A 71,890-nucleotide genomic window follows, 5' to 3' on the forward strand; every position below is an offset into this window, starting at 1 on the left:
CTGCCCACATGTCCACGTGCACATACTTACACACATTCCTGTGCACACAAACACAAACACAAACACAAACACACTTGCCAACAAACTAATAAATTAAACTTTATCAAAAATAGCTTGAGCTAGAGATACATGTGAATGGTACAGTGCTTGCCTGGCATACATACGGCCCCATATTCAAATCTGTAGCACCATTTGAAAAGGCAGGGGGGAGAAGGATATGTTCAAAATACAATTAAGACTTAAAGGATAAGCCACAAACTAAGAGAGAGTTTAAAGAGCAAATCTGATCCAGGGCTCTTATGAACAATAAAAGAACAGCTGAATAAGAATGGAAATGCAGATGTGAGCAGACACTTCAAATCCAGCAGCTATATTGAAAGAAGCCGCGCCTTCATTATAATGGGAATACAAACAATATATCAAAAATGCAGGGTATTAGTTGTGTCTCTGTGATAAAATGCCATGACTAAAAGCAAGTTGGGGAGGAAAGGGTTTACCTCAGCTCACAGTTGTAGTCTATCATTAAGGAAGTCAGGCCAGGGATTCAAGGCAGGAGCCTGGCGGCAGGAACTGCAGCAGAGACCGTGGAGGAGCACTGCTTGTGGCTTACTCAGTCTGCTTTCTTATACACCCAGGGATTAGACCTGCCCAGGCATGGCACTGCCCTAGTGTGTTGGGCCCTTCCACAACAATCGTTAAGAAAATGCCCCACACAGGCTTGCCCACATGCTAATCTGATGGGAGCATTTTCTCGATTGAGAGTCCCTCTTCTCAGATGACTCTAGCTTGTGTCAAGTTGACAAAAACTAACAACAGAATAGCCAAAATAAAATATTCAGTCATTAGATATGCCAATAAAAATGTAGACTCAGTGCTCATTCACAGCTGACATGCAAGTCTTCATAGCCACTTTGGTAAACATCTGGACAGTTCCTTCTGAGCACAGGACCCAATCCCAGTTATATTTTCAAGACAAATGAAAACTAGTGCTCACAACCAAGTTTATACACAAACATCTTTAGCTCTATTGTGAGAGACCAGCTCCCACATTTATTTACCCCAGGGACTCTTGAGGAATGAGGAATAAGAGACTTAGGTAGAAATATAGAGGAGAAAGACAGTTAGAAACACGGGATAGCCTCCACAGGTGGGTCTGGATCCTTATTCACCGGCCCCTTCTGGCTCTACTAAAGGGCTTTTAAAGGAATGTCATGGGGTGGAGCAAAAGACCCCCTCCCTCCTGCACGGCCAAGTGCAGAGCATCCCAGATACCTGGTGACCACGAATGTGGTCAAGCCATCCCCTAATGCTGCCCTGCTGTGTAAAGCAAGCTCAGATCTCACTAGGAAGTTTTGTGGGCTCTCACACTTTGTGAATAATCTCTAAAAACTGAACAGCATCCTTCAGCCAATGGATAAACACAACACATTCAGAACACAAAATACTGCTCAATAAAAGGGAACACAGAATTGATTCTTGTGGCTAGATACATTAATCTTACATGCATTTTGCTAGATGAAAGAGCCAGACAGACTGAGAAAACTACTATGGTTCACGACTCCATTTATATGACATTCTGGAAAATATGAAAGCACAAGCACGGGGAAAAGTTGGCAGTTGCCAGAGGACTGAAGAAGGGAAAGCGTCTGATTACAGAGTGACAAGAAAGGGAGCCCCAGAGGGACACAACTAAACCGGGTGGTTTACGCCTTTGCCAGAGCCACCAAACTGTGTAACATGGGGGAAACGCTGCTGTGGGCTGGTATTTAAAATTCAATCAATATTTTTGGAGAATTCTAAGATATAATACAGACTACAAGGAAAGAATCCAACTGGATTATAAAGATATAACTTGGCTACAGCAGCTCCAGAAGAAAGGAGCTGAACTAAGGAACTACAGAAAACAGTGTTGCAGTGGGAGTCTACAGGCTGAGACGACAGAAGTGGTTGTAATAAAAACAGTACCCTAGTTGGTGTTTCTCACAGGAGCACATGCGGTAATTTCAAAACTACTTTACATATATAGTAGAGTTAACCAAGTGAATACATTGTAGGTGACAGGAACTGTGTCTCACTGTCAGAGAAAGAAGCAATGAGAGGGCAGAATAAATCTTGTATTAGCCAGAAATATGAGCTCATGTTTAATACATCGATGATTAAATGAAGTAAGCGTGTCTGGATGGATGTGCAATGAAGGATTAGCTCGGAAGGACTTTGCTCAGCCCTCCTATTCCAGAAGGCCCACTTCATGGCTGTTCTCACTTTGCTCCTCAGGTTGGAGCCCCTGCAGTGCCCTGATGAGCACTTTGCATGCTGGGAAATTTGAAGTCCTGCAGTACTTTGTTGAGATGATGTGTGCAATCAAGGTAATCTGTGCAATCAGTGTGGTTTATGCTAAATTCTTTCCTTTCACAGATGTGGAACTTTAGAAACCATTTGCTCTATGAGTGTGCATGACTGACTCCCAATCAGAACTCTGCATTTCTAGGCTCAGGCAAACTTCCCTCACAGATAGCACAGTGAATGTTACTGTGGTTATGGTGCATTGCTGGAGCAATCAGCTCTGCATTCTGTGGCCAACTCCCGGGAGAAGTTTTCCACTAACTTCCTCCAGGCTTCATTTCAAGATGATTTTTCTCTTTGCTTATCTTGCTTTCTAATCATGGGGATGGTGACTTCTGAGTTTTACAAGTATCTCTAGCAAAGCACTGAATGTAGATACTTTTGGGAATGCCAACACATATGAAGTATACATAGTTGGTTTAATTCTTTTGCACTGCCCATTGAAAGGGTCTAGAAGCATGTCTGGTAGCAACAAGATGTTTGTAAGTATATATCATTGTATTTGCAAATACTATTTGATCATGAGCAGGGAAAATACAAGACAAGCCGGGCGGTGGTGGTGCACGCCTTTAATCCCAGCACTCGGAAGGCAGAGCCAGGCAGATCTCTGTGAGTTCGAGGCCAGCCTGGGCTACCAAGTAAGTTCCAGGAAAGGCGCAAAGCTACACAGAGAAACCCTGTCTCGAAAAAAAAAAGAAAGAAAGAAAGAAAGAAAGAAAGAAAGAAAGAAAGAAAGAAAGAAAGAAAGAAAATACAAGACAAGATGAGTTGGGTGTAGTGTCTAAGCTCAGAAATGAAGGGAGGAAGAGAGAAAAGGAGCACTACAAAGGAAGGAAGGAGGAGGGAGGAAAGGGGAAACAGTGAGAGACCGAGACCCTAGCCCACGACCAAAGTGAACAAGATAAAAAGTCATGCTGTTGAAATACACACCAAAGTATAAAATAGATACCCTTGAGTACATACTGATCCAAATAAATGAAGGTAATTTGGTGGTAAATCTTTACAGAGAATTTCAAAGGCCAGCAAGATAGCTCAATGGGTAGAGGCACTTGCCACCAAGCCTGATGACCTGAGTTTAGTCCTAAGAACCCACGTAGTAGAAGGAGAGAGAGGACTCCTCCAAGTTGTCCTCTGACCTCCACATGTGCACCTGTGATACACCCCTTACACACAAAATAAATAAATATAATAATTTTAAAGAATTTCAAGTAATAAATGAAGAAAGGAAAATAAAAATGGAATATCACTAATCAAAAACCACAATAGCAATTTATGTTACAAGACCAACAGGTGAACACTGTTACTAAAAAACAGGACATATATATAGCACTGAATATATACCTCAACATATTTGTTACTAATCCAGATGTTTCTTCAATATATCCACGAATTATTTGATGTTTATTCCAATAAGAGGTGGATTTTGATTTCTCTTCTTCAATACATTGTAGCCAGAAGGTTCCCCCGGTCCTGTCCGGCCCACAGTCCCTCAGTCACTTATAAAATAATCATTCAGAGGTTTAATATTAATTACCAATTGCATGGCCTATGGCAGGCCTCTTGCTAGCTAGCTCTTATATCTTAAATGAACCCATTTCTATACATCTATGTCTTGCCCTGTGTTCCATGGCTTTACTGGTTCTTCCACATCTTGCTTCTTCTGGCGGCGGCTGGTGTCTCTCTCCTCTGCCTCTCCTTTTTCTATCTCTCTTCAATTTCCCACCTTGCAATAATCTGACTTGCCATAGACCAAACGGCTTTATTTATCAACAAATCAGAGCAATAATATTCACAATGTACGGAAAGACATCCCACAGCAATACATATTAGACTTTGTGGTTTTGCTTCCAGTAAACAGATTATGAAAAGAGAAAATACCAGAGGATCATGAAAGGAATTACATTAACCAATGCTTCAAGGTTAACATCACAAACATATGCCACAGTGAAATAATGTATCCCTGAAATTACAAGAGCACATCACCCCGTGGTGCTCTTACTTTCTGACTGAAAACGGGAGTCTTGGGAGTTGTTCCTCAGGTACCACACACCTGGATTTTGTTTTCCTTTGCTTTTGTTTTTTGTTTACTTTGTTTGTTTGTTGTTTTATTTTTTAACTTTCTTTTCATTTATTCTTTGTGTCTTTCACATCATGCATCTCCAGCCAATTCATTTCCCCGTTCTTTCGTATCTGCCCTCTGCCCTTGCGACCTCCCCTCCAAAATAAAATTTAAAAGGAAAAATTCCATCATGGAAGCTGTAGTGTGACACAGTGAGTCACACAGTGAATCCTTTTATCCATATATCTTTACTTGCAAGTGTTTATTGCAAAGAATCATTGGTCTGGTTCGAGGACTCTGGTTTCTGCTACACTGTTGATGCTGGGCCCTCACTGGGGCTCCTCTTGGTTATTCTGTTGTTGCCCTGTGTTGTGGAGATCCTGCAACTTTGGGTCTTCAGGACCAGCCCCTTCACATGTTCCTGTAGATCATAGATGGGGTGGATGTCAGGGTTGGCCAGCCCATAACCCTGGTTCTGGGTCTGGGTAGTTGCAGGGTTAGTCAGCCCTCCTGTTCTCCCCTGTCCTCACCACCAGGGTGAGCTCTCCAACATTACCCTGGCTAGTTCACCTCCTGCAGTGATGAACAAGGAGTGGGCGGGGCCACTTCTCCTGCTTTCTCGCCCTCAGGGTCAGCTCTCCCACATCTGGACAATCAGAATAAGCTCTACTGTGTTGCCCATGAAAATTGCTGGGGCCACTCTCCTGAGTGCTGCAGCTGGTGAGAGGCAGAAACAGCTCTCCCCTCTAATGATCTCAGAGCCAGCTCTACTACCCACCACAAGGGCAGGCAGTGAGGGGGGGTGTCATATCTCCCCACCCACACGACCATATGGCAGATGAGAGACGGGGCCAAATCTTCCATGCTCATGTTCTAGGGGGAAAATTCACCTGTACCCCACCAATAGGGTCAGCCCTGCTGTGTGGCCCAGGCTAGGTGCACAGCCACTTTTCCGAATGCTGCAGCTGGTAAGTGGGAGGGTCAGCTCCCTTGTATATTGCAAGTGGCAAGGGGTAAGGGGGGACATCTCTTCTCTGTCCACACCACCGCATGACAGATGAGTAGTGGGGACAACTCTCACACATTCCCAACTTCGAGACTGGCTCACCTCCACCTCCACCAACAAAGCTGGCTCTACTGTGCTGCCCAGGCGAGGTGCAGGGCCTGCTCTCCCGAGTGCTTCAGCTGGTGAGGGGCAGGACCAGTTCTCCCCAGTGTTGCAGTAATGAGGGGGTGGGGCCAACTCTGTGCAGCCTTATCCTCTCTGCCTTTGGTGGTATCAGAAGCCACAGACATCAACAGAGACCTTGGCTGCATCAGAGCTATGAACCCAGACATGGGCCCCAGCAACAGCCCAGGCCCAGACATCATCATGGCCCTGGGTAGCAATGAAGCCATCCACCTCAGACTGCTCCTCACCTCTCTCATCTCTTCAGATATGCTTCTGTCCACAGGACATGAACCGCTCTGTCTCTCTCTTTCTCCCATACCACAACATATATTTGCTCACCATAATAGTGCCAGTCTGCCTGGTGCCCTAAGTTGCTAGTGGGCCCGTATTTTCTCCTTGGAGCCTGAGGCAGACTGCCCCAGGCCTTCATGTGGATCTCTTTGTCCCATTCAGTTGGTCATGGCACTGGGCAGGACCCTGCTTCCTCATCACAAATAGATCATAATAGTGCCAGGTGGGCTCCTCATTAGTGTAGAAGTGTTGCTGGACTCCTCTTATGGTCTGGAGCTAAAAACCCCGGGCTGCATTAGGTTGAGTTCTGCCTGCTCCAGCAGCATGGTGTGGGGTGGAGGTGCCGCTCTGGTTTGTTTGGTTTTTTTTTTTTGGTTTTTTTTTTTTTTTGGTTTTTTTTTTTTTTTTTTTTTTTTGGTTTTTTGAGACAGGGTTTCTCTGTGTAGCTTTGCGCCTTTCCTGGAACTCACTTGGTAGCCCAGGCTGGCCTCGAACTCACAGAGATCCACCTGGCTCTGCCTCCCGAGTGCTGGGATTAAAGGCATGCGCCACCACTGCCTCTGTTGTTGTTTTAAGATAGGGTCTCTTGTTGGTCTGGATCTCCCTGAAAGCAGACTAGGGCTGGCTAATCAGCAAGCCCCAGAGATCTACTTGTCTGCCTTCCCGCTACTAGGATTACAGGTGTCTGTCACATATGAATTCCTTATGTAAGTTCTGGAACTCAAACTGAATCATCTCTCCAGCCAAATTTTTAATCTTTTTTTATTGAAAATAATATTTTTCATATAGTATATTCTAATCACAGTTTCCCTCCCCGGTCTCTTTCCAGATCCTTCCCACCTCCCCACCCATCCAACTGAACACTTTCTTTCTCTCTCTCCCTAGAAAACTAACAGGCCATTATAAACAAACAAACAAATAAACATAGAATTAAAAAAAGAAAACATATGTAGACACACACACACACACACACACACACACACACATATATACACAAAACCCATAATAAAATCGGAAACCATAATAGACAAGCAAAAGACAAGTTAAAAAAAAATTTTAAGCCCCAAAAAGCAATATGAGACAAAACATCTCCAAAACTGTCATGGAGTTTGTTTTGTGTTGGCCATACTGCTAGGCCTCGGGCCTCCCAAGTATGGTTTGTATACCCAGCTAGGCTCCCTAGAGAAAACCAATTTTTCCCTTATGAGTGGTTGACAATAATAGATGTGGGTGAGGGGTGGGGCTTGTGTTCACCTCCTCCCCCAGCACTGGGACCTCATCTGGCTTATTTCTGTGCATGCTGCAACAGTCTCAGAGTTCATGCATGCATCAGTCTTGTGTCTGGAAGGCATTAGTTCCTTGGTGTCCTCCATTCCCCACTACTGAGTCCAAAATTTAAAAACTTCTCAACAAAATGCTTCTTTTATTTCCTACCTTTTGTGTTACTATACATACCTCATTTACATACACAATGCTCTCTAGAGCAGTGGTTCTCAACCTTCCTAACGCTATGACCCTTTAATACAGTTCCTCTTGCTGTGGTGACCCCCAAACATGAAATTATTTCCTTGCTACTTCTTAAGTGTGGTTCTGCTACTGTTGTGAATTGTAATATAAATATCTGATATGCAGAATATCTGATACACAGGTTGAGAACTGCTGCTTTAAATGTGTTTTGATTTTTGCTTTAATCCATCATGTCTTAAATATTAAAAAATAAAATCTTTCCTATTGACTTATTCACTTGTCCCTTCAGAAGTTTCTCATCCTTCCAGTACATTTCCATTTCCAGATGTTTCTGGCATTAAGCAATTTATAACTCTCATCACTGTACTTATAAAAATAGCAATTAAAACTGATTTTATGTACAGTTTTAATTGGTTCTTATTTCCGGTTACAAATCCAATTAAACATGATAAAAATTATAGATTGTACTGAAAAGTGAAACACACTCAGCCAGACCTGGAGGAACATGGCTTTAATCCCAGCACTCTGGAGGCAGAGGCAAGTGGATCTCTGTGAATCTGAAGCCAGCCTGGTCTACATAGTGAGTCCCAAGTACAACTAGAGCTACATAGCGAGACCCTGTCTCAAAACAAACAAACAAAAACATTGGTTTGAGCTGGGCGTGGTGATGCACAACTTTAATCCCAGCACTAGGGAAGCAGAGGCAGGTAGATTGTGAGTTCAAAGCCAGCCTGGTCTACAAAGTGAGTTCTAGGATGGCCAGGGCTACAAAGAGAAACCCTGTCTAGAGAAACCAAAACCAAAACAAACAAAAAAGTTCAATACACTCAGTTTTGGGGAGAGTGTGTATGGGGAGCTGGGGAGGAAATACAGTGGAGGTGTGTGTGGGTGTGCCTGTCCATGTACGTGTGTGTGTGTGTGTGTGTGTGTGTGTGTGTGTGTGTAGACTAGAGGACAATTTTGAGTGTCATTCTTTATCATCCACCTTGCCTTTTGAAACAGTCTCTCATTAACCTCAAACTCACCAGGTCCCTTGCATTGGTCACATGACCTCACACTGCTTCCCATGTGTGCCATAAAGTGATGTGGCCATGAAGGGGCCCTGACCAGAGCTGCTGCTTGGAATTTCAACCTCCAACACTGCTGAAGAAATCCCTTTTCATTCTAAGCTCCCACTGTAGTAATGGAAGTCTGATTAAGCCCCCATTAAAGAACCGATCAGGCCACCTGGAGCTGAACCTGCTGTACTGAGGACCACATTTGTTGACCAAATGTCCAAATCTGCTTGGCTCCTCTCCACCTATTCTTCCTCCTTTCCCTCAGCTGTTGCATGCATCTCATACTCCTCCACTAAACTCCATTTTTTTCTTTAACTTTAAAGAAAACTGGTTTTTGCTTGCAACCAGAGTCCCAACTTATCTACCTGAGTTGAAGTCATATATCTTGCAAAAGTGATTATTTAGAATTGGACAGAACACAAAATTTAGACTTAAATTTGTGTTGAGTATGAGGAAGTCAAAAAAGGAGAAAGGGGAGCATGAGAAAGGAGTGTGAAGACACAGACCTGCACCATTAGGTCAATTCTCTAGGACGGACAGAAGCATGTTTGTGCTCTCCTAACAGCTCTTAGATTACGGAAGGACCTGGCTCTCTTGTCCCTCTTTGTCACACACTGTGTTAACTAAATCATGATGTGAAACCTTTTGCCAGTCCCTGCAACTTCTAAAAGTCTGATTTTTCCTTTTTCTTGGGGTCTGTTCTGGGGACTGATTCTTTCTGAAAAGATATTTCCTGCCCTACCATCTAGTTTCACTGGCTGGCTGTCTCTCTCTCCCTCCCACGCTCATTCTCTCTCTTGACAAAGCTCCTCTCCATGTTTAAAAAGGCTCTTCTTCCTTCTAGGGCCCCGTCATGCTGAGACTTCCACACACTGAGTTGTTTCTGAGGACTGCTCTCCTTCCTACCACATCTCAAGGCCTTTTCTCCTGATAAACCGCATCTGAAGGGACGTGGGGGTCGCTTCCTTTCCAGCCTCACAGCTGCCGGTTCATTAGCACTTCCGTTATCATATCTAATAGGGAAGTGATGGGAAAGAGAGAGTAACGGTATCCATATGACATCGGAGTATGAGAGGACTACCTAAGGGGATGAAGAGGACCAGCATGGAGGAGGCAGGGCAGATGAGGGAGGGCAGTGGGAGAGGGAGATAGAGAACAAATGTAATGACGCACATTTACAAAAACGCCATGATAGAATCCTTATTTTGTATGCTAAGTTTGAAAAGTTAACAGAAAGAACTGTATAGAGTCAAGATGGAGTAGAAAACGCTACTGTATCTTTGAAGCTCCCACTATGGGGCAGAACACGGTGGTCTGTACTACACAGTGATAAAAACAGTTCAACCAATCACTAGAACTACATGCTGATGAAAAGAGAAAGCACTGCTTGAGAGGAAATGGTGGCATTGCCACAGAATAACAAGATGGCTGGGGCGGTAAAAACATCTGCTGTCAAGCCTGTCAACCTGAGTTCAGCTCCCAGGACTCACATGGCAAAAGGAGAGACTTGATTCTGGCTAGCTGTTCTCTCTCTCTCTCTCTCTCTCTCTCTCTCTCTCTCTCTCTCTCTCTCTCTCTCTCTCACACACACACACACACACACACACACACACACACACACACAGGGGCGGGGGCAGACAGACAGACAGATGAGACAGAGAGACACAGAGAGATCAATAGAAAGGTAATTTTATAAAGGCTGACTTGATTTGAAGGATCAGGCTTTTTCCATGTGCACTGATGATAGTGTTAGACCTCATTTGTAAACCTAAGGTACTTAATGTGGAAAGAACTTTCCAGAATGAATGGAGGATACTTGAAAAATAGAAGATGAGATACCTCACACTGTCTGAAAACATTACCAACAGCACATACCTGACTGAGAAGCTCCTGCCTTGTCTGACAAAATGGTTACTCCCTGGGGAGGAAGGCAGCAATTCCCTTATGATCAACTCTTCATTGTTACTCAGTCCAGAATCAAACTCCAACTTAGAGACTGGAAGTAAAAATATAATTGTCACAAAAACAATTATAGGTATCTCATGATTTATATGTAAATATATAGTAGTCCCCTCTTCTCCACGGGGCCATGCTCCAAGTCCTCTAAGGAATGTCTGAGATCACAGGTAGGACCAAGCCCTACAGCGTCATTCCTTCTCCACTTGACCGAACACTCCCCACACCCTGGCTGTAAGTCTCGTAGTCTGGGATGGTAACAGCAAAACTAGCGTAGATTTCCTTCTCTGTCTTCACAGTTTCATGGCTGGGAGATTGTTCTCACCATAGATCTTAGTAAGCACAACATGCAATTGTTTCCTTTCTTATCATTCAAAAACTCTCAGCTTTCCACTGAAAGGAACTACTTTACAACTTGGGACACCCAAATTGTTAGCACCACCATTCTTAGGTGGTGGGCCATCATCAACTGAAACGGGATTTCCACACTCTGATACCTCAGCTGTCAGTCTGATAATGAAAATGGCTCCTTACCGGATAGACCAGACAAGGACTGCCTCATGTCCTGCGCAGGAGGAAGCAGGACAGCCTGAGATTTCATTATCCACTCAAAACATCCTACAATTTATTTTTTTTAAAGATTTATTTATTTATTATGTATACAGCATGTACCCCTGCAGGCCAGAAGAGAGCGCCAGATCTCATTACAGATGGTTGTGAGCCACCATGTGGTCACTGGGAATTGAACTCAGGAGCTCTGGAAGAGCAGCCAGTGCTTTTAACCACTGAGCCATCTCTCCAGCCCCACATCCTACAATTTAAAGCTCATCAGTTAAATGCTGTCTCAACTCCACGTCTGTTTCCCTCTAACTCGTCCTAAATACAAATCAGAATTCAACTCCTTTGTCAAGTCTTGATCTCTTTTGTATTTCTCTGTGGCTCTTGCATTAGATTGTGGGTAATTATTTTGATTTCTATTTGTTTCTTTCATTTTGGTTTTTAAATTAAAGGTTATATTATTTTTAAAAAATAAAAGTAAAAAATAAAACTCATCAGTTACTAATTTCTGAAATTTTTCATTTAATATTTTCAACCATGGTTGGTTGTAATTAATAACTAAAATGCAGAAAACCATTGACTGTGTTAAGGGCATATAACCATATTTAAAAATGGAAATTGTTTGTGGAAACAGAGGGTGCACAATCATAGAAAGATTCATAGAACTCAACTAACTTAATTTGCTGATGTGGGGGTATCAGTCAACAGTTTCAATAGTTGTGCACCACACTGGTTCTTGACTGTTCCCCAAAGGCCCACTTGTTAAAGGCTATAATACCAGGGTAGCAACGGTGGGAGGCAGGGGAAGCTTTCATAGTGGGGCCTACAGGGAGGTCTTTAGGTCACTGAGGATGTCCTCGTGAAGGAGTTCACCCTCTTTTGTTTCTAGGCCATGACATAAGTGGCTTTGTTGTACCACACAGTCCTCCTAATGCATAGCCTCATAACAGACCTAAAAGCAATGAGGCCAATTCATTAACTGAGACCTCCAAAACTGTGGGCCAAAACAAACCATTTCTCTTTATGAGTTGAGTATATATATTATTTGTTCTAGTAACAGAAAGATAATATACTGATTTAGTTAATGCTATTTAGAAACCTGTTCCATTCCATTTTTTTTTTCAAACATCAATAAGGCAGAAACTCGATATAATACAGAGTTAGAAAGATGACCTTTGGAACAAAGTGCCTTGTCAAGGAGTGGCTAGGAAAGCAAAGCTAAAGTCATTGGAATTCCATCTTCTAGAACATTGGTTCTCAACTGTGGGTCATGACTCCTTTGGGGGGGCAGGTCAAATGACCCTTTCACAGGGGTCACCTAAGACTATCAGAAAACACAGTTAATTACATTACCATTTATAATAGTAGCAAAATTATAGTTATGAAGTAGCAATGAAAGTAATTTTTTGGTTGGGGGTCAACACAACATGTGGAACTGTATTAAAGGGTGGCAGCATTAGGAAGGTTGAGAACCATTGCTCTAGAACATTATTTCTTGGGATCTCTCTACTGATACATAGGCTGCTTATTATAATGATATCAGATGAGATGGTTCTTTCCATAGAAATGAAAGGGTTGTGTGGTTTCTGTCTCTTCAGGCTTCCCTTCAAACCTGGAGTCCTTTTGTAACATTCTCTTATACCAGGGCTGGAGAGATGGCTCAGCAGTTAAGAGCACTTGACTGCTCTTCCACAGGTCTCTAGTTCAATTCCCAGCAACCACATGATGGCTCACAGCCATCTGTAATGGGATCAGATTCCTTCTTCTGGTGTGCATGGAAACAAAGCACTCACATACACAAAACACATGAATAAACATTCTCTTATACCTGCTTTCTGTTTAAATTTGTTGTTGCTTACCACCTAAGAAATTCAATATAGTTTATTCTCTTAATGTGGTGGTTTGAATAAGAATGGCCCCCATGGGCTCATATGTTTGGAAACTTGGCCCCTAGCTGGTAGAATTGTTTGTGACATACTAGGAAGTGTGTTGGATGTATTATGTTACTGGGGCGGCCTTTGAGGTTTCAAAAGACTCCCGCCAGTGTGCTCTCCGCCATTTGAGATGTGAGCTCTCCACTGTCCCGGCCACCATGTCTTCACTCTGACGTCATGAACTCTAACCCCCTGGAAGCTGAAGCCCAAATAAATGCTTTCTCTTATAAGTTGCCTTGGCCATGGTATTTTATCACAGCAATAGAAAAGTAATCAATACATCCTCCTTTGGGTACTCCTTAAACATGTCAGGGCACTATTTTAGGCTCTCTTCTTGTATTCACTGTTGTACTGGCTAGTTTAAGTCAACTTGGCATAAACTAAAGCCATTTGGTGAAAGAGAATCTCAATTGCAATGCCTCCACCAGATTGGCCTTTGGGTAAGCTAGTGGTGCATTTTCTTGATTGATGATTAATATGAGAGGGACCAGCTCACTGTGGGAAGTACCACCTCTGGGCTGGTGGTCCTGGGTACCATAAGAAATCAAGCTGAGCACACCATGAAAATCAGGCCAGTAAGCAACACTCCTCCATGGCCTCTGCTGCAGTTCCTACCTCCAGGTTGCTGTCTTGAGTTCCTGCCCTGACTTCCCTTTATGATGGAATATGATTGTGGAATGTAAACAGAAATAAACACTTTCTTCTCCAAGCTGCTTTTGGTTATGGAGTTTTGCCTGAGTTCAGCTCCGGGTGAGGGCAGGGTCTGAAGATGGGTAGATGCAAGAGTGGCGATGGAGGAATCAGACACAGGATACTTCTTAGTTTCATTTTAGGAGAGATGGACAGAGAGGAAGCATACAGGAGTCATCCCCAGTGGGACAGGTCCCAGCAGAGGATGTAAGGAATTGGCAGGGGAAGAAGGTGAGCCAGACCATGGTGGTTGGGAGAATCTTGCAGTCTGACTGACTAGCAGCCAGAGTGTTCCTTTATTTATACAGAATTTAGTAAGCAGGGATACATTTACGATGTTCCAAAACATAGATCATATCATTTTTGGTTTTGGACATGTGTTTCACTTCCTTTTGTTCATCTTTTAGTCATCATTAATAAACTATGACAAAACAGAGTTATCATTTCCAAACATTTTCCCTCAAGTTTTGACATCATTAGTAAGCAGAGTTATCATTCTTACTCATAAACCCATAACCCAATTTTTGAGAATCTAGAAGCATATGACAGCCTGTTCTCAGGCTGGTAGCTTTGGTTGCTTCAAGGACACTAGACTAAAACAAAATCATCAAGCCACCCAAGCATTTTGCCATGCCCCAAACAGTATATTATTAACTCTTAATGGTCAGAGTGCCCAGGAAAAATCCTCAGGCCAAAGCTGCTGCAGTTATTATTCAAATTCTGGCATAATACAATGTTCATATTTATATCTTTATAGAATTTGTCTATATGTCTAATCTTGGCATTCTGTTGTTCCTTGGTCATATGACATTATAGTGGCTCTGCATGAGCTAACTTTTCTAAGAGAGGGAGGTCCTGACACCTCATACTTTTACCATTTTTCCACTCGATATATTCTCATCAATATGTCTCTGTGTAGGGCAGAGATATATACCATGTAATTGTCTGAGTGTACAGTGGGAAGAGACTTATCATCTGAATTGTGGCCAACTCCTCTAGCCCACCGAATCATGTTGATCCATTGGAGCTTACTTGTTCCTGTGTAAGTACAGGGACAAATGTTTCAAGAATGTCCCATAGCTTCATAAAGAGACCTCTGGCTTCTTTATGTGTCACAACCTCCAAGGCATAAGGAAGACCTTCAAGTAGATAAAGATATCTCCCTAAAAGTGGGGGGAATAGTACGTTCAGGAAGCTTAGAAGCAGCATTCCTGGGAGAAGGCATAAATGATTTATAAGGAATTTTTTATCAATCCAACATCCCCAAACTATACAAATATTAAAAGTGCCCCAAGTATGCAACAGGTGGAGATGAAAACCAAAGGTGGCATGGCAGCCATGATGTGGCTTAGCTCTGCTGGATCTTTGTCAAGCAGCTGTACTGGCTTTATGACTTCTGCCATTCCATTCAGACATGGCTGTGCCAGAGTTTTATCAAAGCAATAGAAAGTGGTATGAGGTCATGAGATTTTGCTGTGGTAGACCTGATCATGTGATTTGGGGAGGATAGTGCTGCTAGCATTTGAACTTTGAAACACAAAAGCCAACAAGTGCTCAGTGGTCATTGGGTTGTCCTATGGGAACCAAGGAGATAAGAAGGTTGAATGGAGTAGAGACAATGGAGGCCTGGCTTGTGAAGTTTCAGAGAGAAGTAAAGACTATCAGCACTATTTATATGATATCCTGAATTAAGAATCTGGGCTCTAGTCAGCTACAGCTGAAGAATTTGACAAGACCATGGTAGTTTGAATGTAACTGGCCCCCATAAGCTAATAGGGAGTGGCACTATTAGGAGGTGTGGCTTTGTTGGAGTAGGTGTGGCCTTGTTGGAGGAAGTATGTCACTGTTGAGGCAGGCTTTGAGGTCTCATATATGCTCAAACCATAACCAGTGTCTCAGTTCACTTCCTGTTGCCTTTGGATCAAGATGTGTAATTCTCCCAGCACCATGTCTGCCTGCAAGCTGCCATATTCCCAGCCTCCATGCTTCCCACCCTGATGATAATGGACTAAATCTCTGAAACTGTAAGTCGTCACCTCAATTAAATAGTTTCCTTTATAAGAGTTTCTGTGGTTATGATGTCTCTTCACAGCAATAGAAACTCTAAGGCAACCACTAATGTGAAACCTTTGCTTTGCTAGTACAATTGAAATCTTCTGGGAAATGTTTACTGAGGGTCAGCCCACAGAAGCTGTGGTCCAGCGGCGCCAAAGCTGCATCCCATTTTGGCAGCCAAATGTAGTAGTGCAAGAGTCTCCTGGGTGGTCCTGGTTTTGAAGCCATGAAGGGGTGTCATGAAGAGCAGCTGAGGAGGTACCATAGGAACCAGGCCAGGCCACTGGTGAAGATGGAGGTACCACAGGAACCAGGCCAGGCCACTGGTGAAGATGCTGACCCAAGGGCAGTAAAAATCCCAGGACTGAGTGGTCATGGAGAGCAGCTGAGGCTTGGCACCATGTGCCATGGTCTGAGTCCCCACGAGAGGCTACTGATGCAGTGCAGTGGACAGCCCCAACATTTTAGAGATGCCAAGTACCGTGGTACCACCACCAATGATGCAGCAGCTGTGGAGTAATGCCAGGCTGAACCTAGAAGATAAGCTGGGTGTGCTGTAGACAGCAGAGCCGGAGAAGTGACCCAGGCCCTTTGGCGCCCGGATTGTGTGTGTCCCAGATGAAGCACTGAACATTTTACGATGTTGATTGTGATTTTGCTTTGACTGTGACTGTGTCCTGGTTCTTCCCTCTTGGAGTCAGAACGCATTTATTTTGATTTTACAGGAGCCCACAGTTGAGATACTTAGACCTTCTAAGGAGACTTAAGAGTTTTAGAGAAATTGTAGACATTTTAAAGAAATTTGGAACTTGGAAAGGGACTTTGGATATTTTAAAAAGATTAAACTTTTAAAGTGTTTGGAATTTTAAGGACTGTGGGACGTTTAAAATTACTTATCCCTTATATCGTGATATTAACATGTCATCTTGGGGACAAATGAGAAAGGAAAGGTCCTAGTAGAATAGTGATGTGTATATGTGTCATGTTGACAAGGGGTTAACTGTGCTTGCTAATTTTATGTCAACTTGACAAAAGCTAAAGTCATCTGAAAGAGGAAATTCTCAACCTAGAAAACGCCCCACCAGACTGGCCTGTGGGCAAGCAGTGCATTTTCTTGATTAATGATGAACATGGGAGGCCAGAGAAGTGTAGGTGGTGCCACCCCTGGGCTGGTGGTCCCAAGTACCAAAAGAAAACATACTGAGCAAGCCATAAAGAAGAAGCCAGGAAACAGCACTCCTCCATGACCTCTGCATCACTCCCTGCTTCCAGGTTCCTGGCCTGACTTCCCGGGATGATGGACTATAAACTGTAAGCTGAAGTAAGCCCTTTCCTCTCCAAGTTGCTTTGGATCATAGTATTTACCAAGCAATAGAAGTACTAAGACAACTGGGCCGACTTATTCCAAGGTAATTCATCCACTCTCATAGCTAGAACCAACACACCTTCAATACAAGCTGGTGATTCTCCAGTGTAGATTTCTATTTCAGAGCCTACTTCCACAAGGATTTTCAACCCAACGTGAACTCAATTCACTTGAAACGTGCTTCTTCTGAACTTTCCATCTCAGTGGACGGTATATTAATGCCATAAAAACAATGTGTCTTCATTTAATTCTTTACACCCTGTGCCTCTCCATCTTGACCTCTAACATTCAATTATGACTTTTTCCCCATTTTCCCCTCTATAACTCTCTTCTGAATTAACTTTTTATTGTTGTGGCCAAAATACTTGACAGAAAGAACTTAAAGGAAGAAGCATTTATTTTGTCTCATGGTTTGGCCCCATGTGCTTGCTTGGTCAGAACATCATGGCCTGGGAGTATGTGTCAAAAGCATCTGCTCTCCACTAAGGACAGGAAGCAGAGAAAAGACAGGATGTCAGGAACAAGATAACACCAAAGGCATACCTTTAGTGATCTACTTTGTCCAGCTAGCTCCCTCCTTCTAAAGTTTCCAGAAATCTCCCAAAATTGTGCCCCAGCTGGGGATGCAGGCCCTCAGTCTATCAGTCTTTTGGGAGGAACTGCATAGTTAAACTTTAACAGCTTCTTACTACTAGCTTCTAGATCTCAAACTAGATCACCACCTCCAGGGACGCTATAGTTGTACTTTCCAATCTGTGACGTTCACAGACAAGCCATCAGCCACGTACAGCTTACAGTGCACCTGAAATGTGGCTACTCTAAACTTAGACGGTAAGTGAAAAACACACACCAGATTGTAAAGACTCAGTAATAATAATAATAATAATTTTAAAAGAATGTACAATGCCTTAAGTAATAATTTTATATTGGTGGCATGTGAAAGAATATTTAGACACATTTATTAGGTTAAACTGAACATATTAATGAGACGTTAATTCCAGCTTTTTCAAAACCCTTCAACCTATCTGTAGGAAACTCAAAATTACATGCAGATTGCCTTCTACTCTACCTGGCCGACACCTAAGCTAAACAGAAGGAGCTCCTTTTGTCAAGGCTCTCTAGTTGCTGGTACCATTTATCTTTGAAAATGACTACTGACTGACTACAAACAGCTTATGGACAAGGGGCTGACTCTACCTGGGAGTTCCAGAAGTAAGGGTGCAAAAATAAATATTCGATAAATATATAAATAATAAATTAATTAAACACTCAAGCCTCACTATTTTGGGATTCCACATTTGTGGATTTGCATACACACACAAAAGAGAACTCACTAGTAACCTAACCAACACATGTGCTCTCTAGGTCATCTGTGAATGTGCACATTTTCCTAGCTGAGGTCAAATACAGCAGTGTTCTCTTCTGTGGTCTCAACTATCAGGATGCACATAAGGCTTCTTTTCTGTCTACTGACTACTTCTTTTTGAGCTTTGTTTTCTGTTTTGCATTTTATGTCTTCTGCTTAAAATGCCCCCAAACACCATGCTGAAAAGTTCTCTAGTATTCCTACATACAAGATTGTGTTGTGCTAAAGAGAGGCGACAGGTGTGTAGATAAAATACCAGGTTTGAATTATAGTCCTGCTAGCCACACAACCAATGTTAACCATACATATGAAACAAGGTGTCTTTAATAGAAATAAACATGACAGAATCTCTCATTAACAGTGAAAATGTGATTACAGGAACCTACAAGGAATGGTGTAACTCTCCCAGAAACAAGGGCTCAGAATGTGCTACCTCAGTGTTCTGCAGACTTCCGGAGAAGGCACTGTATTTGTTAAATTAAACAGTCATTTGATTCTACATACAAATCTTCTGTGGATATGTGAATATGATAGTAGACCAAGCAGTAATTTCAGCTTTAATTCTCTGACTGACTTACAAGCTACATGATTCAGGGCAAATTGCTTCATTTCCCCTGACTTTCCCCATAATTCAAAATGCAGATAAAAGAGTAACTGCTCATGGCTGCCACAATCTGGCTGGGAGTGGGGGGGGGGGGGGGCAGGGCTGATGACAAAAGGCACAGGAAATTTTGGAATGAGGAAGATACTCTCTATCTTGATTATGAGGGTGATTATATATTGACTTTCTTTTTCAAAACTCATGGAACTAAAAGTAAGCTTTATTTTACATAAATTCCAACTTTAATCTTAGCTTTTAAAAAACATTAGTAGTCAGGATGAAACAGTACACTGTCTATGTAATTCTTACTTAAATATTAGCAGCAATAATAATAATAGGGATAGGTTAAGCAGCATAAGGAAAAGCAGAGGGAACTCAATGGCCTCGGGTTCTAAGTTGGCTCTTTCACATCTTAACAAGAGGCAGAGTTTACTTTATGGAAGCCACACGCTTATTGCGTCTAAACAACACACGTGAAATATGTTCTGCATATGTGTATACATGAATACGAGACTGGGTTTACTTACAAGACGGCAATACCAAGTCGCTGAACGACATGAGCTGGGTTGTGAAGTGAAAAGCTAATTACCTAGATTCTCTGCAAGCTAAGAGAAATGCAACTATGATGAAACTGAACGGGAACCACTCCTCTGAAGAATCTTTGTCTTTAATCCTTAGCAACAAACAACAGCAAAACCCCAAATTCTAGGGCACACCAATGCCAGGAAGACCGCAGGGCAGAGTAGACAGTCTCTGGGCACATGGGTTAGTTCACATCCTGAAGGATTTCCCACCCCTGGGAACACCGCAGAATCCTGCCAGGCTGCACCAGCACGGCACCACAGGGTGTCTGGAGTCCTCTGCCGGCCTACAATGCAGTCATGAAATAACACCGCAACTGGCACTTCGAGCTCCACGCATGGACTGGAACCCCAAGCAGGGCTGCAAGCTGTGCCAGAGGCTTGAATCAAAGTTCACTCCACTACCACTCGGGACACTTGGAAAATCCGCAGGACTTGAGAGTTCAGAAGACCGTTATGTGACAGCATCCACGCACCTGCGTGCCAGGGCTGATGGCCATCCCCAAGGTCAGCAGGGCCCCGAACTGAAGATGAGGATGCATCGCGCCCGGTATCACAACGAAGCTTCAAGCGGTCGACTGCAGCCGGCTCTGCACGCCGGAAGTGCACTAATCCGCAGCACGTGGGGTTGCCAGGGCGCGCTTCACGTGACTGGGCGGGGACTCGGGAAGCCTCGAGCCAATGGGAGGCATGAGGGCGGGGCCTGCGCCGCGCCCGGGCCTATCCCGGAAGTGTGGACCGCGGCGGGGCGGGCCCTGGCGGGGCGGGCCGGGGCGGGGAGCCGGGTGTGGGAAGCGTGGCGGCCCCGCCCCGTCTCCTGGACCAGCCGCGGCCGCCAGCGCCGCCGCAGCCGCAGGGACCGGCGGACGCAGCAAAGGCGTGCGGTGCGGGCCCGAAGGTGAAGACCTGGGGCCGGGCCGGCGGGGCGGGGGCTTCAGCCGGCGACGCTGGGGTCCGGGCGAGGGGAGCAGCCGGGATGCATGGGAACCTGAAGGCGGGCGAGCGCGGGACCGCCGGGCGCAGGCCCTTCGCCGCTGGGCCGAGACCCGGTTGCCAGGGCGGCGCCGCTGCGGGTGCTAGGCGCGCTGAGGGCCAGGTGCTGCCGGCCGGGTGCTCCTGTCCCAGCCTTCCCTGGACCTGCGGCCTGGCTGACACCCCGGCAGCGGGGATGGGGTGGAGGCGCCGGGCCCCGTAGCCCGGCGCAGGAAGGTCGTAGGCACTTCTTGCGGTGGGGTGGTGAGGGTCGGACCTGCTGGCCCAGGGCTGGTGTCGCCTTCACTCCCCTGCGAGCTTCTCTGCGTCTTCCCTCCCTACCTCCACCAAGGGCTGGAAAAGTTTTTAGAGGCCTGAATGGCAAAGTATCCATCACTCAAGAGTGGGTGTCCTACAAACGCAAGTATAACGGGCCGGTGATGCTCGTTGTTACCTGCCCCCAGAATGAGACAGGCCCTTTATTAAAAAGCAAACAAACTTTTTGCATAGTTCCCGCAGAAAAACCACACATCTCCCCAGCCCATCATGGCAGACGAAATTGATTTCACTACTGGAGATGCAGGGGCTTCCAGCACTTACCCTATGCAGTGCTCAGCCCTGCGCAAAAACGGCTTCGTGGTGCTCAAAGGACGACCGTGCAAAATCGTGGAGATGTCAACTTCCAAGACTGGGAAGCATGGTCATGCTAAGGTAAGGCCTTCCAGGTCGTTCTTTGGCTTCAGCGATAAGATCGTTTGTGTCTCATTCTACATGATGAGGTTTCCATATTTAAAATAACTTTTTTTCATCCCTTAGTCTCTGAATGATCAGCTATTTACAGTCCTTAGAATGTTTCATTAACTGGAAACTAAAACTTTCCTGAATCTGGTAATCCAAAACATCTCATTTACAGTTGAAACAACCCTGTTCTTAGAATTCTAAGAGACCTGGTCTTCGTTTTCTGTGGACTTTTGTAATTGAAGTGCTGAGGTCTGTAGTGTGTTGAGTTTTGATTCCATGAAACTGTCAGGTGTTTACTGAACCCCAATTCTATGACCACTGCTACGTTTTTAAAGAAAATAAGATGACCTTGGAAAGGGGTGAAAGAATCCATTCCGATCAGTGTTGGGGTTGTGCCCCGGTGTAGTGAGCTGATACCTGACAGATCAAACGTGTTTCCTGTTCCCTGTGTTAGGTACACCTTGTTGGAATTGATATTTTCACTGGCAAAAAATATGAAGATATTTGTCCTTCTACTCACAACATGGATGTTCCAAATATTAAGAGAAACGATTATCAAGTGAGTACTGATTTCCTTAATAATACTGTTTCAGATGTCTTGAACACCCTATTTAGTAGGAGTTTGACAAGAGTTAAGAGTAGTTTTACAGGGTCCTTTGCTCTCCAATTAGTAGACTCAACTTATCTTACAGATTAGAGAAATAGTGTTTTGTTTTATTCTTGTTAATATTAGTGCTTTTTTAAAATTTTGAAATAGGGGATCCTATATCCTAGGCTGGCCTTGAACTCATTTGTCATTCAAGGATGACCTTCAATTTCTGATCCTCCTGCCTCTACCTGTGAGTGCCGGGATTACAGGGTATGCCCTATTATGCTGTGTTGGGGATCAGACCCAGGGCCTTGTGCATGTTCCTGGCCAGCACCCTCCCATCTGTGCTATTCCTCCAGCCTCTGCTCCTGCATAGTAAAGGCACTGTATTTGGACCAGTGAGATGGCTTCGTAAGAAAGGCACTTGGTGTCAAGGCCTGGCCCTGAGCTCAGTTCCAGACGGAGACAACTGATTCCTGTGTCCTCTGACCTCCACACAGGAGCTGTGAAACACATGTGCCACATACATACATACACTAAATAAGTAAATGTAAATATTTACTTATTGCAAATAAATCTAATATTTAGTAAAATTACTGTTCTCTCTGTTGTAAACTATTTCAGGTTTAGATAGTTCCTTCCTAAGTGTGGTATTTCTTTTCAATGAGCAGACCTAACACTTCCAAGACTGGAATTCATATTCCTACTAACCAAGTTTTTACATGTCAGAATCTGGTATTTTTGAAAGTATTCTGGTATTCTAGGAAGTAACTTGAAAACCATACATATAAAGTGCATGGCCACTGAGTACAAGGAGAAAATGAAGAACTATGCAATTGACTTATTTATATCCACTAATTGTGACCTTTTATTAACATATGTATTTTATAATATAATTTTTACATATTTGTACACATATATATGTATATAATCTTCAAGTTTTAGTTCCAGTTACCCCTGGAGACAGGTCGTGTCTAATGATAGCATTTTGCAGTTTGGAGTGTTGATGGTAACTGACCTTCTAGCATGTGGGGAATTCTGATTGATCGTGGCTAAGCAGTTCTTGTACCAAACGCAGAGTAAAATAAACTTTCCATCTTCTCTGTGTGAGCTTGACCCTTAGCCTTAAGCTGGTCTCTCTGCACCACTACAGAAGGTTTGGGAAGGTCCACATCACCTCATTCACTCAGTGACTTCCTTTGAAGCTATCCACGTGTGAACATTTTTCTAGTTTTAATGTGGTGAACAGTTTTATGTTTTCACTATGCCACTTATGTTTTCTGTATTGAGTCCACACAAATTTAAAATACTTTGATAGTTCCATCAAACACCAACAAGTGATGTTTTGAGTCAAGCAGGTGTAGGTTTGGGTCTGGTCCTGGCACTTTCTAGCTAGGTGGTCTTTTACACAGTGTGTGTTTTCCCAGTGTGCAGCCTTTCCGTCTACAAACCGAGGTTGATTTAGAAAGTGTGTGGCCATAGCAGCTGTGTACACTGACAAGTAGTTCTGTTCTGCTTCACATGCCCTGTGTCAGATTCTCCCTGGTCATTTCCATGTTCTCAGCTCACTGGCTTTAGATGTGGTGTGTAGTAGGCCCTCAGTAAACAGTTAAATGGATATGTGTTTATTCAGTGTGGTGGTGTTTAAGATTAACATGTCGGATTAAGGCTAAGTATAGAATTTACTTTTGCCAAGATGGATTTCTTTTCTCATCCTGTCTGGTGAATGTCTTGAATACTCAGTATTCATCGTATTCAGTGGTGTTTCCCCATGCTCCTACCTGTTGATACTTCGTCAAGCTGACATCACAGTTCACATAATTACTATGGTCGAATTAATGAATCATTGATTGAAGCTTAAAATTGAGCATAAAAGGACAAATTTGGTTCGGATTTTATGTGGGTGTTTAGTAAGGTCCGAGTGTACCCCTCGCTTCCTGTGCAGAAGTTCAGCAGACAGGTGTAATACCAAGGCCAGCATATCGCAGGCCTGGGGCAAAGGGGAGAATTGCTCACTGTGGCCCTGTCTCCACTGCGGACGTTCGCTTTGCTGGTCATGCAGTTTGTGCATTCTCGTTCGTTCTCTTTGAAGTGTTCTGTGGTGGGGGTGTTTGGGTGCCTTCTCAAGCATGCACCCAAGAGGCGTTATTTATTTCTCCCTAGTCCCACCCTTAGTGTGTAGTCCACATGGCACAGTGGATAGTCAAGGATGGTTCAGTCGATTGGATCTCGGTCTCTGTTTTGGCACTTATTACTGTGTGACCTTGGTTGGCAAGTTACCCAGTCTCTCTGGTCTCTTTTTCATCATCAAATTGGGATGTGAATAACAAGCTTCTTACGGGACCGTTTTGAGGCTTGGTGAACACTCAGGACCAGGCCTGACACAGGAGGTAGGTGAACACTCAGGACCAGGCCTGGCACAGGAGGTAGGTGAACACTCAGGACCAGGCCTGGCACAGGAGGTTGGTGAACACTCAGGACCAGGCCTGGCACAGGCTGTTGGTGAACACTCAGGACCAGGCCTGGCACAGGAGGTTGGTGAACACTCAGGACCAGGCCTGGCACAGGAGGTTGGTGAACACTCAGGACCAGGCCTGGCACAGGAGGTTGGTGAACACTCAGGACCAGGCCTGGCACAGGAAGTTCTCAGGGTCTGCAGCTTCCCTTGGCATTGAATGCTTATTTCCAGTCACTCAGTTAGGAACTTGGTTCTGTGAGCTTTCTAATATGTTTATTATACTCTGGTGGTCCTCACTCCCCTCTCCAAGTGCCTTGGTTAAATCCCTGCTTCTGTTATTATCTGGCTCCATGCAGTTCCTTTGCATCTGCTGAATTCAATATTTTGAGTGCCAGTTTGACAGCCAGCCAAAGTGGATTGTGTACATCTATTCAATGTAATAATTTTTTAAAAAATGGGGGAAGAAATATGTTAATATTTACAGATGTAATTTGTGTATTCTTAAAATAAATTCAGGATGCAAGAAAGTGTCTCCTGACTCCTATTCCAAGATTGGCCCAGATTAGAATTGCTAATTTCCATTAGTTTTCTCAAAAGAAGTTATAATTGTCTGGGGCTCTGTGGTGGTGTAAAATAGAAAATGCTTTCAGGCCCTTCGGGGGAATTCCCAAATTGTCCAACGTAGAACTGGCTTGTTTAGGTTATTCTTTGGAGTCACTGCTTTAGAATGTCTGTGCTGCTGTACACTCTACTACAAATTCAGTGTTTTTCTGTTGTTTGAAGACCATTCCTCATAGGGGAGCTCTTAGTACACGACATATAAAGTGCATATCAGAGACCCTTCGGTGATCAGTGGACTGCCAGGATTATTTAACTTTGTGTATGTGTGCCTGCATGCACACACTTGGGGAGGGCAGAGGACAATTTTCCGGAGTTGTTCTCTCCATCTGTCATGTGTGTCCTAGGGATGTAAGGACTTGTAGGCGAGCACCTTTATCCCCTGAGCCATCTCCCAGCCTCCATATTGCAAATTAAAATAATAGTAATAAAGAAAATAATGATGCTATAATTCCCCGTGCTTGAAAATCTTGTTATCATTTTAATCTGTTCTGTGAGTGCCTTGTGTTCTTCAAGGAAGCATTCTGTCTCTGAGAATGGAAAACCACTAAACCAGAATTTAGGGAGAAGGGGCAGATATATTGCTACAGGATCATTAGAGATAACAGCGAAAAGAGCCATGCTAGGTTGCTAAGCCAGTGGCTTCTACTTACAGGAAAAACAGCAGCATGTATTATATTGTAACATGTAGAACAGTACTTGAGGCCCACAAAGTGGTGTCCAGCCATAACAGTGTTTCATCTAATTAAGAACCTCATTTACAGCTGGCACCTACCAGTGAACATCTGCTTACATTTAGAGAGGTCTGTGCATGGACCACTACCCTAGACCTCATTAACAATTTTCCTAGCTTGGTTTTTCCAGTGTCCTCGACCTTCCAACCCAACTCTTGACTCTGCCCATATTCAGTAGAAATCAATACAGTAGAAGTCTCCCCAGCCCCACCATTTGTCACAGCCCCGTCTGCATGGTCCCTCATAACTTTCATGGCCACTGAAAATGACTCTGAAGTTCCTGTTTTTACAGAAAGAATTCCCCATCAAGCCGTTGGTATAAGTCCACGGGGGAGAAGTGGTCAGTGTGGGAGAAAGCACTCTCTGAGTCTGAGCCCCTATCCTGTTACCTTTTGATGCTTCTCACTTGTGGCCTGTGCATACCCAACAGAGTGACGGGCTGGGTCAGGTGACATGCCAGCCAATGCTCATCTTACTGATTGAGGTTATACAATAGGAATGTTGAAGAGTTCACTTCACCAGGACCAGCGTGTTCTGGGAAGTAGCTGAAGAGTGCCAGGAAGAGAAGGCTGAAGTTGAAAGAAGAAAGTCTCACCTTGCATAGTGACGGCTGCTTGCTTTGAAATAGAATGTGAAGCCAAATTCAGAAACTGGGGCTAAGAAAGCACTCGTAGTGACAATCTTCCCTGCCATCTGCTGTATATTAGTAATACAAACACGGGCAGAAAAACAAAACAAAACCACCCTTCCCATAACCCCCTCTCTACTCTCTTCCTTATTCTGGGCACATCATTGGCAGGATCTGTGGTCACTAACGCCCCTGCACCCTTCCAATTGTCTCGTCCTCTCTCAGCCCACTGCGCCTCCCTCCCCAGCATTTATAGTTCCAGTGCTCTCGCTTTCTAGAATTCTGCATCTTTTTCCCTGTGTACTTCTATTTTTTCTCTGTGTGTGCATGTATGCGCACTCACCCATGGTAGTAGTCAGTTCTCTTCTTCCACATGTGGATTCCAGGAATCAAAGGCAGATCATCAGGCTTCTGCAGCAAATGCTTTTCTGCTGAGCTGTCTCAGCAGCTGTATTTTTCTTTTTAATGTGGAATTTTCTGAGTATCAAAATCCCACATACATATCACCTGGATTTGATACTTATCAATGTATGACAACTCCTACTCCTTTGAAAAACGTTTTATTCTTTAGAAATTTCATATGCGAATGCAGTGCAGTTAAGTGATATCTGCTCTTCCTCCTGCAGCACCCCAGGCCTGCCCCTCCCACAGCTCTCCCCAACTTCACATCTCTCTTTATTGTGTAACCACTGGGTCCAGTAAGTGCTGCCTGTGCACGTGGATAGATAGGGCGTCATCTCTGGAGTGGGGAAACCAACTGGGCCCTTCCTGAACTCAGGTCCACATGCCCCTGCCTCTGGGGTGCAAGGATTGAGGGGTTAAGGGCTTCCACCGCCACACCCGGCGGAATCTTAGGTTTTCTCTAACGTTATTAGATATACGTGTCATCATTGCCTCATTCCGTTCATTTCAAGGAAACAAAGCAATGATGCTGTATTCCTCCATTTCTTTGAGAGCAGACTACTTCTGTGGAAACTCTTCATCGCCTGCTTTGTTTTACCGTGAGGACTAGGGCACACATCTCCTGAGTACATTCTCATGCATGTGTGCAAGTACACAGGAATAAATACATCACTCTGCCTTTTGTTACCAGGGATTTCAACATTTAAAAAACACCTCTCTCTCTCCCTCTCCTCTCTCCTCTCTTCTTCTTCTCTTCTTCTCTCTCTCTCTCTTTACCCGCTCCCTATCCCTCTCTCCCTCATTCTCTGTGTGTGTGTGCATGTGCGCATGCGTGGGTATATATGTGTGCACACAGGGACACACACACACACACACACCACGATGGAACTGTGGAGGTCAGGAAGACTTGAGGGAGTTGGTTCTCCTACTGTGTAATAACTGAGCTCAAATTGTCTGCTTGGCAGCAAGTTCCCTACCCGCTGGGCCATCTCACCCGCTCCCATTATCAGCTTCTGAAATGGTCTGCTCCAAGTATGCACTGAAGATAACCAATAAACTGATCTTTACTAGGAACTCAGACAACAGTGTATTTGAGTTCCAGTACATTATCATTGTCTTCCATATTAATTTCCAGGTGGTTTTGTTACTGGCCAAAGTGAACTTAGTCACACTAATTCCTGAGTCCCTTTGGACTGTGCCTAACAGTCTTGATAGTTCCTCATACTCTAGTGAAGTATGACGTTCATCATGTACACTAACCACTCTGAACATGAAATCACCTAGTTTCCCAAGTAGCCCTTGATTATTTCAGTAAGACATTTTAGTAAAGAGAAGACACCACATTTCAGTGCCAGTAAGTCTCAGGTCAGGAGTCTGGGACACCAACTGCGTGTATTATATGTGTTCTAATCCAAAAGGCTTTGAGAATTTAACAGTAACACCATTGGCTTCTTCCTTCATTTTGAGAGAAAGAACCATATTTAGACCATAACAATCTTGCAGATACCACCCTAGTAGTCAGGTGGTCAGGGTTAGCATCTCCATTAGTGTGATAAGTACATTTGCCTCCTGGTGTGATTGGTACTCCAAGGATACATCATTTAGATAGTTTCTTCCAAAAATATATTACATGAATTACAAAGTAACAAGGCAGACCCAGACTGAGCGACACCCTGTAAATGAAGTCAGTGTCAATGTCTTGACAGGCAGGGTGATAGAGCTGCTCCACATTACAAGAAACAAAACCCACACAAGAGCAGAGAACTTCAGTGTGTTATCCAGGCATGGTAAGGTGCTATCAGAATATCAGGACAAGTGACACATTTGAAGATGGGTAAAAGATTAGTGTGGACAGTTTACATAAGAGTGTGTCCGTGTTTGGGGGGTAAACGCACTGAAGTGTTTATATCTGAAAAGTCGTGATCTGTGAAACGTGTTCTCAAATGATTCAGCAAAAACAAGAATGTGTAGCAGTGTATTTTGTATACTGTATGTATGTGTACACACACACACATACAAAGACATACACAGACAGTTTAGGTGCTAACAAGGGATGAATCTAGGTAAAGATGGGCACTGTTTAAATAATTTCCTTAACATTCACATATGTTCGGCTTCACTGTATGCTTATATTACAGTTATGCAGTTTTGTCTTGAAATACTTCATACATTTCACCGCAGTTCATTTCATGAATTCTGACTCTTAAAACAATATATTTGTAAATAATTATAAGATCCCAGTGTTATTATCTGGCTCCTGTGTTTCAGTCACTGGTAGCAATAGGAACCCTTCATCCTGAAGTATGGCATTCTACCTCAGGAGCCGCTGAAAGGGCACAGTCTGCCTCCTGTAAGCACTTGCCTGTCCTCAGAGATGTAAACACTGTGTGTGTGCCTCACACTGCTTGTTCTCCTCTGTTTCCCCAGCTTCTTCTCCAACACTTCAGTGAATAAAAGTCCATTGTTGTAGATTTATACACTGTGCGAAGATGTGTTGCTGTGACTGGTGTAATAAAAAGCTGAATGGCCACTAGCTAGGCAGGAGAGAATAGGTGGGATTTCCAAGGAGAGAGAGAACTCTGGGAAGAGGAGAGGCAGGCAGACACCAGGAAGATGCAAAACAAATTGGAGATGCAGTACAGAGGAGAGGTAATCCAGCCATGTGATAGAAGGTAGATTAGTAGAAGCAGGTTAACTTGAGTCCTAAGAGCTATTTGAGAAAAAGCCTAAGCTAAGGCCAAGATTTCATAATTAATAATAAGTCTCTGTGACATTATTTATGGGCTAATGGTCCCCACAAGAAAATACTGCTACAGTTCATAGTATTCACTGTGTAGAATCGAGGCTTGACTCTTCTTCGCATAGCAAGCCTGTTAAGTGGTGTTCATGGAACACTTTGAAACTCCTATGTATTATGCTGGCTTATGTCATAGAGCTGGTTACAGATGTCAAGGCCCATGTCCCATTACATACACACACACACACACACACGCATGTATATGTATGTATGTAGTATGTATGTATGTATGTATGTGTGTATGTATGTAAGCAGCTGATAGTCCAGCTGAGTGGTTTTTGCAAAGTGTCTTGGAATTGTAGGCACACTGATGGTGGGGACTTGCTGTTTTCCTCACTCCTGTAATAAAAGAGTTCATATGGGGCTGGAGACACAGCCCAGCAGTTAAGAGCAGGTACTGCTGTTCTGTAGAACCCAAGTTCAGTTCCCAGCTCTCACATTGGGAGGCTCACAACTACCTTAAACTCTCTCTTCTGAGGATTCTGGCACCTCTGATCTCTCTAAGCTCCTATACAGATAAACACACAGATGCACACATGCACAGCTACACATAATTAGAAAAATATTTTTAAAGCATTATATCAAAAAGTGTGCTTTTTTACAGGTTAGATTGTGACTGTAAGAGAAGGTAATGTTAAGCGTCTGTCACCATCCCTCCCTGAGGGTCTACAGACAGTGAGTGGATCCTAGTGGAGGGAGAGACCTCTCCTTCAGTGGTGTAGTGCCAGAAAGCTGCAGCAGACGCCTCTAAACAACCTTCACCCATGCTTCCGTACGCAACCCTGATAGCTCACCAAGAAATGAGAAGACTTGAAAGTAGAAGAGGGCCTAGGTGAGATCAGCTGCAGGGGTGGGTCAAGAGATGGTAACGGGGAAATAAGATCAAAATACTATATATATAGATATAGATATATAGAGAGAGATATAGAGAGAGATGATAGAGTATATTGTATATTGTATATTGTATAGATGTATACATTTGTGTATAGACATATAGATGTACAGAAGTGTTTTAAAAAATCTGTTAACACTGGTCTGAAGACCAAAAATTTCCACTTAACTTTACTTGTAATCTAATTATAAAATGCATCATTTTAATAGTGAAAAAACTAAAAATAACTTTGATGTCCACTAACAGAAATTTTTGCATACAGTATGTTCATGTACATGTGTGGTGGTTAGAGGAAAATAGTTATATTTTCTGATTTGCAAGGTTTCTAGAGCATATTGTTAAAAAGTTTACTGCACTGTATCATTTTCTTTAGGAACAGCTTTGTTGTATTGTGTCTAACTATGAATGCCTTGGCAGTGCAGGAAGTGGTGAGGCTAGTCCAGGGACTGAATTACACATCTCTTCTGGGGCTGTTACACATGCCTGCGTTTTACTCTTTTTTTCTTTTTGAAACAAGGTCTCACTGTTTACTGCTGGCTGGCCTGGAGCTTGCAATGTAGACCAGGTTAACCTCTGCCTCCCAAGTGCTAGGTAGGACTAGAGGCATGAGGCATGTTAGCATTTTGAATGCCACAAATCTGTTGATGTATTGCTGTGTTCTTATCCACCCTAATGTGTGTTGCAGTTGAACTGTGTAAACATTACAACAAAGAGGATATGATCTAATCAGTATGCACTTGTAATTTCTTCTAATAGCTCATATGCATTCAGGATGGTTACCTTTCCCTGCTAACAGAAACTGGTGAAGTCCGAGAGGATCTTAAGCTGCCAGAAGGTGAACTGGGCAAAGAAATAGAAGGAAAATACAATGCAGGTGAAGATGTGCAGGTAAGACCAATGGCAGACTCTCGAAGCCATGTTTTTAAACTGGCCCTGAACAGGTCAACATAAAACAATAGGTGCAGACCTCAGCTTCCCGAGGGCCTCTGCTTTGCAGGGGTCATTATATGAGCACCTTGCTGTCTGTGTGTTTCTTCACTTTTAATAAAAGTAGTTTTCATCTGTTCACACACACAACAGTAATACATAAAATAAATTCCAAAAGCTGTGAAATACAACTTTAAAATATGCTGAAATGTTGAAATGATCTCCATAAAGCAATTTCCATGGCATCCTTACAGACCTATTACCAAAGAAAGCATCAGGTTTGGAAGGTGCTTTTGTTTGTTAGTTTTCTTTGTTCTGGATTGACATGGAACTCCATACTTATTTTAGATCTACCTATGAATTTAAGGAATGAAAGAAGTACAGAGGGGAAAGATGAACTCCTTGTTCTAACTCAGAAGTATAATATGAAGTAACTGTTGATAGAGTGTGTCCAGTTTACTTGGAAGTCGTCCTGAGCTACCATCTGAGGAATTCTACTCTAGAAAACTGTCCTGAAGATAGGCTAACTGCTTTGGATTACCCCTTGACAAATTCATTATAAAAGAAATCCACAAGTATACTGTATTGGATGAACACAACACATCTTTTCTGCGTATTACCTCCTGAGTAACTCTTTGCTTGCCTTTCCCCTTCTAGGTGTCTGTCATGTGTGCCATGAGTGAAGAATATGCTGTAGCCATAAAGCCCTGCAAATAGACAGGACCATCTGCACGAGCAGGTCCATTAGGTCTGGATCTAGTTGTCCCAAAGCTATGGCCTTCATAAGCAACCTCACGTTTTATTTTTGTTATGTGTCTATTGTTTTGAAATTGTGCTGGCTTAGTTTTGCAGGCAGTTAGCAACTTTAAAAGAATATATCAAGATGTATAATTTTATAAGTATCTTTCCTATAACATTCCTGCAGTTTTCAGTATGTGACCATAAGAAACAGATAAAACAGCTTCAGTAGATGTCACTTGTCTGAGCAAATCACTCCTGAACTTCAGTGGTTAACAAACCAGGGTTTTCAATCAACAATGTAGCATCTAGTGCAATAGAAGTTTCATGCATTTCAGTTGAACTATTCTTTGCTGATTCCAGACTCAATAGCTAGAATTCATAGATTATAAAATGGAATTGTCAAAGCTCCAGGCTCTGTGTGGCAGACACACTTCCTGAAACTAAACTCATCAAAAAATGTCGTTATCTTGGTGGCCAGGTGTCCCATGTATTACCTCCATTATGTTTTTCTTTGCCAAATTGGTGACAGACCTCCATAGGGGTTTAGTACCTGCCGTGGTTGACAGAGGAAATAGAACTGCGGGGTAGATGTGAGCAACTGAGCAAGTGAGCAGGTGCTAAGGGAGACGCGGGACAGTGGCCGGGGTAGTGGGACGGTGGGCTTTATTCAAGACCTTCTAGTCAGCATACAAAATAGAGTGGGCTCTAGTTGTGTTTTTGCCTCTGCCTATGTCCCCAGCCTCTGCCCCAGCACCAAAAGGACGGGCCTTACAGGGACTCTGCCCAACTTCCAACCATTATTTGTGGGTGTTCATAATGTTGGTAATCCAGCCCTTCTCACAATTTTTTAAGTATATTTGTTTTTGACGTTAGCTATAATTAGGAATTCTTAAGTTGCTTTGGAATTCTTGACTTGATTTTTTAAATGTCTCTATGCTTTTCTAAAGTGAAATAGACGTAAACCGTGGAAGAAGTATTACCTTATTTGAAAATTAACTTATTTTAAGTGTATATATATATATATATATATATATATATATATATATATATATATATATATATTTTATTCTCTTGTGACTTCTGTTACTGATGTAAAATCTAACTAGGAAAGGATTCTGTGAACTGGATTATTTAAATATGTTATGGGTGATGCCCCTCCATTTCTGTTTAGATTTTTGGATTGTATGTAGATTGTGTCCAGAATCATAGACATGGTTCTGGGTTTGTGAAGAACTCTGACAAAAATCACAATCATAGCATTGGAATGCAGCTTAGAACAAAATCCTGTAGCCCCTGATTCTCTGACCCTGGCTCTCGCTCGGGTCTCTTCCTTGTCTGCAACCGCAAAGTCCTGTGTTCCCATCTAGACACACCTCTGCGACATTGCAGCTGATCTGATCAGCAGTGGGGAATAGCAGTAGAAATGCCAAGATTTTAGTTGCTTAATTTGTATGCAGTTTTGAATTTTGTCTTAGCCTCCACAAACCAATCCAGAGAAGAAGAAAGATACTTTAAGAGAAGTTCCAGGAAGAGACTTCTAAAGCACAAGAAAAAATTCAAGTCATAGCCAGTTGACTTTAGTGTGACCTTTTAGCTTTTGCCCATGCAAAGCACAATTAGGAATTAGGCTGAAATCTTCTCAAATATGTTCTACATACTGCTTCAGATTTCCGGTGTTTTTGTGTGTACCTTAGTTGTACTGATTGGTGTGTTACCCACAGGAATTCCAAAAAGTTATTTCTACTGTTTCCTGGTCATCTGGCCAATTAATAACCATGCCGGTGTTTTGATTTCATATTACTTCAGGACTAGCATGCCCTTGTTCTTCCTAACTCGTCAAATTTCACATGAATCTCTATTTTCCTTTGCAGTATAAGAGTGAATAGCAGTGTATCTCTAGCTCCATACCTTGAATGGCAAAAGTATTTCATGTTAAGTACTCTATGAAGTGTACATACTCCAATATGTATAGATTTTAAAGATACAGGACTGTTTATTTTCACATAAATGTTTCTCTTAGAGCAAAATATTTCATTTAGTACAGGGAAGCAGAGAACATATATATTTTTAACATAAACCAGGAATGGCTTCTTTGGACATGAGAGAAATGCTAACAGGTGATCCCTCGTGCTGGTTGTACTGTTGTAGCAGATCTCCAGTTTCAGAAGCACCGTGAAGAGAATGGAGACTCATTGGCTGTCACTGCAAATTCATGTCTGTACAGTTTTCCTTCTTTCTTTGCTGTTTAGACAGTATGAACAGGTTGAATGTTTTCATTCTAGAACAACAGACTTTGTTTCTACTGTGAAGATTTTGTTACACTGGTACAGTCCTTTGCCTCTGACCCTTGGGCCTTAACTTGGCCTTCTAATCCTTGATGCCCTGGGGGGGCTGCCAGTCACTTGGTTACCAACCAAACTCTTGACTCTGTTCCCCCTCGTAGTACAGATTTCTGTGCCAGTGCTTTATATCAGTGACCAAAACTCTTGAGGCCAGGCATGATGTCTTTAGCAGAAGATACTGCAATATATTTAGAATATTTGGGGACACATGCTTTTCATTACCGTGTGTGTGTGTGTGTGTGTGTGTGTGTGTGTGTGTGTGTGTGTGTGTATAAACACACTTCGCTCTGTTCTTTTCTCAAAGTCCTTCCAACTATTAAAGTACTGTAGTCTGTAGTGCCTCAAATGTTGGGTTTTTTAATAAGTTTTCCAGAATTTGATTTTATACTTCTGAGGTTTCCCAATTAGATTGTTTCTAGTTGAGCTGGAATTTGGATGCATTGTTCTCAGGGCTGTTTGTGCTACAAGCTGCAGTGTCGTTATTTTAAAGCTAGCTGTCTACAAACAGATTGCAGGTTTTTCTCGTCATAATATTGTAATACATAGAAACAGAAATTCTTGTATAACATAATTAAGCTATATGGTAAGTATTTAAGAAGAATGGGAGCATTAGTAGCAGCTGTGCTGGGATCTTCCCAGTGGTCTTGCCTTGAAATCTTGTCCTTGGTGATGTATCTGTTAGTAAACTTTTGGCATGGACCCCAAAGAAGGTTTTGGAGCCAGACATGGATGCAGTGGATCTCAGACACATTCAAGAACAGACAGGAAATCCCTAACTCTTTGGGTATCTTAAAATGTTTACATATTAAATTCATATTTGCTATGAGAAAATGCAGATCTCTAGTATGAGAGCAAAACTATCAAAACATATTTCCATAAACAGTCTATTGTGCCGATGAACCTTCAAATCTTGTGATGTTCAGGTATAATGTTTCCTAGTTCTCAAGCCTTTGTTTCTCTTAGCATTCTGATGAGTAATAGGCAACAAAGATTTTTTTAAATCTGTGGTAGAAAAATCTTAAAATTGAATCTATTAACTTAAATCTATGAAATGTGTTCTCTGAATTGGACAAACAGCATTATTATTTGATTGTACAGGGAACATTGGAACTTAGCTATGGAGCACAGATGTTCTGTGGAAACACAGTTTCGAGTCACTGTGTAATTTAATTTGTCTATTAACTAAACACTCAAACACCAACATAACTACCCAGTGAGGTCAAGTGCCCGAAGAGAGCTGTAAACATTTGGTAATCTGTCTCCTTCATGTGGAGGGCCCGTCTTCGGGCCGTGCACACAAGGCCATCACCTGCTGGAAACACTTATTGCCAAGCTTTTCCATCGCTGCTGGTCACATCTTAAAACAGATCTGACCCTAGTAAGTAAGAAGGGAGATTCTGTATTTATATGAAGTTCTTAGAAACCATTTCTTGATGTTGGTGGGACTTGGTTCATCTTAGTTTGAAACTGTACTTTTAAGAACACTGGATACTAAACTCTTCAGCAGCAACTGAAGAGCCTATTAAAGAGCAGAGCTGCACTCATAAGCTGACTCGTCACCATGGTTAATCTATCTACAAGTAAGCACTCACTGTTGTTATGAAGTATACTCCAAATGACTAGTTCTAAACCACGACTTGAAATAGACTTTACCCTCCTCCCAGAAGAAAACAGATCAGATGACGTTGTCTAATCCATTGGCACTTTGTTAGCTGTGTATTTTTTTTTTTTTGGTCTGAAATATAGGATACTTCTTGAATTTACTTGCAAATGTTTTAGTTAAAACTAAAATTGTAAGATCTGTATATTATAATTGTGTGTTTTACATTTTGAAAATGAGTAAACTTTGAATGTTAAGTCTCCAGCTATATTAAAATACCCTTTAAAATGCAAAATCTTATTAATGATAACATTTTGTTACCTTAAAATATATGTCTGTTAACTTCATGTTATATTAAATGAAAATAAACTTAAGAGTGCACAATTCTTATATGTGTACATTCTTAAAATATTTTTATACTACAAAATTGTATTCACTGTGTATAGAACTTCTAAAAAAAGCTTTCCATTTTTATTGTCTCATGTGCTAGGTCCTTACTTGTGGTGTATACCTTTATGGCTAAGAATAATAATCTCTAACTTTGAGTTCCAGGCTAGGTATAAACTTGTCTTCCTTTTAAGTTCTGAAATTCTATGCTAGCCAGGCATGATGGTGCACCAGAAGTTGTAGCAGGAGGGTAATCCTGAGTTCAAGGCCAACCTGGGCTGTGTGGCAAGACCTTACTCAGATAACGAAGAGCCATCCTGTAGATCTGATACAGTGGTTGCAGTCGTGAACTCACAGCTGCACTGAGCCTACACAGACCTGACCCAGTCAGCTGTCAGTCATGGGAGAAGTGCTCACAGGCCTCCTCTTCACTGCTGCACTGCACTGGCGCTTAGTTCCCAGCAGAGGGAAAATCACTGGCTACTCTTGGGCCCACTGCTGAGGCCACTAGGCTCCAACTCCAGGCTCTAAAAACCCATAGTCAGTGTGGTGGTCCTGGTTAAATCTGTGAAGAAGCGTGAACATGAAGAAAGGGTGTAGTGTGGGGTCAGGGCACAGGAGTGCGAGTGGTTGGTGTGTCTTGTGTGTGTGTGTCAAACCATCAGATATACAAATACATGTATAAAACTAAAAGTGTTTTTGTTTGGTTTGAACTTTTATTTGTTTAGGGGTTTTTGGAGTTTTCTTTTTTGTTTGGTTTGGTGTGGGGTTTCCTGGTATAGCCCAGATTAACTTGAATCTTGGGTCCTCCCTCCTCCAATTTCTGAATGCTGGGATTACACTGGCATCACATGTGGCCATTCATTTTGTTAAGTATGTAAAGTAGTTACTTGGTGCAGGGTTCAACAGGAAATAGAAAATATCTTGCTATCTTTGTGCCCATTCTCTACATCCTTCCAGAACATTATGTGCCAAAAAGGTTAATGGTCCATTCACCCCTGATGTGCCAGGGCCTCAGGTGTCCCTTCCCTGCCAGCTGGGTTTGCTGTCTCCACAGTGGCCTAAGTGGAGTGACAAGTCCTTGCATGGAACCCTCCACCTTCCAGTTCTCACTCTGACATGTGACCAGGTTGCCTGTAAGTAGCTCAGTGCTTTCTCTCGTTCATGTACTTTCTCTGGCACGATGAGCCATGCCAGGTTACCATAGCAGTTACCACTTTATATATACGATCATTATTACTAATAACCTTAACCTTCCAGGTCTACAAGCCAGAGTTAGACAGTAAAGAAATACCCAGCCGGGCGGTGGTGGCGCACATCTTTAATCCCAGCACTCGGGAGGCAGAGCCAGGCGGATCTCTGCAAGTTCGAGGCCAGCCTGGACTACCAAGTGAGTTCCAGGAAAGGCGCAAAGCTACACAGAGAAACCCTGTCTCAAAAAACCAAAAAAAAAAAAAAAAAAAAAGAAATACCCAGTTAGGCTTCCATCCTCTGTCCCCACACTTTGCTCTTACTTGCAGATACTAAGATCCCAGCTTCCCAGAAGTATATGTCAGAGGGGAAAAAACAAAAAGGGTTGATATAGATTATGTGTCATAGTCTTAGTGTCTCTCTGCTCCCTCATGTTGACATCCAAATGGGGACATCTGTAGAATCACCACATGTTAAGGTCATGAGGCCACGCCCCCAGGAAATTAAAACATCCAATCCCACATTACATTCAGCAGACATTGGTAACTACAATCAATGGCTGTGCATTGTCTCAGAAGGCTAACTAGCAAGGTCTTACCTGCATCCTGGGAGTTCTTTCTTAATGTAATCAAAATAATATTCTGGCCACTCCCAGAGATGGTTCCCAGTACTCAAGTGACATGTGTCCTGAGTTCAGGAAAGCCCAAACACTTGGCAAGCTTTGATACCATCAGATCCCAACACATTCCCAGAGGGAGAACAGGCATATGTTTAAGCAACATTCATAGTACATCCGTCTTTTTTGTTCTCAATTATGTGCATACTTTAAATGGTCAGGGCCCCCATTTTTATTTATGTATAGGCACACACATATCACTAGCATCCTGAATTAGAGAAGTACCTTTCCTTCAAAAGTATATGGAACTTTGACAAACAAAATATTAATATTGAGATATTGAGAACACAAAATGATAAGATTCTATAGAGATTTTAAAATTAAGTGGACTAGGGGGGCTATCACTGTAACCCCAGTGTTCCTGAGTCTAAGGCAAGAGGATGGTGGGTACAAGACCACCCTGGGCTACGTAGCAAGATCTTGTCTCTCACATGCAACTTGCATTGTGAAACCAATTCCAAGTAAAATTAAAAACAAAACTAGAAAAACAAAAGGAGTTTCTGCCTGGAAAACTTGAAACCTACTATACAATAAAAGGAAAGTCTGTAAAGAGTTCCTCAAAGATAATGAAGCATTATATTTCAGAATCTCTAATGATGTAGCACCAGAAAAATTCATCACATTAATGTCTGTATCAATCAAAATGGAACCATGAACATGAGTGAGTTTATTCCTGAATCTAACAGCAGCCAACAAACCAGAAGGAAATAGCAAAGACAAAAGCAGGAACAAGTGAGTTGGAGAAGTCCAAGGAAACTTCTAGTTTAAAAAAAAAAAAAAAATCGCCAGGCTGGTCTACATAGCAAGTTCCAGGCCAGTCATAACTACATGAAAGAAAGCAACAGATAATTTAAAGAAAACAAAGAGGGGTGGTGTGACAACTCGGCAGCTTAATGCCACCAAGCTTAATGACCTGACTTGGACCCCAAGACCCACATGGTGAAGGAGTCAACCCACAAATTGTCTCTGTATGCCTTGGCATGCATGTGCAATTTCGTAGATCACAGTACAGAAACATGAAGCAAGTAAATGTGGTTTTATAAATCGACCTATAGCAAATAGATGGGGTTTTAAGAATAAGTAAATTATAGAGGCACAGAGACCATCTGCTCTGCATGCCATAGAACGATCCTTGGTACTATGACTGAGACAGAGTCTTTTCAGAAGAGGGCCCTCCAGAAGAACATGTAGCTTCTGCACTAAGAAATGTCATCAGACTCAGAAGGCCAGGACACACAGAGCTGCAGAAAGGCTGATGTGGAAATACAAATGGATCACAATGAAGACCCTGTTCAGAACTCTCCTGCCTACCTTCATAGCAGTTTTTCATGGAGCAAAATGCATATCCAAACACATGCAAGTATTTATTAGATTGCTTATACATATTTATAAGCACCTTATGTTTCCAGTACAGATAGTAGTGTGGCCTTAATGTTTTCTGTTGACCAACAAGACCTGTGTTTTGCAGATGTACATATCTTTACCATGAAAAGCAAAGAGGGTTGTAAGGATTCTTTTTCCCACTGTGGAGAACTGCTTTTACCATAAATGCCAGGCATACACATACACGTCTGGAAACTCTCAAGTCACATATCTAACCACAAAGCACAATTCTACTGTTGCAATTAAAGTATCAAATGTCTCAATTTCGTAGAAAAGTCCTCCTTTATTTTTCTTCAAATACATCTTCTCTACTCTGGTATCTTTTGTGCTTCCATGCAAACTTTAATTGGTTTGTCGAGAAAGCAGGTGATGAGCATAGGAAGCTGTTGCTTGAGATCACATTAGTCCACAGTTCTGGAGAACTGGCTTTACTGGATTGGACTTTCAATCCATGAGCATTGAATTTTTTTTAATTTTATTGATTCTTTGTGGATTTCACATCATATATCCGATCCCACTTATCTCCCTGTCCCTTCAAATCCACCCTCTGCTCTTGCAACCTCCTCCCAAAAGCAAAACCAAATTTAAAAGGGGGAAAAAAAGAGGAATCTTGTAGTGGAAGCTGTAGTGTGGTCTGTAAGACACACAGTTCACCCTTTAGTCTGTTCATGTTTACTGTTCATTGGTCTGGCTCGAGGCCTCTGGTTTTTGCAACACCACCAATACTGGGCTCTCCCTGGGGCTCCTCTTGGATATCCTGTTGTCCTGTGTCATGGAGACCCTGCTGTTTGTGATCTGTAAGTTTGTCCCCTTCACATGCTCCAACAGTTCATAGATTCAGCGGATGTTGGGTGGGCTAACTCCCTTGTTCTGGACCTGGGTGGTAGCTGGGTTGGTCAGCTCACTAGCTTTCTCCTCATCCTCGCTACCCAGGTGAGCTCTTCAGCACTGCCTTGGCTAGCTCACCCAATGGAGCCTACCTCAAGGAGTGGGGCCAGTTCTGCTCTCTGGCCTTCAGATCCGGGTCCCCTCATTCATATCAACAGGGCCAGCTCTGCTGTTTTGCACAGGAGAGGGGCAGGGCCCTCTCTCCCGATTGCTGTAGGGGGCATACTAGTACTCTAGAGCTGCCCAGGCAGGGTGCAGGGCCTGTTCTCCTGTGTGCTATAGCTGGTGTAGGACAGGACCGACTCTCTTACCTGTCACAGGTAACAGAGGGAGGGGCATCTTTCCCTTACCCATGCCGTTGCATGGCAGATGAAAGGGGCGGGGTCAGCTCTGTTGCTCTCATGCCCGCAGAGTTGGCTCACCTGAGTCCTGACCACAGTCAGCTCTAGTGTGCTTCTCAGGTGAGGTGCATACCTATGGTGAAGGGTGGGGCCATCTTTCCAGAGTGTGGGGCCAGCTCTCCCCTGAGGGAAAGGGTCAGCTTGCCTGCTGCAGGACCAGCCATCCTAGGGCTAGTGAAGGGCAGGGTCGGCTCAGCACAACATGGTCCAGTGACCTCCGTGCTAATATAGGCCATGGACATCACTTCAGACTCCAGATGAACCAGGGCCACAGACCCAGACATGGCCCTACGCAGCAGCCTGTACCCAGATGTCTCCACTGCTCCAGGTGGTAGCACTGGCTACCCAGATCAGCATGGCCCCAGGTGTGGCACAGTTCTCAGACATTGACATGGTCTGAGGTCATCCACATGGTCCTCAGTGACAATAGGAGCCCTGACGTCAATTCAGACCCTGGCCGCTGTAGGGCCAAGGACCCAGACATGGCCCTCGGCAGCAGCCCTGGTCTGGATGATACCATGACCCCAGTTAACAGCCCTGGTCACCAAAATCGACCTGATACCGACATCAGAACAGCCCTTGGACACCAACATGATCACAGGTTGCAGCCCAGACTCCAAGCATCCACATGGGGCCTATTGGCAACACAGGCCAGGGACATCGACACAGACACCAGCTGCAGCAAGACCACGGACCCAGACATGGTCCTTGGCAGCAGCCCGGGCCAGGTTGTCACCATGGTCCTAGGTGGCTGTGCAGGTCACCCAGATTGTTATGACCCCTGTGGCGGTGTGGCCCTCGGACACCAATGGGGCCCCAAGTGACAGCCCAGATCACCAGCCCCTGCACAGCCTCCATTGATGACAGGAGCCACAGACACCAACACAGGCCCCCTTGGGGGCTCCAGGGCCCTGGATCAAGACCTAGTCCTTAGTCATAGCCCAGGCCCAGAAATCTCCCTGGACTTGGGTGGCTAGCTGGCATTTCACGTCAGCCCATTCCTCCCCACCCTCACCTCTCTGGATACACCTCTTTCCCCAGCCCACAAACCATTCAGCCTCCCCCTCTCTTCCACCTCCCATCCCTGGACTCTCTCGCCGCAACGATGTCCAACCACCCAGTACCACGGCTCTTGGTTGGGTCACAGTGGTGCTGGGTTGAGTACTGCCCATCCCAGCAGTAAGGGATGGCATGCACGAAGTTGTTGCTGTTTGTTTCTCTCTCCTGTGGCTGGGCCTAGAGACCTTGGGCAGTATTTGTGGTGTGTAGTATGAAAGTCTGGGGGTGGGGGGGCACCATCTGTGTCTAGCTGATTCAGGCCTGGGTGGAGCCGGTAATTCCAGGTTGATTGTGGCCCCCGCAAACACAAAAGTTGGGAGGGGGTACCATCTGTGTCCACGACAATTCAGTGAGCATTGTGTTTTTAATTGACCTCCTTTATCCAATTTCTCTCAATTACATTTTACACTTTTCTTCATACAAATCCTGTATCTCTTTTGACACCTTTCCCTTGGGTGCTTGCATACTTTGTGTTGTTAAAGATGATGCCTTCTTCAAATTCCATTTTCTAATTTATTGCTGTTACAGAGATATAGTTTTGTATACGAATTTTGTATCCAGCATTCTTAACAAACTTATGTACCAATTCTGACCATTTTTGCGTGTTAAACTTTGTACAACAATTATTTAAATCACACATCACAATATAATGCCCAGTTTGTGGCATGCTGTATGGTTTACTAATAATTTACCTGTGAATATGGTGTGTGTGGGGAGGTGGGGGGATAGGTGTGTAGCAAGTGTTTGCACAGCAAGTGTTCTTCACTGATCCCTTTGTCAGCTCCTAATTTGTTTGTTATCTGGAAGTTTGTGTAAAATTTCTGCCATTGCCTGTTAGCATATGTAGTTGGTTCACTCAGGAATAATCTAAGGTAACAGGAGTTAGGAGCTGGCAGACAACAGAAGCAAATGGCAATCCCTAGGGACAAGCAAGGCACAGCCATGCAGAATGCACTTCTGAACTGCAAAAATGTAGCTTCCCAGGACCGCCCTGCACACTACTCACTTCTACCTAAAGGTTTCTGGGACACGAAACATGGAGTATTATGGCAGCTCATACTTCCCACCAGACCCCACACTGGCAGCCTGAAAGCACATGGCTAACTCCTTAGGGGCAGCATTTACCCTAAAGCACAAGCTAACTCCTTAGGAATGGCATTTATCCTAAAGTACACGGCTAACTCCTTAAGGGCGGCATTTACCCCTGGAGGGCAGGAAACTGGGCAAGCGAGCCTCTTTTCTGGAAAACAGAAAACTGACAAATGTGAGCTTGAACACAAAGCTGATGTAACTGCCATTATTTCTTCCTCAAATGCTTGGTAAAGTAACCAGTGAAGCTATTTGACTGTTTTTCTTGTTGGAAGGTTTTATTTACGAAATGAATCCATTTAAGAGACGCAAAACTCTTCAGATATTGTTTGTTTGTTTGTTTCTTCTTTTATTCTTCTCTCATACATTACATCCTGACTGCAGTTCCCTCCCTCCTCTCCTCCCATCTCCCCACACATATGCTTCCTCTCCCCTAGATCCACTCCTCCTCTGCTTCCCTTCAGAAAAGAGCAGGCCTCCCAGGGATGTCGACAGAATACGGCCTAACAAGTTACAATAAGACTAGGCACATACCTCATATCAAGACTGGAGGAGCCAACCCAGTAGGAGGAAAAGGGTCCCAAAAGCAGACAAAAGAATTAGACAGTCCTTTTCCCACTGTTAGGAGTCTCATAAGGACACCAAGCTGCACATATTCTGTTTGTTCTCATGGAAGTTTCGGTAGGTTGTATTTTCCTGGAAATTTTTCATCTACTTTACCATATTTTCCATAAGATAGCTGGTGCTCTCTTTTAACTGTTTTGGTTCACATGTAGCATTTGGAGTTTTGTTTGTTTGTTTTGTTTGTGATGTTTGACACAGGGTTTCTCTGTATAGCCCTGGCTGTCCTGGAACTCACTCTGTAGACAAGACTGGCTGCCTCTGCCTCCTAACTGCCGGGATTAAAGGTGTGGGCCACTACACCTGGCTCCATGTAACATTTGTATGAAAATAAGCATCATAATTACATAATTTAGAACTTAATGAGTTTTCACAACTAAAGATACTTAGTAATGTAAATGTATCATCAAGATGTATAAATAGAACATTAATTAGAACATTAGTTAATTAATAAGAACATTAATAGCACTCTAACTCACAAGCCAGACATGACTATCACTGCTATATCCAATTGGTAATCTTTAGAATTACATGCAAATTAGTAATTGTTTTTGCTCAACATTTAATACATCATCCTTCTTTCTAGCATTATTTTTCTTTGTTCTGAAGTCCATCTTTCAGAACTCCCTCTGAAGATATATGGGTAGTAAGCATGGAGAATGGTGGTCTGAAAATGTCTTAGGTGCATCTTCAAGTTTTCTTCTTATAGCTGTCACTTTGCGGCCTTTGTTATTGCTGAGGTGGATAGTTTGGATTTTCCCTCTCTGGAGTCTGGAAATAATTGTGTTTTTGTGTCTTGAAGGCTCACTAAAGTGTAGATGGAGGGCTATCTCTTTTAAATTGTTCCACTTGGGGTTTCTGGGCTTCCTGAATCTGAGAATTCAGCCATTTCTCTGTCTTTTCCCATTCTCTCTGGTACATCCAACTGGACCTCCCAGCTAGTAACATTTAGAGATAGGAGGACCTCTGGCATCCTTGTCTTGAATCTGCTCTGTGTTTCTACAATGTCCTTCCTTGTTTCCTTGCTTCCTTCCTCCCTTCTTTTTTCCAACTTCATTTTATTGCTGGTGTGTGTGTGTGTGTGTGTGTGTGTGTGTGTGTGTGTGTGTGTCTAGTGCTACATGTGTGCCTGCTACCACATGCAAGTGGAGGTCAGCGGACAGATTTGAGGAGTATGCTCTCTCCTTTCACCATAGGCTCTCGAATTGACCTGCTCAACAGGCTTGCAAAGAAGCACTTTTACCTGCTTGACCTTCTACTCAGTCCCCATCCCTCCTTCCTTCTACTCAGTCCCCATCCCTCCTTCCTTCTACTCAGTCCCCATCCCTCCTTCCTTCTACTCAGTCCCCATCCCTCCTTCCTTCTACTCAGTCCCCATCCCTCCTTCCTTCTACTCAGTCCCCATCCCTCCTTCCTTCTACTCAGTCCCCATCCCTCCTTCCTTCTACTCAGTCCCCATCCCTCCTTCCTTCTACTCAGTCCCCATCCCTCCTTCCTTCTACTCAGTCCCCATCTCTCCTCTGTCTTCTACTCAGTCCCCATCCCTCCTTCCTTCTACTCACTCCCCCATCCCTCCTCTGTCTTTTTTCTCCTTCCTTTTTCTCTGCTGTTGTTCGTTTTCTTCAAAGTTTCAAAGTGTTGTCTGCTAATCTCAAACTCTGGGAACCACGGGATCCTGCTATAGCCTCCTGAGTTCCTGCTAGCACTCACCATGCTAAGCTTCCTTCCTTAATGGTCTGTTGAACTTTAGTTGCTGATTTCTTAATTTTCTCTTCAGCTGTGTCTACATCCTGTTTAGCATAACTTTTTAATTCTTTATAATTCAGCCTTTGTATTTTTAAGCACAATAAATTCTTCTTGTGGCTTATGTTTTAAATGCTGACAAAATTTAACTGTCTCTGGTTCCCTCATATTTTGAGATACACTTAGCTCTTAATCATATAGAAAATATTTATTTTATGTTCTGAATATTTCCAATATATGCAGGCTCTATGATCTGATTTTATAGGTATGGGTGGTTGATCTTTATTCACAGTGGTTGTTTTTCTATGTACTTAGTGATTTAAAAAGTTACCAACTCCTTACCCCAGTAGTCAGATCAATGAATACTCTGTCATCATAGAGACTCCATCCAGTAACTTATGGAAGCAGATGCAGAGATCCACAGCCAAGCGCCAGGCTTAGCTCCAGGAGTTCAGTCAAAGAGAGAGAAGAGGAATTCTATGAGCAAGGGATATCAAAATCATGATGGGAAAACCTGCAGAGACAACCAAAACAAACTAGTGGAAACTCATGAAATTTAGACCAACACCTGTGGAGCCTCCACGGGACTGGACTAGGCCCTCTGCATATGGGAGACAGTTTTGTAGCTTGATCTGCTTAGGGGGCCCCTGGCAGTAGGATCAGGATCCATCCCTGGTGCATGAGCTGGCTTTTTGGAGCCCATTACCAATGGTGGTATACCTTGAACAGCCTTGATGCAGGGGGAGTGGCTTGGACCTGCCTAAATATATAACAGGCTCTGCTGACACCCTGGGAGGTCAGCCTTACCTTTTTGGAGGGAATGGGGGATGGGTTGGAGGGGAAGGTTGGAGGGGGTGAGAGGAGGAAAAAGAGGAGGATCTGTGGTTAGTATATAAAATGAATAAAAAATTTCTTAATAAAAAATATCAATGATTATTGAAAAAAAATGTTGCCAGCTCATATTTCTGGAAGCTTAGCTCAGGAAATTCTTCCTGACTAGATCAAAGGTGCATTTCTCCAGAGAGTATTTTTACTTCTCCCTGGCATCAATCCAAGAACACATTAACTGTAGTTTCAGATTTTCAATTCTATCTTAGCAGAGCTAATTCGTACTCCACATATGTATGACCATAGTTTGCCTTTTGGCCTCCAGAATATTCATTTACTTTGCCATCACCTTAGCTATAATTACAAGTCATTTATAACATTGTGGTTTAGGTATTTTAGGTGGCCATATAATACGGAGTTTTACAATAAACTTAATCTACAATATCCTGTGTTGTTGTTTTTAACTGATCCAGCTATTCAGAAACTAGTATCAAGTAAATCCAATAAGTTAAGTTTATAATTTGTTACAAATATATCTGTCCACAGGTATGGCGGTGCACACCTTTGATCCTAGCACTTATGAAGCAGAGGCTGGAAGATACCCGTGAGTTTAAACCCAACCAGGTCTTCATGCTCCCATGATAGCCAGGGCTTCATAGTGAGACCCTGTCTCAAAAACAAAGGAGGGAGGAGGTGGTTGTCATGTACTAACTTATTTTCCAGTAGCTGGGACTGCACATTGGCTCTCATTGTTCTGTCTTGTCTTGTTTTTTTACAGCTAAAAACAAAAAACTGTGAGATGTTGTGTTAATTTGAATGATAACAGCCTCTATAAGCTCCTATATTTGAGTCTTGGTCCCCAGTCGGGAAGGATAGGTAGGAGATGTGATCTTGCTGAAGGAGATGTGTCACTGAGGGTGGTCTTTGAGCTTTCAAAAGTTCACACCATTCCCAGTTAGTCCTCTCTGCTTCATGCTGGTGGATCAAGACATAAGCTCTCAGCTACTGCTCCAGGGCCATGCCTGCCTGCCGCCATGCTCCCTGTTCTGATGGTCAGGGACTCACTCTCTGAAACTATAAGTCAGTAAATAAACTTCCTTCTATAAATTGCTTTGGCCATAGTGTCTGTACAGCAGTAGAATAGTAACTAAGACAATGTGCACTTTGTAGGAAATCCAAAGTTTGGAAAGAATTATTGATAACATTAATTCTTGCTATTTGCACAATTCTGGTTAATATTTTTCTAATTATGAGAAAAAGTTTCTCTAATAATTTTCATCCATTACGTTTTCTAATTAAGTATTTGGGGATTATTAGTTATTTAGAGTCACATATTTTTATGTCTCCTTCACATAAATGGCTTAATAGTTTTAAAAATGTTTATTGTTAGGACATAGGAAGTTGCCAAGGATAAACAACACAAAATTTTAAGACGTCAATTAATGGCTTATTTTCAAAGTATCTAATAACACAAAGATCATTTTGCTCACAGAAGGGAAAGCCCTTGAGAAAGAAATGCTAATCCCTGTCCCCACCATTCTTGTGGTTCTTCAGGCAAACAGATTTTTGAAAATTTAATGAAATTGATTTCTTCTAGAACTCTAGCACCACTAGCTCCATGCCCTACACTGTATTAACCCTATAACTAATTGCTTGTAGGGCCTTTTCCAAATCCACAACTAAAGTCCATCCCATCTCCTGCCCCTAAATCCTAGAGTCTCACGTCCACAGGGACTTGTTACTGATAAATACCAACATGCATGACAGTTTTCTGGACTGGACATCAATTCACAAACATTCAAAACTCAAAGGCTCTTTTTCTTTCCACCATCAAGATACCTCCATCCTAATGTACTTGTAGATTGTAGACATTGGTAGTTAGGTCTCAGCAAATTGTGAAGCCAGTAGAAAACAGAATAAACTATGCCCATCCTCTAAACCCAAAGTGTACTCAACATGTTTTTCTCAGAAAGACATCCTCTACCGTAAAATCCTAGACAAAACATAGAACTTTTTCTCTGGAGGATTAAAATCGCAATAGAGAGGGTCCTAAAGCAACACGAGGCTCGGCCTTGCCCCCGGAGCTGAGCAAGGTGACTGGAAGCCAAGAGCACAGAATGAGTTCAACTCCGCTGCCCGCTAGATGGCGCACGCGGGAGCCCAACGCCCGCGCATCCGCGCCCCCGACGCCACGCCTCTGTTTCCTAGGTGACTGGACGTGCACGCCTGCCTATATCCGGTTCCGAGTTGCGGCCGACTTGCGCGCTCTGCGTATGACGTCACGCTTCCATATAAAAGCGTGCGCGCCACGGAGGCCCGGTCTCTTCCCACGGCCGCGGGACAGCATGGCGCCGGTGAGTGCCCGCGCGTGCGAGCTTGTTAGCGTGCTGTAGGTTCCCTGTGCGTCTGGCTAGTGGGAGGGGGAGCGCCTCAGCCGAGAAGACAGCGCGCGATTGAGTCGTCCCGGTGTCCCCTGGTGTGATAGGATCCGAGTTTCCCAGCCTCCCGCGGCTGCCGCGCGGCCCGGCGGAGCCGGACGCGGCCCGGCGGGGCGTCTAGCCAGGTGATGGCTCGCGAGGTCGGTCTCGGGGCTCTCGATTTCTTCCTGGCTCCTGATGACCTTTCGCCGCTGTGCGACCGGGAGAGGAGAGCTGGGGTGGCCGGTCCGCGGCTGTGTAAAAGTCGTGACCTTAGCAATATGAGAAGCGTGGTTTAAAAACTTTGGAAAGTCATTTTAACCAAATAATTTCTTAAAAAACTGCTGAGCTAGGATTCAAAGCTGAGTAATGGCTGACACCATAAACCCATAGGGATTTCGTTCCACAGCCATGAGTAAATCGAGTTTCATAATTCGCTCAAATGCTAGTTCCGGGTTTGTGATAATTGGAGGGAGGGGGACAGTTTACAAAGCTACCAGCGGGCGGAGACTTACTAATTGTAGTCATTTGGGTGGATCTGTGTGGACGAATTGGAACAGCATAATGGAACCCATTACTCTGTATATGCAGGCTTAAATATGCTGTTTAAATTTAGACAGAACCACATGGGTGTTTTGATTTGAAATTGAAAGTATGTTGGTTATTTGTTCAGTTACACTAGGAAACAGTTCATTTGTGAGGCATTTAGTGGCAAGATTCCATAGGAGTTGTCGAAATTTTGTTTAAACCAAATTAATAAGTGACCTTTTCATGCAGTGCATGTTCCTTTAGGTATTGAATAGAATTTATTTGTATAACCCCATTATAGAACATAATTCAGTTCATAATGTTTGCAGCAGAAAGACAAGAAGCCTAAGAAGTCAACCTGGAGGTTTCATTTGGACCTTACTCATCCAGTAGAAGATGGAATTTTTGATTCTGGAAATTTTGTAAGTGTCTTTCTTACTATAATTGTATAGTTCTTGGCGTTTAAATATAGTACTTGATATTAACCTAAGCTGTACTCCTAGGGTACCTTCCCTAGTGACTGTCTAGGGTTTTCTTCCCTAGTTTTGCATTTTTTCTGTTTGAAAACAGGAACAGTTTCTACGGGAGAAGGTTAAAGTCAATGGAAAAACTGGAAATCTTGGGAATGTTGTTCACATTGAACGATTGAAGAATAAAATTACAGTTGTTTCTGAGAAACAGTTCTCTAAAAGGTTAGTTGTTGGGTTTTAAATTGTAATGGAATGTTTTGTAGGGTATATAAAATGTAGCATTCTGCTAAAATTCCTCTGTTAATCTGTTTGTGCAATAGAGACAGGATGAAGAGGCTGCCACTGCTGCTATTCCTGGTAGTTTCAAACATAAAGAACAATAGCATTTTGAGGGTAGAGGGACAGCAGATTTCATGGGATATAAATTATACATAGGATTGAGAGACTGCTCTTGTCCTTATCTGCTCCTTAGAAATAAAGACTAGTGAGTTTGGGAAGAGAAGACCTGGCAGTGTGCCTCTATAGTGGGAGTTAAATATCTTAATGAAGTCATGGTTTTGTTTTAAAGGTATTTGAAATATCTTACCAAGAAATACCTTAAGAAGAATAACCTCCGTGATTGGCTTCGTGTGGTTGCATCTGACAAGGAGACTTACGAACTTCGTTATTTCCAGATTAGTCAAGATGAAGATGGGTCAGAGTCTGAGGACTAGTTGGCTTTTGTAGACTTAAAAAAAAACCTAAAATTGGATTTTGTCAGCAAATAAAAATCATTGTACACTTAAAACAAGTGTGGTTTTTGTAAATTTTAGAAAATGGTTCTGTTAAGTTACTCATACCTTGTCTAGAGGATGCTTTTAATTAACAGAAAGGCTCTTTGTGAACGAATTCTATGCTTACTGACTGGTGTAGACCTCATCAGAGAAAGTTGCTGCCTTGTCCAATTGGAGTCTTGATTCACCACCCATACCTTCAGGTTGCCCTTCTAAGAAGTGTACTTGATGGGCCCTTAATCCCTAGCAAAATGGGAGATGAGGCAGGAGCAAGTGTCTTCTGACTACCTCCATGGTTTCCCAGTATTCAGGTGCTCCCCTGGGCCCTGGTACAAGGAGCCTTAGCAAATGTCTTGACCTGCTTTGTAAATGTGAATGGTTGGCTTTGACTGGGGGTCAGGTGTTTGCCAGTTTTCCTGAACTACTCCATTGTGGCAATTGTCTTTGCTTTGGGTCCTATTTACCTTTCCATAAGAAGTTAGGTAACATGCTTATCTTTTCTCTAGGCACTGGGCAAATTGGTGTTAAGATGGCAAACATCCCATTAGCTTTTACTCATGAGTACCACAAGATATTGGAAAATAATTCAGTGCTAGAAAGGAACTTGATAAATTATATCAGTTAAGGTAACAAAAACTTGAATCTGTCGTCGTAAACAGGAAACAAAGTGGGGGAGTAGTCTAGTCAAGTGGAATAACGCTTAGAATGATCCCAGTGTATTGGTTGGGATCTGGTAAAGATGTCTGTAGATTCCACTGTGAGACCAATGACATCTGATGGGGCCAGGGTGAATGCATGAAGGGTCCATTGCAGTGTTTTGGAGAAAAGGTGGAAATGAGAAATGAGTGAATTCAACAAGTTTCCAGAGAATAAATAGACAGTGATGTACTGGTATATACAGTAACTTACTTTGCATCTTCAGCAGGGTAGGCAGGGTCTGATTCCTGGTTCATGGAAATAGCTATGTGTGCCCTTGTATATGATAGAGGGTAGGAGGTGTCAGGTTTTATAAGATAAATCCTAGTCAAGAGTCTACCTTCATACCCCTGCCATTTCTCAAGGCCCCTCCTGTCACTCGGAAGGTGTTGCCCTAGGAAGTGTTTCAGTTGAGATTGCGATGAATGTGACATGCTTTTGTCATGGCCAAAAGAAGAAATTGACTATAGGCTTGGAGCCTTGGGGATGTAGGTGAGAGATCTAACCTTCACAAAATGGCATGGTGGATCAGTCCTGTGACCAGTACTTCTGGAAGTGGAGGCAGGATCAGATATTCAGGGTCATCTGGTTTCGTAGAGAGGCAAGGCTGTGTGGGCTACATCAGACTCGATCAAGAAAAGGAATTGGAGAATGTAGACAGGATCAAGCAAAGGCTCCCACATACTATTTCCTAAATGCCTTCCCTACAAGAAGCTTTTGAAAATGCATCTGAGGTCGGGCGGTGGTGGCGCACGCCTTTAATCCCCACACTTGGGAGGCAGAGGCAGGCAGATCTCTTGTCAGTTCGAGGCCAGCCTGGTCTACAGAGCAAGTTCCAGGAAAGGCACAAAGCTACACAGAAAAACCCTGTCTCGAAAACACACACATACACACACAAAGAAAATCCATCTGGTAGTCATGTATTAAAAAGCTTCCAAATTAATTTTGCATTTAATATGTACTATGCTATATATGGCTAAGGATTTACAAGTATTTGTTATTTGGTAGTTGCATGCTAGGTACTTTTTTGGATACTGCCTTAGTCATAAATTCCTACCGCCATTAAGCTTATAGTCCAGTGTAGGAGGACAGAAAAGAAAAATAGTGGAGTGTATGTTTCAGGACAGTATGCTATGAAGAAAAAGAAGGCAGTGAGGAATGGAGGGGCCCGGGAGAAGGGATTGCTGTGGGGATAGGAAAGAACCCTTGCAGTGCAGTCCTAACGGAGATACTGCCTCCAACCAAGTAGACATCTGGGAGAGAAGCATTCCAGGAAGAGAAGAGCCAAGGCCCTGTGGCTAGAATGCCCTTGCCACCTCCATCAAACCCTTTCTGATGGCAACAGGAAGCCTGCAAAGTAAGTAGAAAACTGGAGGAGTCAAAGATCGCTCAGGATGGAGTGCTCTACTAAGGTAGTAACTTCGACTCTAGTTCACACTTGGTGAGACTCAAACCAACCCAGGCAGCCTAGTTGAGTGGCTGAGGCCCTGAGGTTCTAAGCTGTGGTCCTGTGTGGTCAAATGCCGTTGCTATGACAAAATACTATAGCAACACCTTAAAGAACGGAAGATTTATCCTAGCTCAGAGTGGCAGAGGCTTCAGGTCACTGGGGTCCGAGGCTCAGGGCCACAGAGGCAAAGCATGGGGACAGTAGTATGTGATGGAGCAAAAGCTATTCATCTCACAAAGGCCAGGAGGCAAAGGCTGAAAGGAAAGCAGCAGAGCCAGATGCCCATCAAGGGCACTCCCCAGGGAGTTGCTCTCTGCAGACTGAGTCTACCTTCCACAGTTTCTCCACACACAATAGTCTTTTCAGGTTGTGCATCTCCCACTGCTGAAAGCGAAGCCCTCATGATCCACCCGTTTCCTCCACTCCAAACACTGCAGCAAAGCCTGCTCTGAGCAGTGCTTCTAGTGGAGATGGGGCCTTCAGTAGATGACCCTTGATGGGGGATGCTTCATATCCAAACAGCCTGGGCTGCAGAGAGAGAGAGAGGGAGAGAGGAGAGGAGAGCGCTCATGCCTGCCTAAGTGGAGGCCACAGGTTGGCGTCTTCTCCATTGCTTCCCCACCTTGCTTTTTGAAACAGTGTCTTACTCAACCTGAAGCTCACCATTTTCCTGTAGTCAGGCCAGTAATCCAGGGATTCTGCTATCTCCACTCCTCAACACTATAGTAACAGGCACACGCCACCACATCCGATTTTCACACAGATGCTGGGTTTGAACTTAGGTCCTCATGTTTGAACAGCAAGTACTTTACACACTGAGCCATCTCCTGGTCCCCATAAAATTTTCTTAGAACACAGCCATGCCCATTACACACACACACACACACACACACACACACACACACACACACACACGTATGTATTAACAGCACAGTTGAGTACTATCTAGCCCTTTAAGAAAAAAGTTGGCTTTGAATTTGATGGGGCTGGAAGAGTTAGCTCCCAAGCACACACACCCGAGGACTGCCAGCAGAATTCCTATCGTCGTTCTGTGGCCTTGGGCTGCTGGGGACACACCAGCTGGTTTCCCTTCCAGGGAGAAGACCAAGATCAAAGCTGCTGTGTCCGCGGACTAATCTCAGAAGCAACATGCCATCCTTTCGCTTTACTGATCATACACTGTTCATAGAACAAAGGGGGCACAATTCCCAAAGGACGGGAGTCCTGGGAGAAGGGGATGTCCTGGGTCCTTTGGAGGCAGGCACGTAACAGAAACAGAAAACCAGTTAGCCATATCACAACAAAGCAGATGGTCACGCCATATATTTCTGGAGGTGGTGGTGGGGGTCATTGAGTCAGGGTTACTGGGAACTTTTCTTCCAGGAACTTGAAGTCAAGACAAATGGCTGTTAGGGATCAAGATGGATGCCTAATATAAGAGTTTCTTTTAGCCATCACAGTCCACTCCATGCTCAGAGGAGTAAAAAGCTTTTTAAGAAGTAAAAAGCTTCTTAAAAGGTATTGTTTGTGGCACAAATGTTGCAATGAAAGATTCCCAATGATACATTTTTGGAAGTGTGTAAATGAATCTCCGTAGAAAGAACAAGCCTCAGATTTTCTAACCACACCACCAAATTGTACCTACTAACCAAGGTTTATTCTCCCCTTCTCTGCTAGCTCTCTCCAGCCCTATCTGCAGGAGCCATACAAGCCTCCTAAAGCCAAGAGAGACATGCCTTAGACTGTCTGATACAGAGAAACCCTGTGTCTCAATGTAAGCCACAGTGAGCATTCTGGCCTGGACATGGCTACAGTTGACTTCTCGGTGAACTATGAGTTCCTCCAGTTCACAAGCCACATTTATCTCTGTGTGTGTTCCTACATAAACAAATCCAAATAACTCCAAGTCAAGTAATTAAAAACATTACCCATCCCTCATAAATGAAGAAAGGCAACCCACCAAGATCCACTGAAATGAGCAAAGCCAACAGCATCAAAGGAAAAGATGAGGGGACACGGGTTAAAACAAGTGACCTAGAAAAAAGTCCCGTCCCTCCCCCCAGCTGACTGTAATCCAGGAAGGAAGAGAATAGCTCAAAGTTGACACTTCCTGAAGAGATTTCAGTACTCTAGAGGCTAAAGAGAACATGCCCACACACAAGCAAAAGTGCCCAGTGGGAACAGGAAGCAGAGCAAAGTGCTTTACCTCCAAGAGTCTTCCTGCAGCCTACTCAATGCAAGAGTGCCTAGCCCAGTCTTGCCAATCTCCAGGCTGCGTAACCTTTGTAAGTTAAGAGACTGGATCAGCTGGCACCTGGCATTTTACCTGTTTTATTTGTTTATTTGTATGTTTGTTTTGGCTCATCTCTTGTAAATCCACTTACTGAATTCCAAAGCTGACCTCTTCAGGCCACTCTACTCCCTGACTCTGCAGGACACCCAGCTGGTTCCTACTGCCTCAGACTCTGTTAACTAGCACGTGAGTTTATACCTAGACACAGCGGATTCATCAGCTGGGTCCTGTTTCTTAAGAACAAGAATACGGGGGCTGAAGCGATCGATGCCTTGGCACTTTAAGAGAAATAGTTCCCAAATGCACTTTTATTTTCCAGCTGAGGAAAACATACGGAGACTAGCTCTAAGTACTGTCTTAACAAAACACCCCTCCAACAACAAACACAACGGTGGTTAAAGCACATGCTGACCGCCACCAGGAAAGTCCGATGACCTGGATCGAGAGTTCAAGCAACTCTACAAGATCAATAGCCAGCTTCTTCAAAGGAGTGTATTTGTGGCATTGATAGAAAGGAGTGGGGTGCCGGGGTGGTGACGCACGCTTTTAATCCCAGCACTCGGGAGGCAGAGGCAGGCGGATCTCTGTGAGTTCGAGGCCAGCCTGGACTACAGAGTGAGTTCCAGGAAAGGCGCAAAGCTACACAGAGAAACTCTGTCTCGAAAAACCAAAAACAAAAAAGGAAGGAAGGAAGGAGAGGGACTTAAGACAAAAGTCACACTGTAATCTGTGGGCTGTTGTGGTTTGAATTTGAAAAGTTGGCAATGAGCATGTGTTGAACACTTGTTCCCCCACTGGGGGCGCAATTCTGTGAGGTTCTAAAGGCTTTAGGAGGTCTGTCATAGCTAGAGGAAGCATGTGACTGAGAACATGGTGGTGAAGGTTATACCTGCTCGCTCTCTCTCTCTCTCTCTCTCTCTCTCTCTCTCTCTCTCTCTCTCTCCTTCCTGTGTGCAGTGAGGTAAACAACCTTTCTTCATGTTTCCATCCTCGAATTGCTCTATTTTTACCCCGGCCCAGAATCAACAAAGCCAAGAACTTGAGACTGAAGTCTCTGAAGCATCAGGCAAAATAAATCCTATTTATTTCTGTCAGGTACTCAGTCACAGTGAGGAAAAAAAGTAATACATAGATATGCTTTTTGGATTCTAAGAAATGATTCTAAGAAACCTGGCGAAGCCAAGTACAGTAGACATTTTGATAGGCAAGCAATATTGAACATAAACCAGCTACTTAAAAAAGCAAAAATTGCTGGATATGGTGGGACATGTCTTAATCCCAGTACTTGGGAGGCAGAGGCAAGTGGACCTCTGATTTCAAGCCTAGCCTGGTCTAAATATCAAGTTTCAGGCCAGCCCAGGCTACACAGTGAGACTTGCCTCCAAAACAAAAAGCAAAAAAGTAAGAATTACAGCAAGCATCAAAGAATTCACAGTGGAGAGAACCCTTATACATATTAGCATTGTAGAAAAGCCTTCACCCATCACAGTGCTCATTATTCCTGGAGAAAAAATTTCTGTACTAGAGAGAAATCCTATGTATGTAAAAGATAAGGAATAGCATTCATTCATTCTATGACTCCATGAGAGAATTCACAGTTGAGAGAAATCTACACGTAAGCAGTGTGGAAAACCATCATGAATTCCACATCCCTTCCCAAACTCTAAAGAGACTCAGTGGGCAGAACTTAACCAGTGAAGTCATGACAGTGTCTGTGACCAGCTTGCTTTTATTGCAAGGCGTGGAGGGAGTATGGACAATGGCACTTGCCTCCAAGCCTAGTGATCTGAGTTCGATCCCGGCCCCCACCCTACATGATAGAAGTAGAGAACTGATTCCAGAAAGTTCTCCTCTGACTTCCACATGCACACCATCAAATGTGCACATGTACAGGCACACACAAGTAAATATGTGTAACTTTTACAAACAGTAAAAGAAAGCTGTGAGAATATGAAATCAGAACAAGTGCAACTTCAGTCCTAAAATGCAAGTGACTATAGAGTGAACTGGGTTAGAGGTGGCTGTGAACCACCATGTGGGTGCTGGGAATCAAATCCAGGCCCCCTGTTGCCAGATGTGGTAGTGCACGTCTCTGATTCTACACCTGGGGTGGGGGGTGGGGTAGAGATATAATATGGGGTAGGGTGGGTTCAAACACTGCTTGGGAGACTGATGATTCCAACCAGATGAATCTCTTAACAGTGAAAATGTAAATCTCTTGAGCGACTCATTTGTGTAGAATATTCTTGAAAATAACCTGCAAAAAGTGTAGTTTCAAAAGGAAAGAAAGGCGTCCTGGTGACAGTGGTGCACACCTTTAATCCTAGCACTCGGGAGGCAGAGCCAGGCGGATCTCTGTGAGTTCGAGGCCAGCCTGGTCTACAGAGTGAGTTCTAGGATAGGCACCAAAACGACACAGAGAAACCCTGTCTTGAAAAACCAAAAATAAATAAATAAATAAATAAGGCAAAAAAATAAGAATTAATTATTTTTAAAGTAATAGTTGTTAAATGTACTGGGTATGATCATGATATTACACTTATGTTTTTATTTGTTTATTATTTATTTATTCTTAGTTTATGTGTACGGGTGTTTTGTCTGCATGTATGTCTATACCACAGTGTGTGCTGGAGGCCCACAGTGATGGCGGAGGGGAATCGGACCCCCTGGAACTGGACTTCTGGATAGTTGATTCCACCACTGAGTGCTGGGAACTGAAAGTGGTCTTCTGGAAAAGCAGTCGGTGCTCGTAAGTACTGAGCCTCTCTCCCTCCCCTGGATTTTCAGGTCCGAGACATGGTCTGACTGTGTGGTCCTGGGTGGCCCGGAACTTGCCGTGTGAACTAGGCTGGCCTCTGAAGGGAGAGGTCTGCCTGCCTCTCCTTTGAGTGCTGGGATTAACTTGTCCTGTATCTCTTCAATCTGATAAAACATTTGCACACCCTGCTGGAGAAATGGCTCAGCTGTGAAGAGCACCGTCGGTCTTCCAGGGGACCTGGGTTTGATTCCCAGAACCCATATGGTGGTTCACTAACTCTATGGTGTTGTCTCTAACTCCAGTTCCGAGGGAGCTGGTGTCCTCGTCCGGTCTGCCCGGGCAGCGAGCACAGACATGCCACACACAGTGACACAAAAGCCACACATAAAATAAAATGGAAGGTCATGCATTCACAAGTGCAGTGATAGAATGTATGGAGTTTTCTTTTAAATGGATGCTACCAACACATTCCCCTTGATGAAAGCAGTCCTGGCATAGGTCTGTTAACTTACAAGTATTTGTTGTCCTTTACACTTTGGATATGTATGTGTTATGTAAGTTCTACAACATTTTATAAAATGTAATTTATTGGTTTTTTCCCTTAGATTCACAGATGGATATATACATTTTTTAAAAAGATTTATTTATTTATTATGTATACAGTGAGTGTTCAGCCTGCAGGCCAGAAGAGGGCACCAGATCTCATTACAGATGGTTGTGAGCCACCATGTGGTTGCTGGGAATTGAACTCAGGACCCCTGGAAGAACAGCCAGTGCTCTTAACCTCTGAGCCATCTCTCCAGCCCCTACATTTTTTAAAAATGTCTTTTTATATGGCCTGGAGAGATGGCTCTGCAGTTAGGAGCACATATTGCTCTTGCTGGAGTCCAGCACCCAAGTTAAGAGGCTCTTATTTCCCTATAACTCCAGCTCCAGGGGATCCTCTGACCTCCACATCCACCCCCCACATACATACACACACATACACTCACACACAATCAAGAAATTTTAAGTCTTTAAAAATAAAAAACAAGCCAGTTTTCACAATAAGAGTATATTGAGAAGTAGGTCTTGCTCTCCCTCACCTCTAATGACCTCCTCTTCCTGAGGTGGAGTATCTCCAGTATTTACCTGGAGACAACTTTTGCACATGCACTTGTGTTTGAAAATATCTCTTTGAGGTAAGAAGTCGTTGGTTTTCTACTTTTAGCAACTGCGTGTTATTAATTGCTGGGAGAAGCACATTTCATCTGTCTGGTCATAGTTCTGGACATTGAAGCAGAGTCTTAGTCGTTGACTGTCCTATTGCTGTGAAGAGATACATGACCACACACCTCTTATAATGGAAAGCATTTAAGTGGGGCTGGCTTACAGTTTCAGAGGTTCAGTCCATTGTCATCATGGGGTGTATGGCAGAGCACAGGCCTGGTGCTGGAGAGGTAGCTGAGAGTTCTACAACCAGACACTCAGGAAGCAGGAAGAGTGAGACACTGGGCCTTTCTTGGGCTTTTGAAACTTCAAAACCACCCCCAGTGACATGCTTCCTCCAACTAGGCCACACCTCCTAATCCTTCTCAAGTCCTGCCACTCCTTGATGACTAAGCATTCAAACACATGAGCCTATGGAAGCCATTCTTACTCACCACCACCGGCAGTGGAGAGTCTTTCTGACTTCCCACAGTCTGTCTGTCTGTCTTAGCAGATAGGTCTTTGGAGTCATAGCTTTAAGTGTTAGCAGATGCTGTTCAGTGTCTGGGACATCTCTATCACTGGCTCCATTTGCATATGTTGATCTATATCACCATGCTCAAGTTACAGCACATTGGTGCATGAATAGCATTGTCCTCAAGAGGAGAAGCCATCAAATAAACTGCCCTTTGGTTATAAACTCTTCTTATAAACATCTACAGGAGGGGGCTGGGAGATGGCTCAGTGTTTAGGAGCACTGGCTGCTCTTCCAGATGGACTGGGCTTCAATTCCCAGCACCCACATGGCAGCTCACACCTGTCTTTAACTCCAGTTCCAGGGGATCCAATACTTTCATACAGATATACATGGCAAAACACCAATGTGTTATGTGAAATAAAAATAAATAAATTTTAAAAAAATCTCAAGGAAGACCCAACTTTTTAAAATATGAAATTAATAAGAGAAATGTCCACTGAAATATGTTTAGAATTGAGGGTTTTCCTTTCTAGCCAATGTGACACATAAATATAAATAAAATTGGGGAAAAATACATTCCACAAGGAAGCTTGGGTTTCCCTTATTTAACGAGACAGCTATCAAGAGGAAGTCGAGGAAGTTGGAGTTTTGAAGAGATGGATTGCAGCTATGAGGTCCTTCTCTCTGACTGTCTTCTGGTCCATCTCTGTTTGGTCTTGCTATGGCTAACTAGCCCTCTTCCTCTGGCCCCCCTCCCCCAGCGTAAGGGCTGGGAAGATGGCAATAAGAGTTGGAATGTTCTTAAAGAGGACCAGAGTCCGATCCCTGGCACCCATGTAAGGCAGCTCCTGAACACCTGTAGGTCCAGTTCCAGAGCATCCTACACCTCTCTCTGCCCTACAGAGGCACCTGTACCCATGGCACGTACCCAACCCCAACCAATACACGTAATTAAAAATAAATCTGGAATTAAAATCTACTCCCAAACTACCTGGCAAAATAGCTCCAAACCCATGCTATGGTGTGTTTGTACATCCCCCTCCCCAAGCAGAAAATAAATAAAGTGTAGTAATTAAAAAACAAAAAACAACTCTTGAGCAGGCCTTTGTTTTGGTAGATCAGAGTCTAAAACAGACATTTTGGTTGGGGGAGGGGACTAGTTTGGGGTCATTCTGGGGAACACACTGGCACAAAGATACAGGTCCTGAGGGGGACACCTGAGTATAAGGTTGTTAAAAGGGCTTACACTGGGCCATTTGGCAAAGGCCTCAAGGTGGTAGGGACTTGCGCAGGCTAGGGGTTCAGTAGTGTTTCTATGAGTGGACACTGTGTCAGTCAGGGCTCTCTAGAGGAACGGAACAACAGAATGAGTATGTAGTCTAAGGGGCCTATTAGACTGGCTTACACAGTATGGTTGCTGTAGCCCAACAATGGCTGTCTCACCCCAGAGAGGTGAGAATTCAGTAGCTGCTCCGTAAAGGCTCAGTGTCTCAGTCCTTCCAGGCTGTACTAGAGGCCTGGAAGGTTCCTGGAGAGCTGCTGGTCTTTGGTCTATGTTGGCAGCTGGTAGGAGCTGGTTATTAGCAAATGAATCAGTAGAGATGCCAGGCTCGAGCAGGTGAACCAGCAGTGAGCGTGGAGGATCCCGCAGTGAGCGTGGAGGTAAGTAAGCATGAACAGGAAACTTTCCTTTTCTATGTCCTTTCCTGTGTGCTGCCCCTAGAAGGTGCCCTCCACGTTTCAACTGGTCTTCCCACTTTAAATGCTCTGATCAAAAAACCCTCACTGCCGTGCCAGTGGCCAGCTGATTCCAGATCTAGTCATGCTGACAGCCAAGATTAGCCATCACAAGCATCTTTTCCTGTTGTTTTGTTTGATTGTTTTTTGAGACAGAGTTTCTCTGTGTAACAGTCCTGGCTGTCCTGGAACTCACTTTGTAGACCAGGGTGGCCTTGAACTCACAGAGATCCACCTGTCTCTGCCTCCCAAGTGCCGGGATTAACGGTGGCGCATGGCATCATCACAAGCATCTTTACGGTTTTACCTTGGAGGTGGGAAGACAAGCCAGAGCTGAGCCGTGGCGGTAAAACAGCAGCAGTTCCTTATACTGGCTAAGAAGGGATAGATTTGTTATTTTTGTGGGCTTGTCAGCATTCTTGACTTTGTGCTTTATTTGTTATTGCTTTGCTTTTTCACAGAGCAACTGTGTCTGCGGGGCACATCTTATAAAAACGTTTGTGTTCAACAGAATACCTTGATGTACCCGTGAGTGCCAAGTTAGTTCCTACCTGCCTTCCTGTCTCTTGATGGCTAAGTGTCAATAAATTGCAGGTGACAGGAAATCAAAACAAAACAAAAAACAACAACAACCAAAACCCCAACCTGACAAGCAAAGAGTAAGTTCAGGGCTGAAGTCTCTGTGGTTGGAGTCAGGCCAGGTACCCTTCCCTAAGCCAGTCCTGAAAGTAACCAATAGTAATCCAATCATGGAGGTCTGAGTGGTGCCTCCTCCCCTCACCATGTGTGAAGTGGGAGAGGGAGTCTGCCCTAAAAAACAAAACAAAACAACAAACTGAATACTAAAATTTATACAGAAAGATTAAGGATCCATAGCAGTGAAAACACTTTGAACTACCTTAAAATGAGAGAGATCAGTGTGCCTGATTTCAAGACTTGTTTTCCAGGTACACGAATCAAGACTGTGTAGTGTTAGTGGAGATGGTAAAGCCCAATGCTATGTACAAGGCTTTCTATATATTATGCTATTTGTGTGCACTGTACATTGTATGGATATGGGTGGGCACGTGTGTGTGCGTGTGTGTGCGAGTGCATTTATGTGTATGTACCGTGTGTGTGTGTGTGTGTGTATGTGTGTGTGTGTGTGTGTGTGTGTGTTCCTGTGGCGGTCAGAGGTGGAATTTGAGTGTTTTTCTGTTGTCTCCACCTTGCTCTTTTCTAAGATTTATTTATTATTTTTGTATGCATCTCTGTGTTTGCCTGTCTGTGTGCATGTGTGTGCCTGGTACCCACAGAGGCCAGAAGAGGGCATTGGATCCCCAGAACTGGAGTTGCAAACAGCTGTGAGTTACCATGTGGGTGCTGGCAACCTAACCTGGGCCGTCTCTCCAGCCCCCTCGTCTTTCACTTTTTGAGACAAGGTCTCTCACTGAATTTGGAGCTCACCATTTAGACTGGCTGGCTCACCAGTGAACCCTCCCAAGAGCCCCCACCACCCGCCCTGATCTGCATGTCTCCAGGTCCCCTCTCCTCCGTCCCTCCCATTTCCATCCATCCTCCTTATCTTCTGCTACAGCCGTTCACAGGCAAGCCAGCTTTCACGCGGGCTCTGGGCATCCAGATTCTGGCCCTAACACCTGTGCAGCAAGCCCTTCCTCACTGACTCGTCTTTTTAGCTCCCCTTGCCCTGTTTTCCATGAATCCATCTGTCTTAGTTTGTGGTGATATTTTGTTTGTGATCTAACAAATAAAGCTTGCCTGAAGATCAGTGGGCAGAGCCAGCTACCAGTTAACCATAGAGGCCAGGCATTGGTGGCAGACACCTTTAATCCCAGCACTTGGGAGGAGGAAGCAGGAAGATCAGGAATTCAAGGCCACCCTGGGCTACACGAGATTGAATCTGTCTAAAAGCGAAACAGAGCTAGGTTGTGGTAGTGCACACCTTTAATCCCAGCACTAGGGAAGTGGAGACAGGATCTTAGCTCATTCAGTTTGAGGATTTGTAGAGACAGGATCTCGAGCCCCTTCAGGCTGAGGATTCCACAGAGGTAAGAGGTCTCTAGTGGCTGGCTGCTCTGCTTCTCTGATCTTTCAGCTTTCACCCTGATCTCTGACTTCAGGTTTTTGTTGTTAAGACCAATTAGAATTTGTGCTACATTAGTTAGTGTTTATTTTTGTGAAGAGATACATGACCATTGCAGCTCTTATAAAGGAAAGCATTAATTAGGGTTGGCTTACAGTTCAGAGGTTCAGTCCATTATCATCACGGCAGGAAGCATGGTGGCATGCAGGCAGACATGGTGCTGGAGAGGCTGCTGAGAGTTCTACATCTGGATTGGCAGACAGCAGGAAAAGGGAGAGCCACCAGGCCAGGCTGGAGCTTCTGAGACCTCAAAGCCCACGCCCAGTGACACACTTCCTCCAACAAGGCCACACCTCCTACTAGTGCCACTCCTCCAGCCTATGGAGGCCATTTTCATCCAGACCACCCCATCATCACAGTGATGAACTGAGACTCGTGACAATGACATCACGGCTGGAATCTGAAGCACGGCACCAGTCTGGCTCCACAGTCTCCTCTACCACTTCTAGTCTGTGAGGTGCGAACACACAGGAGGAAGAAGAGCTGCAGACACGGCATGAATGGAAAGGAACTGGGAGCAGAGAGGAAAAGGCGGCCAGTGAGCAGGAAGAGGGCAAGAAGTTGAAACAGAAATGAGTGTATTTTTATAGGAAAATGAAATGCTGCAGGCCGAAAATATCGTGCAAAATATATTAGTTGGGAGAGACTAATTAGGAAAATGGCTTGAGAAGTTAGCAAAAGGCTAAGAAACATATGAGAAAAGAAAAAAGAAAGATTATAATAGTTACTCATGTGGGGATTGTTGGGTTTTGCGGCACTCTTACCCTGCGAGGAAAAGTCATAAAACACGACAGAATACAATAACAAAAGTTTTATTAAGATAAGGGAGAGGGACAGATGTAAACAGGCCTGCGGAAAGACACGTGAGTGAAGGGGGCCTGGGAATCATGGCGACAGCTTATAAACGCTGGGCTGCGCCTGCGCACACAGGCCCATGTGACTATTCTACGCATGCGCATAGACCACGTGGTTGCGTTGCGAGAGCTTTATGCAATCGCATAAAGCCACAGTCCTGGGTCACGTGAGACATTTGACCGGAAATGACTAGGAGAAAGTAACTAGGTCCCGCCGGGCATGTGCGACCATGCCCAACAGTGGGGGCCTGTTGTGAGTTCATATCAGGGACTAGTTGAGGATTTGTCTCAACATGGACATGCTACATGTTTGTTTCTTATTTTAAAAATTTGCACATATTTATTGAGTGCTTACTATGAGCCAAACATGATATAAATGCTCTATCCACATGGATCTCATGTAAATTACAACAGGATTTGACCATGGAGAAAGGAAGGAGCCATAGGTGGGGATAAAATTGATTACAAATTTAACTTCAAAATTAAGAAATGAGTACAAACTCTTATTTCTGACTTGATATCACTGAGTTTGAGTTTTAAATACATACATTTTTCTTAGTGGAAAGTTTTACACACAAAAGGGCAGGGGAGATGGCTCAGTTGTTTATAGTACACACTGCTCTTGCAAACCTGCCTTTGGTTCCCAGGACCTACACCGAGTGTCTTATGGTCTCCTGTGACTCCAGCTCTGTATCTGATGCTTCCACCCTCCGAGTACAAACCCCCATGTGTGCCTATGCCCACAAACACGCACATACACATAAGTAAAAATAACAACCAGTTTTTAAAATGTAAAAGAATGGGTAAGATCACTTCTGCGATTTATGCCAGAGACTAACATCCTAGACGACAGAACCATTTACCTACAGCCGGCCCTGGTTTCCTCAATGTGAAATATGTGTGCTGTCTTGGAATTTGCTTTGGAACAATGGAACCACTCCGGGGAGATTTCACACACTGTCCAAGCCTGGCCACTCCCTGATGACGTGTACAAGAATATATCAGTCAAGGGTACACTTTTTTTTTTTTTAACACTTTCTTAGCTGGTTCCCAGACAGGGTATGGAACCCAAAATTTTGATAACTTCTAGTGCCCCTTTCTTCTCTGATTCTCGAAATCAGAAAGTTAAACACTGAGGGTTCTACTGTGTAGGTAAATGGGGACCTGGAGTGGAGCTGATGGTTATACATGACAGAAACGTATTAACATCTCATAGTCCAACCCATGGGAAGAGACTCCTGTAAGAACGAGACTGTGTATTCTGAACCCCAGATAACTACAAAAAGGAGACGTACAAAGGGGCATCCAAGTGTGTGCATGTGGACGGCACACACATGATATTTTTGTTAACTCCGGACTCCCTGAAGGCTGCAATCACATATTTCTGCCATTAGGTGGGGCTATAGCTTTGATGCAACACAAATTTGTGACAGTATAAGAGGATGTTTTATAGATGATGAATTTTAAAGTAAAACAGGAAAGAATTGCTTATAAAAATGCATGTCATAAATTGGTTTTAGACTATTATGTTATTTCAAGCATTTGAAATATCTTGAGTCATTAATCTGGTTGGCTTTGCTGCAGATATAAGCATATTTAAAAAATTTTTACCTTTGAATCCTTTCAAAAGGGATCCAGTCACTCTAGGAAGAGTAGTCTTAACAGTATTTCAAGCCAGGTGTGGTGGCACATGCCTTTAATGCCAGCAATCGGGAGGCAGAGGCAGGAGGATCTCTGTGAGTTCAAGGCCAGCCTGGTCTACAAAGTGAGTTCCAGGACAACCAGGGCTGTTACACAGAAAAACTCCATCTCACAAAACAAAAAACAAAAAACAAAACAAAACAAAATAGTATTTCAATTAAGACACTTCTAGATATATTTTCATAACCCTTTATTTACAACTCAAAAATCCAACAAATCATATTTTGAAAGCAAAAAAAAATTACAGTCAAGTTACACTTGAATTCCAGATATTGATCCCTCTTTGCGTGTTTTAGGTTAATACTTGGGATGTATGTTAACAATTATTTACCTCCCAACCCTCTTACCACACACAAAACAAATGAATCAAACAAAACCAACAATTTATTTATTGTTTATATGAAATTCAAATGTCACTAGGCATTCTCCTGATGATTTTTGAAATTATCCAAAAACTGAAGGTTTTTTTATAACTATTTGATTGCAAAATATAACTTAAATTGACGTGAAGTTCTTCATAGTCTTAAATCAGATTGTATTAATGCACATATCTAGTAAAGATACTGCTTTTGATTAATGAAGATTACACGAAGAATATTATGTCATTTCTTATATTTGTGCCATATACACTCATATATTTCAGTGTTTATATATGGATATACATACATGACTTTTTTAAAACACAGCTTTTTAAAAAAATCTTTTAAACTTAAAATATTCTTTCAGAATTTTATTTCTGTGCTTACTGTTCTTTGATCAGAGTCGCGTTGCCCTCTCCCCTCCCCCTCACTGTCCCAAGCGCCTACTTTCCTGTGTCCTGTTACCCTCTCCCCTCTTCTCACTTTCCCAAGCTCCTCCTACTTTCATGGCGTATTTGTTTGTTTTGTGATCATGCACTTAGCATTCGATTAGGATTGTCTGCAGGAGTGCGGGTGGGAAGTTATTTCCTTGAGGGAGGCCCTGTACCAGTGGCCACACCATTGAGGCCAATCACTCTCCTTCCCACAAGCCCCAGCAAACACTGACTTCCTGTAGCTCCTGGGGAAGCTTAGGTCCTCATGAACTCTCTCCTCTCCCCCATTCATGGTGGAATGTTAATGGTCCAGTCTTGGCAGGGGAAAGTGTCTCTTTCTAGCTCAAGCTGGTCTCAAACTCATGATTCTGCTTACTACCCTAGAATTAGAGGCATATTATGTCACCAGGTCCAGCTCCATATTATCTTCTATTACATGTGCAAAATACTGGATTTCAAAACGTTATTGTCTCCAAGATGTTTGGATGCAGGGGATTGTCTCTATTGTTAATTGAGGTGGGAAAACCTACCCTGAATGTGGGGAGACTATTTCACAGGCTGAGCCCTGAACCCTGTAAGAGTGAAGGAAGCTAGCAAGCCAACAAGCAGGGAGCAAGGCAATATTCATTCCTCCCTCCTTTAGACTTGAGAGCGGTGTGACTGTCTCAAGTTCCCGCCACTGATTTCCCTGCAATTATATACTACAACCCGGAATATAAACCAAATAGATCGTTTCTTTCCCTATGCTGTTTTCTGACAGGATATTTTATCAGAGCCACAGACATGAAACTGAGATATATGCTAGCCTTAAACAATTAATTCACCACACACACTGATCACAAGACATTGGGAAACCAATCGATACTGACCAGGGAGCTTTTTTCCTGCTGGCTTACATTGTGTCAGGTCCAAAGGGAACCCCCAACTCACCCCTGAAAACACAAACACACACACACACACACACACACACACACACACACACACACACACGCGCGCGCGCACGCCGACCACCACCAAAAGAGACAGGCCCACTGGCTTGGTCCAAGATGACCGTCAGGGTTCAGCTCAAGCGGGACTGCAGAAGGATTACTGGTGGAGAGAGGAGAGCCTGCCATCAGCATTCCTCAGGAACCTGTGAAACCGGTTTCTGCTGGCAGAAAGAGCCACTTCCCTTGCCTTATACCTGTGGTTAACATCGAAGGCCGCGCTCTAGAACCTTCACAGTCTTTATGGTGTTCCCAATAGGTCTTTTTCTGACATGTCTGTTTATACCAAACAGATTCCTTCTAATGAATTTTTAAAAATAGGGCTGAAGATCTGGCTCAGTGTTTAAAAACACTTGCTAATCTTTTTTTTTTAATTTAATTTTTTTAATTTTTATTTTGCAATACAACTCAGTTCCACATATCAGCCACGGATTCCCTTGTTCTTCCCCCTCCTGCCCCCCTCACCTTCCCCCCAGCCCACCTCCCATTCCCATCTTCTCCAGGGCAAAGCCTCCCCCACGAACTGAGATCAACCTGGTAGACTCAGTCCAGGCAGGTCCAGTCCCCTCCTCCCAGGCCGAGCCAAGCGACCCTGTATAAGCCCCAGGTTTCAAACAGCTGACTCATGCAATGAGCACAGGACCCGGTCCCACTGCCTGGATGCCTCCCAAACAGATCAGGCCAATCAACTGTCTCACCCATTCAGAGGGCCTGATCCAGTTGGTGACCCCTCAGCCATTGGTTCATATTTCATGTGTTTCCGTTCGTTTGGCTATTTGTCCCTGTGCTTTATCCGACCTTGGTCTCAACAATTCTCGCTCATATAAACCCTCCTCATTCTCGCTAATTGGACTCCCAGAGATCCACCCGGGGCCTAGTCATGGATCTCTGCATCCAGATCCCTCAGTAGTTGGATGTGGTTTCTAGCACGACAATTAGGGTGTTTGGCCATCCCATCACCAGAGTAGGTCAGTTCGGGCTGTCTTTCGACCATTGCCAGCAGTCTGTTGTGGGGGTATCTTTGTGGATTTCTGTGGGCCTCTCTAGCACTTTGTTTCTTCCTATTCTCATGTGGTCTTCATTTACCATGGTCTCCTATTCTTTGTTCTCCCTCTCTGTTGTTGATCCAGCTGGGATCTCCCACTCCCCCAAGCACTTGCTACTCTTGCAGAGCGTCTGGGTGTGGTTCCCAGAATCCACATGGCTGTTTACAACTGTCTGTAACTCTACTTCCAGGAGATCCGATGTTCTCTTCAGGTGTCTGAAGGCAATAGGAACGCATGTACTGCACATACTGCACATACAGACGTATAGGCAAACACTCATGTACATAAAATAAAAAAAGAATTAAGGTTTTTATAAAATATATTACCTAATGTCCTGATTTTCTTTTACATATAAACACCCAAATACATTTTGTTTCTGTCTTCCAACTTTGTAAAATAAACTCACAGTCTTAATAAGTGCATTTGTGATGTCACCGTATATGTTAGACTTCCCTTGCTATGACAAAGTACCTGAATTGAACTTGAAAGTGGGAGGATTTGTTTGGGCCCCTGGTTCAGTCCATCTTGACAAGAGAAGGTGTGACAGGACACCACAGTGAACAGCATGGCAGCCAAGAAGCAGAGAGAGGCATCGCCCGTACCTGGGGTTTTCTGCCTCCTCCTCTTTAGTTCCACACAAGCCCCAGCCTGTGAAATCGTGCCGTACACACTCAACACAGGTCATCCCCCTTCGGTTAATCGTCTCTGGACATGCCTTCGCAGATGCCCTCAGGAACAAGCTTTACTAATACCCTAAGCATGCTCAACCCAACCAGTTGACACAGTTAACAACCTCAAGTCCACCCATTGCTTGACAACTTGTTACCCAAAGACATTTTTTTTTTTTAAAGAAAAAGATTTATTTATTGGCCGTGTGGTGATGGTGCAGGCCTTTAAGCTCAGCACTTGGGAAGAAGAAGCAGGCAGATCTCTGAGTTTGAGGTCAGCCTGATCTACAAACTGAGTTCCTGGACAGCCAGGGCTACACAGAGAAACCCTGTCTTAACAAACAAAATAAATAAATAGTAACTTAAGTATTTATATGACTTATTTTTTTATATGAATGTTTTGTCTGCATGTACATTTGCACAGCACAAGAGGGCATCAGATCTCATGGGACTACAGTTATAGATGGTTGTGAGCTAGCATGTGAATGCTGGGACTTGAACCCAGGACCTCTGGGAAAGCAGCTAGTACTCTTACCCACTGAGCCATCTCTCCAGCCTCCGAACACATTTTCTTAAACCATAACTTTCTACCCCTGGCTCACAAAAGGATCATGTCCAGCACTCCATAGCCAAGAATTGCATTGGTCTCAGCAGCTCGAACCTTGTTCAAAAACTCACACCCCAGATCTCTTCTGAGACTCAAGACAACTTAGCTGTGAGCCTCTAAAAACTTAAAAAGCAAGCCACAAGCTTCTAGCAAACAAGAAATAGAAGAATTGGAACCAAAATTGGATCCAAACTCGGCAAAGCTAACATGAAATGTCGTAGATCCATGCCATGTAAGCAGGGTACATGGATATTCACTCCAAGAGATTTGGCATTTTTTGCCCAGTGACTCACCATTTGAGGTTTACTACCTGTTTACTCTCCTCTAGCTAGCTTGGAGTGTTGTCCGTGGCTTTCGTAAGCAGACATTGTATGCTTCAGGTACTTGTAGCTTCCCAGGATCTTGGTTTGTTTTTAGCTTCACTCTCTTGCTTCCCACATCACACTCAGGGACTGCCTGCGGGAATCTGACCCTGGTACACACTCCTTGACTCAGGACTTCCCTTGAAACCCGAGCTGAGACCTCTATCGCCTTGTGATTTTTGTATTTTGTAAAATGGACCAGCCAAGGCTTGCTGCTGTCTCAAATTGTATCAGGGTTTCCTCTAACCACAGTTACAGCAGCTTCTGGGGTCCTGGGTGGCTGAGCGGAGGGAAAAATTCCCTAAGTTGCTCCCTGCTCTCAGGGTGCCCTGGAGCAGCTCGCTTCTCTATTGAAAGCCTTTCAAATGCATTGTCTTTTCTTTTCATACCCTTGAGCTTGCAGTGAGTAGAGTTTCCTCAGTTCTTGAGATGTGCCATTGTCCTGATGGAAAATTCTTGGCTGCTTTTTAATGGTCTTGAACTTTTTAGAAACTGGCTTGGGGGCTGGAAAGACGACTCAGTGGTTAAGAGCACATACTGATCTTGGAGAGGACCCAAGTTTGGTTCCCGGAGACAATGACCTTAAATCTAGTTTCCAGTGAAGTCCCTCCTGATTCCTCTTGAGCTTGGCTTCATTTTCCACATGCTGAACAGTGTTCTATTTGCCTGTTTCCCCCAGATTTTCCCTTTGCACTTTTCTCATAGCACACGTGTGTAACACGAATTGCTAAATTGTCTTTAATTAAAAACCTGGAGCCAGAAATTGGGGTAAATACTGAAAGATCAGAGAGACAAAGGAACAAGCCACCTCTTACCTCTAGAACTCTTCAGCCTGAAAAGCTTTCCTCAGCCAAAAGGACTGAGTTCCTGTAGTTCCTGTCTCCTCACGCCTTATATACCTTTCTCCACACACCCAAATAATTTCCTGTTTCAACTTTCCTAGTGCTGGGATTAAAGGCGGGTAACTCCCAAGTGCTGAGATTAAAGGTGTGTGCCACCACTGCCTGGCTTCTGTGTTTAATCTAGTGGCTTGTTCTCTGATCTTCAGGCAAATTTATTAGGGTACACAATATATCACCACACTCATGGCTTTTTCTTACACATTCCTCTCAACTTCTTTAGTCCCTCTGGCAAATCAGTTCCAAAGTCCTGAGAACCAACCATTTGGATGGCTTATCACAGCCCCAGCACCATCCTCTGCTGCCATTTTCCTAGGGAAGTCAGACTCTTGTCACAGGGACAAAGTCCCTTTCTAAAACCTTAATGGAGAGATGATTCATTTTTGGTTCACATTTACAGACGTTTCAGTGCATCATGGAAAAATGTAGAACACAACAGTTCACATTATGGTGGTCAGGAAGCAGAGAGAAAAATGTCTTCACTTCTGGCTTTCTCCCCCTCCATCTCCCCTTAGCCCATCCAGACCCAGAGACTGTAAGACAATGCCATCTGTACTCAGAAGAGTTCTCCCTCACTCTTAGTTAATCCTCTCAGGAGACACCTTCACAGAAACACTCAGAGGTGTGCTTTCCTGATAGTCTAAGCGCTTCTTAATCTAGTCACATTGCAAATTAAGATTAACTATCACAACAAATTTGCAGTGGTCTGTCTTGGCAATTAAGAAAATAGTCCATTGCTTATGACAGTGATCATATCAAAAGGGAAACAAGACTTGTTTAGAACCACTGTACAAAGTATTTTGTTCACATAATACACACACACACACACACACACACACA

The 71,890-nt window shown here is 43.6% G+C and overlaps 2 protein-coding genes across 4 annotated transcripts; both read left to right on the forward strand.

Moving 5' to 3' along the window:
* Positions 1-20,249: 20,249 nt before the first annotated feature.
* Positions 20,250-33,021, forward strand: Eif5a2 (eukaryotic translation initiation factor 5A2). Of its 2 annotated transcripts, none has more exons than XM_059265294.1 (5): positions 20,250-20,394; positions 20,979-21,179; positions 21,664-21,768; positions 31,084-31,215; positions 31,912-33,021. In XM_059265294.1, the coding sequence occupies exons 2-5, from the start codon at positions 21,015-21,017 to the stop codon at positions 31,969-31,971; spliced, it is 462 nt and encodes a 153-aa protein (XP_059121277.1). In that variant the 5' UTR covers positions 20,250-20,394; positions 20,979-21,014; the 3' UTR covers positions 31,972-33,021. The 2 variants fall into 2 exon arrangements, with proteins under 2 accessions (XP_059121277.1, XP_059121276.1); XM_059265293.1 differs by lacking the exon at positions 31,912-33,021 and adding an exon at positions 31,603-31,832 and having other exon boundaries at positions 20,288-20,394.
* Positions 33,022-48,485: 15,464 nt separating this feature from the next.
* Rpl22l1 (ribosomal protein L22 like 1) lies at positions 48,486-50,402 on the forward strand. Of its 2 annotated transcripts, none has more exons than XM_059264684.1 (4): positions 48,486-48,557; positions 49,478-49,570; positions 49,719-49,840; positions 50,187-50,402. In XM_059264684.1, exons 1-4 carry the CDS (start codon positions 48,549-48,551, stop codon positions 50,329-50,331), a joined length of 369 nt encoding a protein of 122 aa, XP_059120667.1. In that variant the 5' UTR covers positions 48,486-48,548; the 3' UTR covers positions 50,332-50,402. The 2 variants fall into 2 exon arrangements, with proteins under 2 accessions (XP_059120667.1, XP_059120668.1); XM_059264685.1 differs by having other exon boundaries at positions 48,534-48,557; positions 49,481-49,570.
* The last annotated feature ends 21,488 nt before the right edge of the window (positions 50,403-71,890 follow it).

The sequence above is a fragment of the Peromyscus eremicus genome, chromosome 6 (genome assembly GCF_949786415.1).
Source record: "Peromyscus eremicus chromosome 6, PerEre_H2_v1, whole genome shotgun sequence".
Classification (NCBI taxonomy): Eukaryota; Metazoa; Chordata; class Mammalia; order Rodentia; family Cricetidae; genus Peromyscus; species Peromyscus eremicus.

What these genes read in the sequence shown, in the direction of transcription:
- Eif5a2 (XM_059265294.1), top strand. Translation starts at nt 21,015, where the DNA reads ATGGCAGACGAAATTGATTTCACTACTGGAGATGCAGGGGCTTCCAGC. An exon ending in TTAAGAGAAACGATTATCAA is followed by an intron (nt 21,769 to 31,083) that starts GTGAGTACTGAT and finishes TTCTTCTAATAG; the next exon opens with CTCATATGCATTCAGGATGG. An exon ending in ATGCAGGTGAAGATGTGCAG is followed by an intron (nt 31,216 to 31,911) that starts GTAAGACCAATG and finishes TTCCCCTTCTAG; the next exon opens with GTGTCTGTCATGTGTGCCAT.
- Rpl22l1 (XM_059264684.1), top strand. An exon ending in TTTTTGATTCTGGAAATTTT is followed by an intron (nt 49,571 to 49,718) that starts GTAAGTGTCTTT and finishes GTTTGAAAACAG; the next exon opens with GAACAGTTTCTACGGGAGAA. An exon ending in GAGAAACAGTTCTCTAAAAG is followed by an intron (nt 49,841 to 50,186) that starts GTTAGTTGTTGG and finishes TTTGTTTTAAAG; the next exon opens with GTATTTGAAATATCTTACCA.